Genomic DNA, 57,929 nt, shown 5'->3' with positions numbered 1-57,929 from the left:
CTAACTCTATTTCATTATTTAGTCCTTCCGGTTCTGCAATTAAGGTTCAGTTGTTTTTCACTTTACATTTCGTTTCTTATTTTTTATTTTTTTTTATTTTGTTTCTGTTTCATATTTCATTTTTAACTAATTTTATTTCATTTTTTTTTAGATCTTTTAGTTCTTTCGGTTCTACAATTAAATAAAAATATTTTTTTTATTTATTTATTTTTTTTTATTTTGTTTCTATCTTATATTTCGTTTCTTACTAACTTCATTTTTTTCTATTACATCTTTTCGTTTTCCATTATTTCTTTTTCTCTCCTGTTTACTTCCCATCATTTCTTTTTGTCTCTCATAACTCTTTTTCGTCTCCCACCACTCCTCTTCATTTTCTCATAACTTTTTTTGTCTCTCATCACCCTTTTCGTCTCCCATCACTCCTCTTCATCTTCCCATCACTTCTTTTCATCTTCCCATCGCTCCATTTCGTCTTCCATCACTTCTCTTCATCCTCCTATCACTCCTTTTCATCTCCCATCACCCTATAAAAAATAAGTGTCCGGAAATTGTCCAGAATATGTCCGGAAAATTTGTCTAAATAATTGTCCAGAAAATGTCCAGAAAATGCCAGGTACCATGTCCGGAAATTGTTCCGAAAACACACTCGTTTCCGGACACTCATTTTGTCCAGAATTTGTCCGGAAATTGACCTGAAATATTTTTTCATAAAATTTGGCACAAAAGATGATCAACAGGTAACCATCATTATAATTGCTTTTAACCTAAAGTTTTTTATCATAGATATATAGTATTTTTGCCTGCTCAGCAAATTTAATTAGTATGACAAAGAAGGTTATGAATGTCAGTCTTGTGCTTTTTGCAATTTTTTACAAAATTAATTTATCCTTTTTTGGAAGTAGCGTCCAGAATTTGTCCAGAATTTTTTCATGTCCGGAATTTGTCCAGGTTTATCTGTCCGGAATTTGTCCAAAATTTTATACTGGACAAATTCTGGATATATTCTGGACAAAGTCCGGATATGTCAAAATTTTAGGTATCAAATTTGTAGCAAAGAATAGACATTTTCCGGACAATTTCTGGACATGCCAGATTTATTCTGGACAATTTCCGGACATTTTCGTAGACATTTTCCGGACATTTATTTTTTATAGGGTCATGTCCTATTACTCCTTTTGTTTCCTATCAATTCATATTACTCTTTTTTACTCCCTTTCATCTTCTATTACTTTCCATTACTTCATTGTTATTTCATTTTTTTATTAGCATCTTTCTTCTTGATCATTGTAATTTACTTAATATCTTTCTTTTATAGTATCACTTCATTAAAAATAAATAGTGATTTTTTCTTTAAAATCGTAAATGTGTGATTTAAATTTTAATATTTGCAAATAAAATTTCATTAGATAAGATTATTTTGAATAAATATGTTTGCAAAAAAATTTTTTTTAAAATATCTTTTGAGATAAAATTTTAAGTTTAGCCGATCAAAAATTAACTAAGTTGAAAAAATCAGCCGTCAGCCGATTAATAAATTTACTCTGTATATATGGTAAATCATGTGACATATTTGAACAAAAAAACCCAGGCGACAATCGCCCAGGTGATGTTTAGCAATTCCCAATTATATTTACAATAATGTAGCTATTTATATTAATGATTTGACGTTTGAGTGTAGAATGAAATTCGAATTAATTAAGAAATTGTGAAAGATAATTATCAAAAGTATTTTCGATATTATGAAAATATTACAAATATTATTGTTAATTAATTATAAATTTTATAATTATTTCTTATTATTTTAATATTACGTCAATCTTAAACTTATAACCAACTTAGGAAAAATATTTGAACAATTAAATGTATTAGAATCTGTTTATTTCATTTATTATTATTATTTGATACGCATTTTACTCGATAAATTATTAATTTAACTAAACCATTTGAATTAAAATCTTTATTCAAAAATCTGGTGATTATTTAAAAAATTTCGGATATGGGTTTGATTATAATAATCTATTATTAAATCAATAATTTCTTCAATTAACTAATTATAAAATATCAATTTTTTTGATTTTTATGAATTTAAAAATCAAAACTATTTATCCAGCGTTTAATTTAATTGAAAAAACCTTAATCAATTTTTCTATCAATGTTGGTTAATTTTCCTATATGTTACTTGATTTTTTTAAAAAAATAATAATTTTTGTATGATAAATATATTTATATTTCTTTATTTAATAATAAAACAAAATCAAAAAAAATTTTGGGAAAAGAAAAATAAAAAAGGGAAATTTCTGAAAAAAAGGAACCTGAAAAAAAAAATAAGTACCGAAAAAATTCTGAAAAAAAGGGACAATAATTCAGTCCAAAAAGAATGAAAAAAAAAAATTTTTTTAAAAAAATAACAATACGGTCTAAAAAAAAAAGATCGAAAAAAAATAATATAAAAAAAATCGGTTTTTAAAAGACCGAAACAATAGGATTATTTAATAAAAAAAAAAAATTTTTAAGTTTGGGAAAAAAAATTAAGCCTAAACCGGAAAAGAATGAGAAAAAACAAATTTTCGGTTTGAAAAAAAAAAATTTTTTTAAAAAAAGGAGCCAAAAAAAAATTCCCAATTAAGGTAAAATTTCATTAACTGTGGAGAGATTGGCTGTATTTAGTAGCAGGTAGTTCTGCCTTTTTGTACTACGGCGGGCTATATAATAATTGATATACATTCTGGTTATGCAAAATTTGTTTGTCATATATGCAATGATATGCAATGATGCAATGCTTGTACTTGTGATCAACACCTTTGCACATAATGTATTTTGCATAGATATTATTAAAAGGCGTTTATCAAAATTCTCCTAATTGAAAAAGATAAAGTAAATATCTTTTTTTCTTTTTTTTTAATTATTATAGCAATGGGCCAACGTATTGGTAAAGGTAAAGCATATAACATGAATAGTAATATAAATTAGGATTATTCAAAATTATTAAAACAAACTTGCAATATAATAAAACTAGTTTTGTGTGATACCAAAGAACCTGAAGGTAAATATAGTATACAAAACAAAATTGAAATATTAAGATTTTTATTTATTAAGAAAACTTAATTATAAATAATCAAATATAATTAAACCAAATTTTCCAATATAATAAAACTAGTTTCCAGAAATATTGAAGAATTTGAAGAAAGTGGCACTGAAGAATTTGAAAGAAGTAGCATCAAGGAATTTGAAGGAAGTGGCACTGGAGAACCTAAAGGTATATCAAACAAGCTAAAATATTAAATTTTTATTTATAAACAATTCAAATACTATTTAGGCTAACTATTTTATATAAAAATTATATTAAATATTTAGCTTGTAAGTTAATATAATGAATTACTCATTATTTTTATTGTATTCCATATAACTAAATAATTTATTTAATGATTAATAATACTGTAGTTGGTAAGTTATCAGTTATTTAAATCTTTATTCCTTTAATTATTTATTCTACATAACATTCAATTAACTAAATTCTTTGTTTAAATAACTATTTAATAATTAATTATATTACAGATGGTAAGTTACAATATATATATTATATTTATTTGTTTAATATTTTACATAATTCAACTAATTATATTCTTAATTTAAATAACTACTAGATTGTAAGTAATATATATAATTTACAGTAAATACTTTTATATTATCTTTATATTTAACTAATTAATAATTAATAATACTACAGGGTGTAAGTTATATGATATCTATATTTATATTATTTATATAATTTAACTAATTTCTTTATTTAAAAAATTATTAAATAATATAGGGTGTAAGTTATTTATTTAATTCTATTATTACTTATTGTTATAATATTTACATATAATTTAAACTAACTAATTTCTTTATTTAAAAGATCGTAAGTTATAAGTTATTTATTTAATTCTATTATTACTTATTGTTATAATATTTACATATAATTTAAACTAACTAATTTCTTTATTTAAAAAATTATTAAATAATATAGGGTGTAAGTTATTTATTTAATTTTATTATTACTTATTGTTATAATATTTAAACTAATTAATTTCTTTATTTAAAAAATTATTTTATAGATGGTAAGTTATTTATTTAATTCTATTATTACTTATTGTTATAATATTTACATATAATTTAAACTAACTAATTTTTTTATTTAAAAAATTATTTTATAGATGGTAAGTTATTTATTTAATTCTATTATTACTTATTGTTATAATATTTACATATAATTTAAACTAACTAATTTTTTTATTTAAAAAATTATTAAATAATATAGAGTGTAAGTTATTTATTTAATTCTATTATTACTTATTGTTATAATATTTACATATAATTTAAACTAACTAATTTCTTTATTTAAAAAATTATTTTATAGATGGTAAGTTATTTATTTAATTCTATTATTACTTATTGTTATAATATTTACATATAATTTAAACTAACTAATTTTTTTATTTAAAAAATTATTTTATAGATGGTAAGTTATTTATTTAATTCTATTATTACTTATTGTTATAATATTTACATATAATTTAAACTAACTAATTTTTTTATTTAAAAAATTATTAAATAATTTAGAGTGTAAGTTATTTATTCAATTCTATTATTACTTATTGTTATAATATTTACATATAATTTAAACTAACTAATTTCTTTATTTAAAAAATTATTTTATAGATGGTAAGTTATTTATTTAATTCTATTATTACTTATTGTTATAATATTTACATATAATTTAAACTAACTAATTTCTTTATTTAAAAAATTATTAAATAATATAGGGTGTAAGTTATTTATTTAATTCTATTATTACTTATTGTTATAATATTTAAACTAATTAATTTCTTTATTTAAAAAATTATTTTATAGATGGTAAGTTATTTATTTAATTCTATTATTACTTATTGTTATAATATTTACATATAATTTAAACCAACTAATTTCTTTATTTAAAAAATTATTTTGTTATTTATTTTAGTTGGTAAGTCATAAGTTATTTATTTAATTCTAATATTACTTATGTTATAATATTTACATATAATTTAAACCAACTAATTTCTTTATTTAAAAAATTATTAAATAATGTAGGGTGTAAGTTATTTATTTAATTTTATTATTACTTATTGTTATAATATTTAAACTAATTAATTTCTTTATTTAAAAAATTATCTTATAGATGGTAAGTTATTTATTTAATTCTATTATTACTTATTGTTATAATATTTACATATAATTTAAACTATCTAATTCCTTTATTTAAAAAATCATTAAATAATATAGGGAGTAAGTTATTTATTTAATTCTATTATTACTTATTGTTATAATATTTACATATAATTTAAACTAATTAATTTCTTTATTTAAAAAATTATTAAATAATATAGGGAGTAAGTTATTTATTTAATTCTATTATTACTTATTGTTATAATATTTGCATATAATTTAAACTAATTAATTTCTTTATTTAAAAAATTATTAAATAACTAGTGTACTTTTGGATATAGTGAGTGAGTTTAGTTTTGAAAGTATACTAATAAATTTATAAAAGATTTTTTTATAACAATAGATTGTGTTAGTGAGATTTATAAAAAAATTTTCTATGATTTTTTTTTAATAACAATATATTGGTAATAGACAATTAACTTATTAACTGAAGTTAATAATTGTTTTTAGTAAGATTTTTTTTATAGTTCACAGTAACACTAATATTACTGATAAGTAGTAATAAAAAAATTTTCCAAGATTTTTTTAATGGTATAGTACAATAGATACAGTAGATATAATAAAATTTTCTGAGATTTATATTAATAACAATAGGTATGCTAAATTTTTGGTGATTATTTTTTTTTTAATAACAATAATAGATTGGTATCATAGTACAATGGATGGTATAGTACAATGGATTGATTTAATAAAATTTTTTGTGTTTTTTTTAATAACAATAGATTGGTAATAGACAATAAAAAATGTTGCAAAAACATTAAAAACTGAACTGATAATGAATTGGCAAATCAGATTGGTTTTCAATAATTACTAGTCGCAGTAATAATTGTCTATTACCAATCTATTATTATTAAAAAAAAGTCACCAAAAATTTTATCATACCTATTGTTATTAAAATAAATCCCAAGAAATTTTATACCTAGTATCTTTTGTACTATACCAATTAATTTGTCATAAAAAATTCCAGAAACTGATCTATTGTATTAATAAAAAACCTTAGAAAATTCTTTATATCTATCCATTATAAGTTATAACATACCAATCTGTTGTTATCAAAAAATTTTTTATATTGATCTAATGACTCTATTGTTAAAAAAAAAGTTCAGAAAATATATTTATATCAATCTATTATTAAAAAAAAAATTCAGAAAATTTTTTTATATCTATTCATTGTACCAATCTATTGTTAAAAAAATCTCAAATTTTTTTTATATATCTTAATCTATTTTATAAAAGTTTATTAAGTTATCTATTACCTATTAGTAGTATTAGTATTACTGGAAAAAATTTTACTAAAAAACAATTATTAACTTAATAAGTTAATAATTGTTATTACCAATTTATTGTTATTAAAAAAATCACAAAAAACTTATTAAATAAATCTATTGTACTATGATACCAATCTATTGTTTAATATTAAAAAAAAAATCAAAATTTTATCATACCTATTGTTATTAAAATAAATCCCAGAAAATTTTATTATATCTATCTATTGTACTATACCATTATATTATTAAAAAAGAAAATCCTAGAAAATTTTTTTATGCCAAACTATTATTAAAAAAAAGTCTCATTAAATTTTTTTATAAATCTCACTAAACACAATCTATTGTTATAAAAAAATCTTTTATTAATTTATTAGTATACTTTTACAAAAGTACACTATTTTTTTTGATTTTTAGCTAACAAAAACGTCAAGTATGATGTTTTTAGCTAATAAAAATCAAAATTTCCTTGATTTTTAATAACAAAAATGTCATGTCTGACGTTTTCAGCTAATAAAAATCAAATTTCCTTGATTTTTAATAACAAAAACGTCAAGTCTGACGTTTTCAGCTAATAAAAATCATTTTTCCTTGATTTTTAATAACAAAAACGTCAAGTCTGACGTTTTTAGCTAATAAAAATCATTTTCCCTTGATTGTTAATAACAAAAACGTCAAGTCTGACGTTTTTAGCTAATGAAAATCATTTTCCCTTGATTGTTAATAACAAAAACGTCAAGTCTGACGTTTTTAGCTAATAAAAATCATTTTCCTTGATTTTTAATAACAAAAACGTCAAGTCTGACGTTTTTAGCTAATAAAAATCATTTTTCCTTGATTTTTAATAACAAAAACGTCAAGTCTGACGTTCTTAGCTAATAAAAATCAAATTTTCTTGATTTTTAATAACAAAAACGTCAAGTCTGACGTTTTTAGCTAATAAAAATCAAATTTTCTTGATTTTTAATAACAAAAACGTCAAGTCTGACGTTTTTAGCTAATAAAAATCAAATTTTCTTGATTTTTAATAACAAAAATGTCAAGTCTGACGTTTTTAGCTAATAAAATCATTTTCCTTGATTTTTAATAACAAAAACGTCAAGTCTGACGTTTTCAGCTAATAAAAATCATTCTTCCTTGATTTTTAATAACAAAAACGTCAAGTCTTACGTTTTTAGCTAATAAAAATCAAATTTTTTTGATTTTAATTACAAAATCATCAGACTTTTGATTAAAAAAAATCATTTTTTTTTGATTTTTTAATCACAAAAACGTCAAGTCTGACGTTTTTGATTAAAAAAATCATTTTTTTTTTGATTTTTTAATCACAGAAACGTCAAGTCTGACGTTTTTGATTAAAAAAATCATTTTTTTTTGATTTTTTAATCACAGAAACGTCAAGTCTGACGTTTTTGATTAAAAAAATCATTTTTTTTTTGATTTTTTAATCACAGAAACGTCAAGTCTGACGTTTTTGATTAAAAAAATCATTTTTTTTTGATTTTTTAATCACAGAAATGTCAAGTCTGACGTTTTTGATTAAAAAAATCATTTTTTTTTTGATTTTTTAATCACAGAAATGTCAAGTCTGACGTTTTTGATTAAAAAAATCATTTTTTTTTGATTTTTTAATCACAGAAACGTCAAGTTGATTAAAAAAATCAATTATTTTGACGTTTTTGATTTAAAAAAATCAATTATTTTTGATTTTTCAATCACAAAAACGTCAAGTCTGACGTTTTGATTAAAAAAAATCAATTTTTTTTTTATTTTTCAATCACAAAAACGTCAAATTTTTGACGTTTTTGATTAAAAAAAAAAAATTTTTTTTTTTTTCACATTTTAATAAAAAATGATCAACATACTATTTCATGATCTGTCAAGTTAACATTCTTTTTGAGCAGCACAGTTAAACTCAGCGCAAAAAGTTTCCATAGTGAATGTTCACTTTCTCTGTACATGTACATGTACTGTACATGTTCATGTTCATGTTCATGTTCATGTTCATGTACATGTACAAGTACATAATAATATAAAGATTAACTGGAGACTTTTTTACCAAAAAGGCAATTTTTTTCGTATCCACGGCAACTGTGCATGTGGTGATTTTTAAAAATGGAATGGGAAAATTTTGGCGAAAATCTGGTCAAAATGGGATGATCGACTAAAATTTTTTCCCCTTAAAGATAAAAATTACCAGAAAATCTTATCTTTGGGTTAATATAGGGAGTAAGTTATTTATTTAATTATATTATTACCTATTGTTATAATATTTACACAAAATTTAAACTAATTAATTTCTTTATTTAAAAAATTATTAAATAATATAGGGAGTAAGTTATTTATTTAATTCTATTATTACTTATTGTTATAATATTTACATATAATTTAAACTAATTAATTTTTTTATTTAAAAATTATTTTGTAATTTATTTTAGTTGGTAAGTCATAAGTTATTTATTTAATTCTATTATTACTTATTGATATAATATTTACATATAATTTAAGCTAATTAATTTCTTTATTTAAAAAATTATTAAATAATATAGGGTGTAAGTTATTTATTTAATTTTATTATTACTTATTGTTATAATATTTAAACTAATTAATTTCTTTATTTAAAAAATTATTTTATAGATGGTAAGTTATTTATTTAATTCTATTATTACTTATTGTTATAATATTTACATATAATTTAAACTAACTAATTTCTTTATTTAAAAAAATTATTTTATAGATAGTAAGTTATTTATTTAATTCTATTATTACTTATTGTTATAATATTTACATATAATTTAAACTAACTAATTTCTTTATTTAAAAAATTATTAAATAATATAGGGAGTAAGTTATTTATTTAATTCTATTATTACTTATTGTCATAATATTTACATATAATTTAAACTAATTAATTTCTTTATTTAAAAAATTATTAAATAATATAGTTCGTAAGTTATTTATTTAATTTTGTTATTACTTATTATCATAATATTTACATATAATTTAAACTAACTAATTTTTTTATTTAAATAATATAGCTCGTTAGTTATTTATTTAATTCTATTAATACTTATTGTTATAATATTTACATATAATTTAAACTGACTAATTTCTTTATTTAAAAAATTATTAAATAATATAGGGAGTAAGTTATTTATTTAATTCTATTATTACTTATTGTTATAATATTTACATATAATTTAAACTAATTAATTTCTTTATTTAAAAAATTATTAAATAATATAGGGAGTAAGTTATTTAATTAATTCTATTATTACTTATTGTTATAATATTTACATATAATTTAAACTAATTAATTTCTTTATTTAAAAAATTATTAAATAATATAGGGAGTAAGTTATTTATTTAATTCTATTATTACTTATTGTTATAATATTTACATATAATTCAAACTAACTAATTTCTTTATTTAAAAAATTATTTTATAGATGGTAAGTTATTTATTTAATTCTGTTATTACTTATTGTTATAATTAGGGATGGCAACGGTCAGTCATGGTCGGTCAATGGTCAGTTATGACCAGTCAAGAACCTTTGACCGACTGACTGACTGTTTGACTGACCATTTGGCTGATCATTTTTTTTCTGCGTTTTTATTAAGGCAATTGAAAAAATGTGTGAAAACTTTTTTTTTTATTAAATTATTAATAAAAAACATTTTTGCAACGTTTCTATTAAAATAATTAAAAAAATGTTGCGAAAAAGCTTTATTTTAATTAAATTATTAATAAAAACATTTCACAACATTTTTGTTAAAATAATAACATTTGCGAAAATGTTTTTTTTAATTAAATTATTAATAAAAATGTTTTCGTGACATTTTTATTAAATTCTTTATAAAAAAATTTGGTCAGTCAAACAGTCGGTCAGAAGTCTTGACCAACCAATATCAGTCACAGCCATGGCCGGTCATAATCGGTTAATGACCATGACCGTTGCCATCCCTAGTTATAATATTCACATATAATTTAAACTAACTAATTTCTTTATTTAAAAAAATTATTAAATAATATAGGGTGTAAGTTATTTATTTAATTCTATTATTACTTATTGATATAATATTTACATATAATTTAAACTAACTAATTTCTTTATTTAAAAATTATTTTAAAGATTGTAAGTTATTTATTTAATTCTATTATTACTTATTGTTATAATATATACATATAATTTAAACTACCTAATTTTTTTATTTAAAAAATTATTTTATAGATGGTAAGTTATTTATTTAATTCTATTATTACTACTTATTGTTATAATATTTACATATAATTTAAACTAACTAATTTCTTTATTTAAAAAATTATTTTATAGATAGTAAGTTATTTATTTAATTCTATTACTTATTGTTATAATATTCACATATAATTTAAACTAACTAATTTCTTTATTTAAAAAATTATTTTATAATTTTTTTAGTTGGTAAGTCATAAGTTATTTATTTAATTCTATTATTACTTATTTTACATATAATTTAAACTAACCAATTTCTTTATTTAAAAAATTATTAAAAAATATAGGGAGTAAGTTATTTATTTAATTCTATTATTACTTATTGTTATAATATTTACATATAATTTAAACTAACTAATTTTTTTATTTAAAAAATTATTTTATAATTTTTTTAGTCGGTAAGTCATAAGTTATTTATTTAATTCTATTATTTCTTATTTTACATATAATTTAAACTAACCAATTTCTTTATTTAAAAATTTATTAAATAATATAGGGAGTAAGTTATTTATTTAATTCTATTATTACTTATTGTTATAATATTTACATATAATTTAAACTAACTAATTTTTTTATTTAAAAAATTATTTTATAATTTTATTAGTTGGTAAGTCATAAGTTATTTATTTAATTCTATTATTACTTATTGTTATAATATTTACACCCTATAAAAAATAAGAGTCCGGAAATTGTCCAGAAATTGTCCGGCAAATTTGTCTAAATAATTGTCCAGAAAATGTCCAGAAAATGCCAGGTACCATGTCCAGAAATTGTTCCGAAAACACACTCATTTCCGGACACTCATTTTGTCCAGAATTTGTCCGGAAATTGACCTGAAATATTTTTTCATAAAATTTTCACAAAAAGATGATCAACAGGTGGCCATCATTATAATTGCTTTTAACCTAAAGTTTTATATCATAGATATATAGTATTTTTGCCTGCTTAGCAAATTTAATTAGTATGACAAAGGAGGTTATGAATGTCAGTCTTGTGATTTTTGCATTTTTTTTACAAAATTAATTTATCCTTTTTTGGAAGTAGCGTCCAGAATTTGTCCAGAATTTTTTCATGTCCGGAATTTGTCCAGTTCAAATTATCTGAATTTTTACTATGTCCGGAATTTGTCTGGGTTTATCTGTCCGGAATTTGTCCAAAATTTTATACTGGACAAATTCTGGATATATTCTGGACAAAGTCCGGATATGTCAAAATTTTAGGTATCAAATTTGTAGCAAACAATAGACATTTTCCGGACAATTTCTGGATATGTCAGATTTATTCTGGACAATTTCCAGACATTTTCGTAGACATTTTCTGGACATTTATTTTTTATAGGGACATATAATTTAAACTAACTAATTTCTTTATTTAAAAAATTGTTAAATAATATAGAGAGTAAGTTATTTATTTAATTCCATTATTACTTATTGTTATAATATTTACATATAATTTAAACCAACTAATTTCTTTATTTAAAAAATTATTTTATAATTTTTTTAGTTGGTAAGTCATAAGTTATTTATTTAATTCTATTATTACTTATTATTATAATATTTGCATATAATTTAAATTAACTAATTTCTTTATTTAAAAATTATTAAATAATATAGAGAGTAAGTTATTTATTTAATTCTATTATTACTTATTGTTATAATATTTACATATAATTTAAACTAACTAATTTCTTTATTTAAAAAATTATTAAATAATATAGGGTGTAAGTTATTTATTTAATTTTATTATTACTTATTGTTATAATATTTAAACTAATTAATTTCTTTATTTAAAAAATTATTTTATAGATGGTAAGTTATTTATTTAATTCTATTATTACTTATTGTTATAATATTTACATATAATTTAAACTAACTAATTTTTTTATTTAAAAAATTATTTTATCTTATTGTTATAATATTTACATATAATTTAAACTAACTAATTTCTTTATTTAAAAAATTATTTTATAGATGGTAAGTTATTTATTTAATTCTATTATTACTTATTGTTATAATATTTACATATAATTTAAACTAACTAATTTTTTTATTTAAAAAATTATTTTATAGATGGTAAGTTATTTATTTAATTCTATTATTACTTATTGTTATAATATTTACATATAATTTAAACTAACTAATTTTTTTATTTAAAAAATTATTAAATAATATAGAGTGTAAGTTATTTATTCAATTCTATTATTACTTATTGTTATAATATTTACATATAATTTAAACTAACTAATTTCTTTATTTAAAAAATTATTTTATAGATGGTAAGTTATTTATTTAATTCTATTATTACTTATTGTTATAATATTTACATATAATTTAAACTAACTAATTTCTTTATTTAAAAAATTATTAAATAATATAGGGTGTAAGTTATTTATTTAATTCTATTATTACTTATTGTTATAATATTTAAACTAATTAATTTCTTTATTTAAAAAATTATTTTATAGATGGTAAGTTATTTATTTAATTCTATTATTACTTATTGTTATAATATTTACATATAATTTAAACCAACTAATTTCTTTATTTAAAAAATTATTTTGTTATTTATTTTAGTTGGTAAGTCATAAGTTATTTATTTAATTCTAATATTACTTATGTTATAATATTTACATATAATTTAAACCAACTAATTTCTTTATTTAAAAAATTATTAAATAATGTAGGGTGTAAGTTATTTATTTAATTTTATTATTACTTATTGTTATAATATTTAAACTAATTAATTTCTTTATTTAAAAAATTATCTTATAGATGGTAAGTTATTTATTTAATTCTATTATTACTTATTGTTATAATATTTACATATAATTTAAACTAATTAATTTCTTTACTTAAAAAATTATTTTATAGATAGTAAGTTATTTATTTAATTCTATTATTACTTATTGTTGTAATATTTATAATATTTACATATAATTTAAACTAATTAATTTCTTTATTTAAAAAATTATTAAATAATATAGTTCGTAAGTTATTTATTTAATTCTTTTATTACTTATTGTTATAATATTTACATATAATTTAAACTAATTAATTTCTTTATTTAAAAATTATTAAATAATATAGTTCGTAAGTTATTTATTTAATTCTACTATTACTCATTATTACAATATTTACATATAATTTAAACCAACTAATTTCTTTATTTAAAAAATTATTTTATAGATGGTAAGTTATTTATTTAATTCTATTATTACTTATTATTATAATATTTAGTACATATAATGTAACTAACTAATTTCTTAAATTATTTATGATCTAGCTTGTAAGTGTCTCTATTGTTATATATTTTATATAATATTTATTTGTTAACTGAATTCTTTTATTCGAAAAATATCCATTACTTTAGTCGGTAAGTTGTAAGTCATAGATTATTATATGTATTTATCTAAAAATTAAGACTTATATTTCATTAAATCCCTATTTAAATTTTAGAGTAAGTAATAATTTATTTTGTATAAATTATAATACAATCTACAGTATATTAACTATTTAAATTTATAGATTTGGGAAAAGTGGAAATTCAATTATAGATGATTTTGTTCTTAAAAAAGAATTAAAATGGATTCCTTATAACAAATTTAAAAATGTTGAATATCTTAATGAAGGAGGATTTGGTACTATATACAAAGCTAATTGGTCAAATGGAGTTGGAGAAGTAATACTTAAATGTCATAAGAATTTAAATGAAAATTTAAATGAATTTTTGAAAGAAGTATGATAGTATATTATTTTCTATTTTTAATTTAAATTTAAATTTATTTATGTTAATAAATTATTATTATTGTTTATAGTGGGAATATCATACAAGTGTTTTAAGTTCAATCAATATTATAAATTTTTATGGATTCACAAAAGATCCAAATACATCGAAATATATGGTAGTAATGGATTATGCAAATAAAGGTAATTTAAGAGAAAATTTAACAAGTATAGTCAAAAATAATTGGAATCAAAAATTATATATGTTGTATGAAATTATTTCTGGACTTAGTAAGATACATAAAGAAAATCTTATTCATTGTGATTTTCATGATGGTAATATTTTAAATCATGATGATAATAAGAATAAGGATAAAATTTATATTAGTGATTTAGGATTATGTCAACCTGTAAAATCGTTTTTGGAAAAATATGATATTTATGGTGTTATATCATTTATGGCTCCTGAAATTTTAAGAGGCAAATCTTATACTCCAGCTAGTGATATATATAGTTTTTCTATGATTATGTGGGAGTTTACATCTGGAATACCACCATTTAATAATAGAGCACATGATCTTCAACTTAGCTTAAGTATTTGTAAAGGTGAACGTCCTAAAATTATTGAAAATACTCCACAATGTTATGTAGATTTAATGAAAAAATGTTGGAATGAAGATCCATTAAAAAGACCATCTTCAGAAGAAGTATCAGAAATTATTGCAACATGGATTTTCCGTGAATTCCATCATTATGATAATGAAGTCAGTGAAGAATTAAAAAGCAACATTATGGAATTTATAAATGCACCAATTGGGCATAACAATCTTGCTACTAAATCTCATCCTAAAGCATGTTTTACAAGTCGCTTACTTGATTTTACTAGTAAAAAATTGAATGAAATTCTTGAAAATGAAAATTCACAAGCATATCATGCAAGTCATTCAGATTTGAATGATTGTGTAATTAGAGGAGATTTGAGGTCATTAGGTATATACTATAATATATAAAAAATTAATCTTGCAAATTATTTATATGAAATTAATTAATTTAATTTAATTATTCAGATGAGAATACTAGTAAAAAGTTGAATGAAATTCCTGAAAGTGAAAATTCACAAGCTAGTGTAAAAGCAAATGAAATGCTAGTAAGTGAAGATTTGAATGATTATATAATTAAGGGTCTGGGGTCATTAGGTATGTACTATGATATATAAAAGAATTAATCTTGCAAATTATTTATGTGAATTAATTTTATTTAATATTTAATTATTTAGATATTAAAGCAGACGAAAATTAACTAATCATTGTTTGTTTTTAAAAAAAATTTATAGTTTTTTTTAAATGATATTTGATATTACACATTCAAAAGAAATTGTTTTTTATTTTATTCTTTTTAAATTTATTTAAACACTATGGCTAGAGTAGTAAAATATTTTACAAGTTTCTTAGTTTGTAATTTATATAATTCTTTTTTTTTAGCTTATGTATTTTTATTATACTTAGAATTATTTAAACATTAAGACTAGAGTAGTAAATATTTCACAAGTTTCTTAGTTTGTAATTTAAATAAATCTTTTTTTATAACTTTTTCAATTATGAGATATATATTATTTCAAAATAATAATATAAAACCATTTATAATGATAATGTAAAATTTTTTATACTTATTCCAATAGCTGATTGTACTTAATTTATATTTGTTGACTTTTATTTTTAATATTATTAAGTATTTTGATAAGAAACTACACCAAGGATATCTGCTGGATTATAATGTAATGCATCAGTTGTTTTTTTTTTTCTTGATAAACAAAAGTCTTCTAACTACATTCTATTTTGATGTACAAGTACAAATGTACTTACTAAAATGAAGATATATATTAATTTATTGCTTGATGTAATCAAATTAAAAAAAATTCAAATATACAATAAATTATTATATTACAAATCACAGTAAATAGTTCACTTGTTATGCACAAATTTTACAGCATTTGCAAGTTGGAGTGCTAATCTATATTTATTGTATGTTCCATCCAAGTTTATTACTATTCTCTTTTAAATAGAATTGTAATGATCCATAATCAAGTATACTCCATAACAAATATATATTTTTCTTCCATTTTTGGGATTCCATAAAATTGGATGGTACCACATGATAATCAACTTCATGTTGCATTTTAACTATATTTTGAAATATAGCATTAACAGTGTATACCTATAATATTATAAACAATTTACCACATTAACAATTTTATTAATAGTTAAATTAAATGGACATTTTACATAATAGTATTAGAATCTTTATAATTTGTATGAATAACCTTTCCAAATAATGCATTACTTATTAGTAAAGTTTGCATAATCATAACAATATTTGATGTAATCTTCTAATATTACTTTTCCTAACCAAATCCATTAATATAAGTTTTAGAATTATCCATTTATTCTTTGGTTGTAATCAGTGTTTTTATAAGTAACACACCTTTTATAATAAGATAATAGTGAATTTATAATTATTATTGCTATTAATCAGTAGATATATGCACTGAATATTTAGCACACCAACTTTTTGTATTCAAATTTCAAGTGGTCGATTTGGCCTAATGAATGAAAATTCATGATTATTAGCTACTTCAAGGCCAAATTGACCATTTTCAAGAGTGACAATCATGATGTAAATATTAATTCGTAATTCAGATAAGAATGAGTGAGTAATTTTGCGATCCTAAATGTGGGTGTCCTTACATATATAAATCCATCAATTTTTAGCCAAATCATTTGAAATTTTTACTGAAAAAACTTTAAGATTGGCTCTATCATATCTGAATATTTAATGTAATATTTATAAAGCTCAAAAGTTTAAGAATAATTGCATAATAGGCGTAATAAGAAATCAAAAATAAATTAAGAAAATTTTTCATGAATTTTTTTAAAAAAAATTCTTGATTTATATTCAGAATATATGTTTTTAGGGAAGTGCAATCTATTTTTAAACTTTTAAAATTAGTATTTAATTCGTATTCTATGTACCAATAGAGAAAATCACTAATTAAATTTTAAGTAAATAAAAAAATCATTTGTTGTGATTATCCTATGATCCAATGATTCAACTTTAGTGAAAATTTTTTTATTGTGTAGCTCTCTAAGCTCTCTACAAAATAAAAAAAAGATCTTTAAAATTGGACCAATAGATCGTGAGATAATCACAAAAATGATTTTTTTCAGAATATATTAGATAAATGCAGCTGTCCTCTGAAAAAACTCATTGTTTGCAATTATCTCACAATCTATTAGTCCAATATCAACAATCTTTTTTTTATTACGTAGAGAAATTGGAGAGCTACACAATAAAAAAATTTTCATTGAAATTGAATTACTGGATCACGAGATAATTACAAAACCACGTTTTTTTTTGTTTTTTTCAAATTTAATTAGTGATTTACTCCTTATTTTTACATGAATCACAAATTAAATACTAATTTTAAAAGTTTAAAAATAGATTAAACTCCATAAAAACATATATTCTGAATATAAACCAAGCATTTTTTTTAAAAAAATTTGTAAAAAAATTCTTTTTAATTTTTTTTTATTTTTTATTACTTCTATTTTGTAAATTATTTTTAAATTTAGAGTTGTTATAAATATTATATAAATACTTAAATATGATAAAGCCAATCTTAAAGTTTTTTCAGCAAAAATTTCAAACAATTTGGCTGAAAATTGATGGATTTACATATGTAAGGACACCCACATTTGAGAATCGCAAAATTACTCACTCATTCTTATCTGAATCACGAATTAAAAGAATAAAAAAAATTCGATTTTATGTAAAAACCATGTTGTGACATCCCAAATGTCATGATTTTTATGTACAGTACATAATATTGATTAGAATCGATTAATCGAAACCGAAAATTGAATTTTTAAATCGAATCTTGAGATTCGATTAATCGCGATTAGTCGATTCTATAATCGATTCTCAAAATTAGAATCGATTCCTATCCCTAATCATGACCATGACAAGCTTTCGCAAGAAATTTAATTCACAATAATTTTTTTTTTACGATTTAGTATTTAAGATTTGATTATGACATTAATATTTATATTTAGCGATAGTATGCTTTTGGATGATAAATTTCTGACGATCATCTTCCAAATTTATTCACTTTTTCGCTTAATTTGTAGTTTGTCATACGATCTACATGCATTTTTTCATAATTTCGGAAATGCTCAATGTGAACTTTTTTGAATCAATTTTATATAGCTATATATATAGCTAATTGCAATTGCTATTGCTATTGCTATTGCTATTGCTATTGCTATTGCAATTGCAATTGTAATAGCTATATAGCTATAGACGTTGTTATTGCAATATTGCTTCTTTGATATCATTAGAATAAAATTACAAAATATTCATTTTTGTGCCACTTTCGCTACATATTAACTTGAGGCATCAAACAATAAGTTTTATATTTGTATTTGATTTTGTTGATCTTTATTGATTTTCAATAAAAATAGATTCAAATATATTTCTTTTTCGTTAAAAAAATTGAAACGTGTAGATGATCATGTAGATCTTGTGATAATCAAAATAAAAAAGTGTTAGACGAAAATTTTTTTCAAAAATTTTTCTTTTTTTATAAATTTTTTTACATTTTTTTCTATTTGTAAGATTAAATATTTGGATATTACATAATCACAAATTAAATTTATAAGTGTATTTAAGTGTATTTCTTTTAGAAAATAATGTGATATTTCATAAAAAATATTTTTTCTTACTATTTTTATTTTTAAACTACTTGAATTTATAATTAATGAAAAAATTAATTAAAAATTTATGTCAGGTCATTTTCAAATTTTTATCATCTCAGTTCTTAATTTTTATATTACATTTATTTTTTATATAAAATTTTTTTAAATTAAACTTCTTTTTCCAAATATACTATAATCTCCACTTTGGCCAAATGAAATCAACTTCATTTATTAATTAAAAGTTGTTCAGGCATGTTGAAACCACTTGACTATTAATTTTCATGAATATAGGTATAGTGCTTAGAGAAAATTGCATTTCTTGATGATATTAACTCTCTTTTCTGTTTTTTAATTTAGAGCGTAATATTTCCACTTTGGGCAAATGAAATCAACTTTATTTATTAAATGAAAGTTGTTCAGGCAGGTTGAAACTACTTGAATATTAATTTTCATGAATGTAGGTGTAGTGCTCATAGAAAATTGCATTTTTCTTGATGATATTAACTCTCTTTTCTGTTTTTTAACTTAGAGCGTAATATTTCGACTTTAGACAAATGAAATCAACTTTATTTATTAATTGAAAGTTGTTCAGGCAGGTTGAAACCATTTGAATATTAATTTTCATGAATGTAGATGTAGTGCTTAGAGAAAATTGCATTTTTCTTGATGATATTAACTCTCTTTTTTGTGTTTTAATTTAGAGCGTAATATTTCCACTCTAGACAAATGAAATCAACTTTATTTATTAATTGAAAGTTGTTCAGGCAGGTTGAAACAACTTGAACATTAATTTTCATGAATGTAGGTGTAGTGCTTAGAGAAAATTGCATTTTTCTTGATGATATTAACTCTCTTTTTTGTGTTTTAATTTAGAGCGTAATATTTCCACTCTAGACAAATGAAATCAACTTTATTTATTAATTGAAAGTTGTTCAGGCAGGTTGAAACAACTTGAACATTAATTTTCATGAATGTAGGTGTAGTGCTTAGAGAAAATTGCATTTTTCTTGATGATATTAACTCTCTTTTCTGTTTTTTTAATTTAGAGCGTAATATTTCCACTTTAGACAAATGAAATCAACTTTATTTATTAATTGAAAGTTGTTCAGGCAGGTTGAAACTACTTGAATATTAATTTTCATGAATGTAGGTGTAGTGCTCAGAGAAAATTGCATTTTTCTTGATGATATTAACTCTCTTTTCTGTTTTTTAACTTAGAGCGTAATATTTCCACTTTAGACAAATGAAATCAACTTTATTTATTAATTGAAAGTTGTTCAGGCAGGTTAAAACAACTTGAATATTAATTTTCATGAATGTAGGTGCCCAGTAAAAAGTCTTCGTATAAAATTCATATGGTTTTTGTTTAGTTTTTGTAATAATTGTCTAATTTTCGTATAGTATTTGTTATATTTAAACATTTTTTATTTTTTTATAAAGTTTAAACGTATAATTATTGTAAGATTTATTAAAATTTATGACATTTAATAAACAAAATTTGTATGATTTCTAAATTTGTTTGAAATTTGTGTTAAAGAAAAAGTTCTTAAAAAAAATTTTATTTTGTTTACTTCAATTTTAGATTGAAGTTCGGTAAACTTGGAATACTTAACTTAAAATAGTAATGATATACTTCGTTTAATTTGAAGTACGTAAATAACAAATATTTATTTACACATCTCTATCACCCTTACTTTGTGCATCTTATGCATCTTATTACCGTATTCTTTTATGCATTATACTATTCTTTCCTTTTTCTTATGTTATCTTATTCCCTGCTTTCTATTCTCCTTTTTTACGCGTTTTTATCTTTTTTAAGTATCTATTCTCCCTTCTTACATGTTTTGTTTATTTCTCTATTTCTCTTATTTGTATATCTTGTTTTATTTTCCCTTTTTATTTTACATTTCTTTATTTTATTTCTCTTTTTTTTATGCGTCTTGATTTTTTGATTTTATTCCTTTTTTAAATATCTTGATTTATTTCTTCTTTCTTTACGTGTCTTTATTTTATTTCTCCTTTTTTTACGCATCTTGATTTTCTTGATTTTATTCCTCCCCTTTTTAAACATCTTGATTCTATTTCTTCTTACTTTACGCGTCTTTATTTTATTTCTCCCTTTTTTACGTGTCTTGTTTTATTCCTCCCTTTTTTACGCGTCTTGTTTTATTCCTCCCCTTTAATGCGACTTACTTTCTCTTTTCACACATCTTTTTTTTTATTTTTTTAAATATCTTACACATCTCATTTTCCTTTTTCATAGGTTCATTTCATCCCTTCCATAATTTCTATTTTTTATAACGACATATATGACATAATCCGAAAATTGATACACCAATATGAATATAAAAATTTTTTTTTGAGGTATGTACTATTTAAATAATTTTATTTATAACTTTTATTGCTTATGTTTTAAGACACGTTTTAATATGAATTTTATTAAAATTTTTAACTTCATATTAATCATCAGCTTCAATGTCAAAATCTTCATAATCACTTTTGATTAATCACATTTATCTCTATATTCATATCAAAGCATCTTTCCAAAGTAATTTTTTTTTTCAGAATGTGGTTTTGGATCGGAACTCCATACCTATAACCTTAGAAGTAACCATTTCCTTAAGAGACTTAGGCGGGATAAGAGCCAATTCTAGCAACTGTACCTTTTAAAGTTAACCAAACTCCCTTAATTGGTTAGAAGTTCATAATGGTAAGGTACAAATTGCTTTAATTTGTTTAATTTTATTAGTTCATAAAGTTCTAATTTGCTAGAATTTTCCATATCCTTTTCAAGTTTGATGTAGAGCCCGCACTAATGACTCTATGATGCTGACAATAACTCTACAGCTCCTCATCCTCCTTAATACGATTACTAACACTTTTATCACTTCCGAAACCAACCCTGACTCTTTGGTTGATACAGCTTCCCCTTCTCAAACAGATAACCCTCCTACCAGCACCTCTCTTATGGATTCTATACATGTGTATATTATTCTTGATAGTTTATCACAAAATCTTCGAATATGTCAGCTGTAAAATTACTGGTATAATAAGTACATAGCCTACTACAATATTAGAATTTTGAATAACATTGAAAACATAATTTCAGACATCAGCATTGCCACCTCTGGTCAATAGCACAAGCCAAAAAAAAGCGAGTTTAATAGATTATTATATTTTAAATTTAGAAGAATAAACCATATAAAGTGCAAGTCTATTGCAAATTTATAATAAATTACTTTCAAATACTATATAAAAATAATGCATGTTTATAACAAATTTATTTCAAATACCATACGAAAACATTACAGATATTGTACAAATGGATGCTCATAATTGTACTAAATTTGTTATATTAACTTATCTTACGTTTTTTTTACAAAAACCCAACATAAACTTTTTATTGGGGTGTAGTGCTTAGAGAAAATTGCATTTTTCTTGATGATATTAACTCTCTTTTTTGTGTTTTAATCTAGAGCGTAATATTTCCACTTTAGACAAATGAAATCAACTTTATTTATTAATTGAAAGTTGTTCAGGCAGGTTGAAACTACTTGAATATTAATTTTCATGAATGTAGGTGTAGTGCTTAGAGAAAATTGCATTTTTCTTGATGATATTAACTCTCTTTTCTGTTTTTTTAACTTAGAGCGTAATATTTCCACTTTAGACAAATGAAATCAACTTTATTTATTAATTGAAAGTTGTTCAGGCAGGTTAAAACAACTTGAATATTAATTTTCATGAATGTAGGTGTAGTGCTTAGAGAAAATTGCATTTTTCTTGATGATATTAACTCTCTTTTCTGTTTTTTAATTTAGAGCGTAATATTTCCACTTTAGACAAATGAAATCAACTTTATTTATTAAATAAAAGTTGTTCAGGCAGGTTGAAACCACTTGAATATTAATTTTCATGAATGTAGGTGTAGTGCTCAGAGAAAATTGCATTTTTCTTGATGATATTAACTCTCTTTTCTGTTTTTTAATTTATAGCGTAATATTTCCACTTTGGGCAAATGAAATCAACTTTATTTATTAATTGAAAGTTGTTCAGGCAAGTTGAAACTACTTGAATATTAGTTTTCATAAGATTTCATTTTTTTGTAGCTGTAGAACACTTATTACAGCTTATGTCATTATTTTAAATTATAAAAATTAATTTATATTATTGGCTAATTATAATCACATGATACTATTTGATTTAATAATTTAATAAAATATTATTATTTAAAATTAAATTCATATAAATGCAACTAATATTAATAATTATAATTTAAGCAGTAAATTCATTGACCAATTCTTGTAAATTTTATGCTCAAATTATGTAATTTCTTTGATCAAATCAATATAAATTCAGTATAAATTATGGTCAATCATACAAATGGTGCATTTTTGTGATATGGAATTGTGCATTTTCCTATATCCTTATATATAGTTTAGATACATTATTTTTAAGAAAAAATTGTATAAATCTTATTAAAACATGATTTTTTATAGGGTCTAATTATAATAAAATTTTATTATTCAGTAACAATTCAATTTATTTATATCAAAGAATTTTTTTAATTATAAATGTTATATTTGGGGGACGAAGTCCCCCAGCAAATCGCATATTCTAGTTAGTTAATACAATTACATATTAGCATTAAATAGGTGGCAGTATATGAAATTATATTAACATACAGTATGATATAACAAATAATAAAATTGATTTGATTTTTATCAACCACAGTATCAAAAAGATCACATGTTCTATTCTGGCTGTTTTGATCGTCAGAACGGGTTGACAAAAAAATTTTTTAGTCTTTGGTTTTAAAATTTTATTAGAATTTTTCGTGAAGAATTTTTTTTCTTTTTTTTATTAGATTTTTTATAAAATAAAATTTTTGATAAGAATTCTTTTTTTTAATATAGGTAAAGCTTTTCTTTGATGGAATTTTTTTTGACATAAAATTTCGCTAGAGAATTTTTTTATTGATAGCGAGAATTTCTTTTAATAGAGGAGTTTTTTTTTTTGATGGATAATTTCGTTAAAGAATTTTTAATAAAGAGATTTTTTTGACAGATAATTTCATTAGAAAATTTTTTTAATAGGAGAGATTTATTTTTGATAGAGAATATCATTGAGAATTTTTTGATAGGGAAGAATTTTTTCTTGATAGATAATTTTTTTAGAAAATTATTTTTTAAAAGGATATTTTTTTTTTTTGATAAAGACTTTCATTAAAAAATTTTTTTTTAATAAGAGGGAGTTATTCTTTATAAATAATTACTTTTGAGAATGTTATTTTTAATAGGTGAAAATGTTTTTTGGCAGAGAATTTCGTTAGAGAATTTTTTTTAATAGGAGGTTTGTTTTTGATAGAGAATTTCATTATTTTTCTTTAATGGGGAGATAAATAATTTTGCTGGGAATCTTTTTATAGAAATTACATGATTGAGAATTTCGGTAAAAAATTCTTTTTTTTAATAGGAAGGAAGGTTTTTTTGATGTTGCATAATATATATATATATTTTTAATTAGTAACGCATTTTTTTATTAATTAAAAATTTATACAGGATATAATATATTATAGATTATATAATCAAATAAAAGAAATACATAGAGATAAGGATACTAAGTACATATACCCTATAACTAATTTTAATGACTATCTAAATTTATTGTGTGGCGAATAAAAAACTTTGTCAAAAAACTTTTGTGCAACCATCTTCAATAATATCCATAGCAATAATGCCATCTAAAGAAAGGGCCAGTAAAAATATGTAACGTTTGCCACGAACAGTCCCACTTTTTTTATAACTCTTGTGTTAATTTCTAAGCCATCATGAAATTATTCATCTAAGAAAATTAGCTGTTCACATTAATATTGTACCTATATGTATCATAAAAGCGCTACGAAGTAATTCATTACGCTCTTTTGTTATATATTTTATGCAGCTAAAATAAATAATCATATGAAAATACAAAATATGAAATATAAACTCTTTTTCGTGTTATTCCACAATAAAACTAGTAATCTTCAAAGAGTAGGAATAGAAATATGCTTGCCACTTCGAACTTCCATTTCCTGAACAATTCATCAAGATACAAGTCTACATTCTTCTGAATAATATTTTGTTATCTGTTTATATATAGTATATAATTTATAGTATATATGTAAATAATTTTATTAATACTTACGTTACTATCATTTCATATTTAACTTGATATAGTCTTTCTGGTAGAGTTATGGTAATTATATCATCTACCTGGTAATCCGAGAGAATCTTTATTGTTACGAAGCAGAGTTTTGAAAAAGGAGAAAATCAGGGAAATCAAGTGATTTCCCACGATACAGTGACCTGCATCTGAACACCTTTTGTAAACGGCTATTCCTTACCAAAATTCTAAATAAAAAATCTCCCTTGTTAAAAAATTTACTAACGAAATGATCTGTCAAAAAAAAAAAAATCTTTTCCATTAAAAAAAAAATTGAAATTTCTATCAGAAAAAAAAAAAAAAAAGATTCTCAGCAAAATTATTTATCTCTCAATTAAAGAAAAATTCTTTAACGAAATCCTTTATTAAAAACAAATCCTCCTATTGAAAAAATTCTCAAAAGGAAATTCTTAACCGAGAGATCTCCTTCCTATTTATCAAAAAAAAAAAAAAAAAAATTATCACCTGTTAAAAAAAGTTTCTATTAAAGTGTGATATGTTTAAAAACCCAGATAATCGATAAGACGCCATATATGGAATCCGAAAGATAAATTGGAAATCATTGTATGATTAACATGAAAAACAACAAGACATGTTGTTTTATAACAAGTCACTTGTTGTGTAATTTAGGGATTGGAACCGGTTAATGTTAACCGGTTAATTAACCGGTTAAGACGGTTAACCGGTTAAAAGATTTTGAAAATCGGTTAACCGGTTAAAACTATATTTATCATAATCCTAGTCAGATTTATATAATGCGGCCCAGAGATATGTAAATTGCGGCCACGTGTTCCTAAACTTGAAGTTTTAATGCCGAATTTTTTTCTATTTATTTATAATAATTTTAGTGATATATAGTCGTCCTATAACTAAATATGCAAGTAAAATCAAAAATTGGTACAATTTGCAGTAAAAAAAGTTTTTAAAATATTTTTAATATTAACCGGTTATTAACCGGTTAAGACCCTTGGTTAACCGGTTTTTAACCGGTTAAGGTTTTTTTGGACGGTTCCAATCCCTAGTGTAATTATACGGTACGCCATACATTCATGACATGTTCGAGTCAGAATCTGCACATAATTGGCTAATAACGATTATTAATTTTGAAAAGTTTATATCGTGACTTTATAAACTCAAAATTTTTCCAACGAGGATTCTTACAGTGAAGTTTTCTATGAGTAAAATCCATTTGTCGCGGTTGTATAAGTAGTCCACTGCTACTTTGTCTTCGAAGTGTTTATATATTAGTTTTCTTGTGCATGTTCTTCATGACGATTATTGTTATTTGTATCATTATTGGAAGATTGGAAGTAGACGTTTGTTGAACTGATTGAGATTGACAGTTTGGTCGTTTAATAATTTCTTTATAAAATTTTTATGTTTTGCCGGTAAAGTAGGCTAAATGTTGAATGATAAAAGTGACGTCATCATAATTGATGGGTATGTAACTATATTGGTCAGTTTATATGGTGTTGTGTAATTAATATATTGCTTAACTAATATCTAAACAGAAATTATAAAAAATTACAAATGATACTATCAATTTATTGATTTTATAAACTTTGAATGTTTCACATAATATGAATTGCATATTATTATTATTAAAATAATTAGAAAAATTACACTAATATATCAAATTTTAGAGAAATACGCAATAAAACTTACCAAACACCCACTTTATTACTTTTAAATAATCAAAGAGCAACTTTATTGTGTAAACTTCCTGAATACTATAAGACATGAAATTATTTTGATATTTGTTATTAGACAATATAAAAAGACATGAGTATAATGTAATAAGACAAAATTTCTTCAGATCTACTCAACTTGATTTTTTTTTTTTTAATTTTAGAAATGGTTTTATTATTGGTGGAAATTGTTAAAGCACTCAAAAATAATCAAATAGAAAAGTTATTTACAGTACTAGAAACATTATTTAAAGCAGTAGAAGTTATACAAAATAATATCAAAATAATATTCTCTTTAATTTATTGGTTATGAGAACTACAATTATCCATAGTAGGTCTTTGACATTTATCAAAATAGAAATAATTCCAAATTTTAATATTACATAACATTAGCGTTATAGGTTTTTAATAAATTACTAACCTGTTTATTAACTGGTTACATGAAGTAAAATGAGGTAAAATATGCGTAAAAACTTTAGAAATTTCTGAAATTAGGAAAATGTATCAATGGTTTTATAGAGTATATTATATTGACTAATGTTTACTAGCTCCAAAATACCCACTCAAGAGTGAGTTTTTATATAGTAGGATACAGCTACTGTTAGTTATCCTGGATTTTTCTGAAGAGCACGTTGCCAGAAGTCTACGACCTATATTCTCTAAGTTGGAGTCTATCCCGCCTTTATATTGAGAATATTCATCCCAAATACTTCATGTAACTCTTTAACTGATGAAAAAAAAAATATGCTGGATAATAAAGGCCAGAAAAATGCACAAACATCATTTTATCTCCTGACAAGAAGGTCTTTCATATACAGCAATATCGTTTCATCAGTATTTGCAGTACAGGATAAATAAAAAATAGTAAGTCTATCAGCTGAGTAATTAAAAAACATTTTATAGTCACATGAAGTTGATGGTAAATATGTAAATAAATAATCGTACAAAAAAAATACAGTACAAACTTAATATAATAAACCCTTCAGTTCAATGGAAAACTTCATTATATCAGAATTTATAAGTTTTGATATAACAATTTTTATATGTTTAATATTAAAAAATTGTGAAATTTGTTATATCACAGAGCAAGTTCTAACTGTAATATATTGTCTAAACGGAACAAATGTGAGAAATTGATTGGAAACGGAGGAGGTGTAAAGTTTCACATTTGAGAATAATAGCCATTTTTTTTGCATATTTTGAACTTTGCTGAAACCTCTGATTTAGCAACTTTAACGCTTCTAGCATGTGACCATCACGTGACTATAGGGTCGATCGCTAGTGGCATTTTTTTCGTTTCGACTGTCCAGTTTCTACCTCACTACTTTATATTTTCTACATGGAGGTAATATGAAACTTTAATTGTTTTTTAATTGTGAAAAATACGTTTTAATTTTTGAAAATACAATTATTTTTATTTTTAAAAAACATGTAATTATAGATTCTGTCATTTCACTTCATATCTGTTATATAGAAGCGATAAGTTGTATACAAACCATTAAGTAACGCATTTTATTATTAATTATTAAAATTTTAATAGATTACATAATTTTTTTTATCAATAATAAATTATTAATTGTATAATTGTAAAATATTGTAATTTAATTATAACATACACAAATAGTACAATATCTTATATAAATATTAATTCCTCTTGTTATGATTGGATTGCCGCGGATTTTTAAGCGATCAACGTACTAAGTTTCCGTTGACATAGCGCCCCTGGTGACACAACCATAACAAGGTGGGAACCCATTCAAGAATAAAATACAATTGTTTCAATTTTTAAGAATGTACATAGTAGTTAAAGAATATATATAAAATGGGCGTGTGTATATTTTATAATATTACGCAGTTCAAACAATAAAGAATAAATTAATCAATATTCTAATGAAAGCTTCATGGCAATGTTTTTACCGGATCTACTTGGCACTTTATAATTCTTCGTAATGTTATCAAGCTCCTTAATAGCTTTGACATCGTATTTAGTATAGTGTATTTTAAATACTTCTCTGACGAATAGAACAAGTCATTCCAAAGTACCGCATTTTTTAAGCTTAGTCTTGTCAGTGCCTGTTAGATATCTATATAATATCTGCTCAACAACTTCGGAGGTCATAAACTCTTCAATTTCTGATCTTGCTGGCGCAGTAGTTTTTCCTTTTTTTACTCGTATTTCTCTGAATTCATGGACCTTTGCATCAATCTTTTTATTAAGTTTACTGCGAAAATCTGTTAGAGTCCATTTAGAGTGGCAAATGACCTCTTCAGCATTATTACTATAGAGGTCATAATTAAATATTGTCTTTACGAGACTTTCAATAGCATCATCTGGAGGTGCCCTACATCTGAGAAAAAGACATTTAATTTCCTCATGCCAAAGCCGAGCAAGTGCCTTTTCATCATTTGCAGATATAGCTGCAGTGGCTTTTGATATTGGTGCAGTGGGTATCATCATGTTATTTACAAGAGGCAAATCTAACGATGTATTCATAGCGTTGTACATCTGATTTGCCATTACTAATACATCCGGTCTTTCTATTAGCCACTGGCAAACTTCTAAAATATTTTTCATTCCATTTAAAGCTTTAGGTTTGTCTAAAAGTATATTTATATAAATTGTTAAATATTAGTATTCGTAATAAACATAATAATAATAATAATAAACAATAATTAGGAAATAATTACCTTTTCTTGTATCATGCAACGTTAAGTCTTGTTGGTTTCTCCATCTTTCACTATACTTCTCATCTAAGCTTCCGGCAGATTCATCACTATCACCTCTATCTTCTATAATCATCAGTGAATTGAATTTATTAGTATAAGTAATATTAGTTACTACATAAGGATTAGTTTGCAATTACCTTTATCATCATCACTTTCCGAGACTTCAAGCAAATCAGTAATATTTTCTTGAGATCGTTGACGCTTATTTTTAGTAGAACTGATGGATAAAACCCGTTTTTTATTCATACTTTTAGCCGATCGACTTGCAGTTGCACTTTCTGTTTCTATTTCACGATCATCTTCACAAATCTTTTTAGAATTATCCGCAATTGTGCTATAATCTAACTTGAAAGGCCCAGAAATGCTTAAATCATTGGGTGTATCATCAAATGCTGGTTCTAACTCATCGTCAGAAATAGAAATGACATTAAGGTCTGATTTAGAAGGTTGCTTTTCACTATCATGATCTAATTATAATATACATTATTCAATATTGAAATTTATTATAAAAATAAAATAATGGTAAATTTAAAAATTAATTACCAGCTTCAGCTTCATATTCTTGAATCGGAGTGTCGCATTTATTCGCTTGTTTTTTATTATCCCGGACACGATCACCTAATTAAAGTAAACGCAAATCGGAAATTGAGAAAAAATTACTAAAATAAGAAAAGATATTACTAATTTTTTTAAAAAAAAGTCTGAAGACATTACCCGCAGCAGTCTTTAGCACTTGAGTTGAACCACGACCTCGTCCACGACCTCGTCCACCGCCATTTTTTCCACGACCTTCTAATTAAATTAAAAAGTACTAAATAAAAAATTGTAATAATATTATATTGCAATTTTATATAAAAATATTTACTTTTGACTTCTGCTTCATTTTGCACGGTAGTTTTTTGTTCTTTTCGTACTCTTGTCATTTTAAAAAAATAAATAATAATTTAAAAAGTTTTTTTTTTATAAAATTGGAAGAGTTACGAAATTTAAAAAATTATTTTTTTTATTACTAATTTTATTATCAAGAAACAAAGTTTATAAAAGTTTATTTTTAAACTTAATGTAAGAAAAAGTCTATTTGTTTAAGTTTATTTAGGCGAATAATTTAAACTTTAATATATAAAACTCCATATATGTTAATAAATAAGCTTCTCTATATATATTTTAATAAATAAACTTTTATACAATAAATTTTATATCTACTTCGGTAAAAGAAAATGAAAAATATCATCTTTCGAAATTTTTTAAAAAAATCAAAATGTAAGAAAAAGAAATTTTTCATTTTTCAATTTTTTCAATTTTTTCATATTTTATGAGCAAAACAATATCAACGAACTAATTGATTAACAAAAAGTTCGCCCTTACGCCCTTACGCTTCTATTGTAATAGCACTGTTTCACTGATTGATAAAATAAACTTACTCTCCCCTATTGTAATACTGATTGATATATAAATCAAGATCACGGACACCAAATGATGGGCCAAGATCACTATGGCATATTTTTCACTTTTTACACGACTTAAAATATAACTTTCAACATCGACACTATTATCAAAAGAGAATATAAAGCTATCTTTAGTAGTACCAAAATTTTTTTCATCTAATTCATCATCAGATTCATCAGACTCATTAGATTCCCACGCAATTAGATTATATTCTCCAAGAATTTCATTACTATTGTTCACTTTGATAATTGTTATAGTACGAGGTCGATTATCACAGATTTATGAAATTTTTTATGTGTAAACCCATCACGAGATCCATGAAGTAACAATTGGAATTTGTACGCTTTTTCTATCTCATCTGTAATTTCTAATCTATCAATCCATTTTGAAATTAATTCGGCATGTTGAATTGTAATAATTTTGGAATTAATATAAATTCATTTATAGCAGTCGTCATACGAGGTTTTGATTTTTTATTAGGATTCATAAAATATTTTAATAAGTCTTCATATAATAAATCCTTTGGTAAAATTTTCCTGTAAGGTAATACTTTATCCGAAAATTCTTCAGAAGACAAATTATGAAATCTGATGAATGGAATACATTGACGTACATTATTCTTTAAAGTTTTGAAATCTTCTTTTGAAATATTTGTAATATCAAAAGGAAGTTCAGGACTTTGAGCAAGTCCCCATTTTAGCACATGTTCCCATACTTGAATTTCTCTCATTTAAAATAAAAGAGTTCACCCTTATACCCTTAAACTTCTATTGTAATAGTAATGTTTCACTTAAAGATTCTTAAGTATAAAATCTTTAAGGAATTTTTGTAATTATGATTTAAATTAAATTGTAAATTTAATATCGGGAGATTATGTATCACGTGTATCACATATATAGTATTAATGATTATCGATCTTTTTTCAAATACACGTTCTTCTCTCTCTCCCTTCCCAGTCTCTCATTTTTTCCATACATGTAAGTGTGTGGTATATGTGTTTATTTCAACGAAACATTATGCAAATGTTAACTAGTGTTTCATTTCTTTTTCCTCTTTTTAGATATCCGGTTTTTCAGGTATTTGAATGGAGACTTTCGGTAAGTAAAAAAAAATTAATTCAACATTTTTTTATATTTACTAACTGTTCCATCAGTAAGTTAAGTGCGCATAAAACTGCGCATTGTTTTATGCCAACACAGATCAGCGTGAAATCATGTGATTCTACGAAGGCAACACAGAACAGCGCGTTGAAAAATAGCATCAATCAACGCACTGTTTTATTTACATCGCATAAATCATTGCACAGATTTTTTTATTTAATTTATTTATTTAATTTCATTTTATTCTATTTATTTATTAATTTATTAATTAATTAATTTATTTATTTTACTGTATTTATTTTATTTTCATATACCTAACTGTCTATTATAGTATATATTTAATTTAAATTATCCCCTGAAACTCACATTATTGTAAATAATGATAAGTCCCATTTCAAGAAATCTACCGTTCCTAAAAATAAAATAAGATAGAAACATTAATTTAATAACGTTTTCATTAAGATTTTTAAAAAAAATCCTTCCTAAAACTCACAAGTCTTACAAGAAATATCCATTCCAAGAAATTGCCGAGCTGAATCGTTCCTAAAATAAAAAAAATTTAATAAAAAAATTTATCTGATATTAAAAAAAAAAAAATTGAAATTTTTAAAAAAGACACCTGAACGGGACTATGGTGTCATAATAAATTGCTTTCTTCCAAACTTAAGCTAAATTCAAAATTGGCTCTTACAAGAAAAAACAAAAAGAAATGTTAATAAAACGATTCTTTTAAAAAAAACAAATAGTTTTAAAGTTATGATATAACTTCAAAACTTACCAAAAATCTAACACCTAAATGCAAAGCTGAAATCTATACCGAGTAAAAAAGAAAAAATGAAACGTTAGTAAACGTTTCTTTTAAAAAAAATAAATAAATAATTTTGAAATTAATTTCCAGAAACTTACCACATGAGCAGCCAAATATTGAAGCAGAAACCTACAAAATATATAAGAAGTATTAGTTAATATTTCAAAAAAAAATAATAAAAAAAATTTCGTTTTTAAAGCATACTCGGTATTCAGTATCCAATGCCGAACGAAATCTACAAAATATAAAAGAAGTGTTAGTATAACACTTCAAAAAAAATAATAAAAAACAAATTTTCGTCTTTAAAGCCTACCTGATATCCAAATATCCAATGCCAAAAGCTGAAAGAAACCTACAAAATACAAAGAAAAAGTGTTAATATAGCACTTCAAAAAAAAAATCAAAATTGACTTCAAAATACCTACTAGGAATCCAATGGTAAAGGGAAGCCAGAAGAACCTACAAAATACAAAGAAATGTTAATATAACGCTTCTTTAAAAAAAAATAGAAATATTCTACCATTTTTACCTGTTGTTAATGGTTTGGTCATAGTCCCAGTTGGTTCAATTCTAACAAACGATCTAAAAAAAATAAAAGGTATTAATATTATCATAACGCCATTAACTACCATGCATTCACTCAAAGAAACTTACCGCAAATTTTGCTTCTAATAACCTAAAAAAATAATAAAAAAAGGCATTATTATTGTTTCCTAATGCAAATATACACCATATACCTATCTACCTTTGAATCTATATTCCAGGAAGCGTCCAAGAATCTAAAAGAATAAAAAAAAGGCGTTAGTATTGTTTTCTAACACCAATACACAGCACACACCTGCCTACCTTCAAATCTGTATTCCAGGAAGCGTTCAGAAGTGTTCAAGGACCTAAAAGAATAAAAAAAATGGGGTTAGTATTGTTTCCTAATGCCATTACGCTATCATACACTCCAAAAAAACACTTATCTTTTCAGAAAGTCTAGGAAATCTGCCAAAGAACTGTTCCTAAATGAAAAGAAAAAGTCAATTTCATTCCTAAAAAAATAATGATAAATAAAATAATATTAATAAAAATACCTTAATATCCCGTTTTCACTCTGAGTTCCCTACCTAAAATAAAAAAGAAAAAATTTTCTTAAAACTCTTAAAAAAAGATTATTTAAATCGGTTTGGCCATAAGTCATATGACTAGTAATACCACCGATCGGAACTATTTTCAAATTATCAATCCATTTCTACAAAAAAAAACGCAATCAACAAAGGGAAATTAAAAAAATTAAAAGAAACAAAAGGATAAAAAAGAGACTTACTTTTTTAGATTTTTAATTTTTTTTTACTTTAAGAGCGTTAATTAACGTTCTATTTTTATTTTCTTTTATAGACAGTTTCTTGGACTTGAAATGTGAAGGGTAAGTTTCATGTTATTTCTATGTTTGAATGTTAAGAAAAAAACATAATTAGTATGAGCAATAAAAAAAATAAAAAGATAAATCATAAAGTAATAATACTGAAACTGAAGCAAAATAAACTTCAGCTTCGAAGAAAGAAGCCATATACCTAAATAAACTTAATAAAAAATAAACTTAAAGTTAGGTAAATAAACTTTGCAATTTTGTGTCACAGATTCGCACTGAAACTTTTAACACTAATCAAGGTGCTGAATTATGTCACAGTAATCAATGCACTTTCCAATACAATGATCATTGCACTGAATAATTGGTGCATTGTTTAGTATTTTGTTGGCATAAATCATTGCAATGATCAATGCGCCGAATTTTACAGTGCTTTTCAATACAATGATTTATGCCGACCTAACTTACTGATGTCATTTCTCTTCCTTTTTTAGGCGTTTTTCGAGTCTTTTTGGACGTAGGACTGGTAAATAAAAAAAAAATTTTTTTTTTAATTTTTTTTTTATATTAATAAGCATTACTAACTTCATTTTATTTTTTTAGGTGGTTTTTGAGTCTTTTTTAATGTGGGACCGTTGTAAACGGTCAAATATCAAGAACGAAAAGATGATAAAATTCAACCACCAAATGTAATTATTAAATATTAAGAACGAACAAATTAATCGTGGATTGGCGTAGATGGATAAATAATTAGCCGAAAAGGATAAACATTTAGGAAGAGTAATGATCTACATGATGTAATATTTATCAAATGATTGACAAAGAACCAATAGGATAAATAGAGTCGATCAATTGCGGCTTAGCAATCTTTAACAATAAGAACGATAAGAAAGAATAATTATAAGCCACAAAAGATAGATTATAAGCAAAACACATAAAGCGAATTAAAAGAACATATAAAATAATGTCAGAAAGATTAAAGAACACAAAATAATGTAAAAGATAATATAAAAAGATAGTATAAAGATGGAACGTAAAAGATAATATATTAAGAACGTATATAAAAAGATAGCATATTAAAAGATAGCATATTAAAAGATAGCGTATTTAAAATATAGATAGTATATTAGAAAGATAGTTCAAAGATAATATGTAAAAAGAACATAAAAGATAGTATATAGATAGAATAGAAAGTAGCATAAAAATTGTATATATAGAGAGCGGAATTCAAGGTAATTCCATAGTTCTCATCCACAGAACTCAATAAAAATATAAGTTTCATTTAATTATTTGTTAGTAAAGTTTAATATTAATTGAAGGTAATAGGTTCGCCCTAAACTTTAATTAATGTTCGCTTAATTAATTTTAATTAAATAAATGAAAATTTTAAGATGAATTAAATATATGTTTTGAAAAGTAATAATTCGTAGCGAGAGCTATTGAAGTTTGAAATTAAAGGTAAAAGTGGATATAATTTGGGGAAAATTTAGAGAAGTTAATTTTATTTTATATCGTTCAACGTTTTATATTACTAACGCTATTTATTTTGTAAACCAAGAATGTTGTTGTTATATGTTGTTGTATGTTGTTCGTTGATTATGTTGTTTGTTAATTATGTCGCTGATTAATTACTTGTTCGTTTAATTGTTCGTTCATTCGTTTATTCGTTCGTTCGACCATGAGAATGCCCGTTCGATGTGGCAACTCTGTAAATTGATGACAGAGGGAATTGGGGGATCTCACCGTTAAGTAAGGTAAGAAAAAATTTTTTTTTTTATTTTTTATATTAACGAACACTATTAACTGTTTATTTTGTTTCTTTTTTTTAGGCAGTTTTCAAGTTTTTCTGGACGTGAAGTACTGGTAAGTAAGAATTTTTTTTTCTTTTGTTTATTTTAACGAACATTGCTAATTGTTCATTTTTTTTTTCTTTTTTAGGAATTTTTTTTTGATGTGGGATACCAGTAAGTTTCATGAAAAATTTGTTTCAATTTTTTTTATTTTGACAAATACTAAATGTTCATTTTTTTTTCTTTTTTAGGTGTTTTTTTAACTTGGATACCGGTAAGCAAAAAAAGAAGTTATTTCAGATTTTTTTATATTAACGAGCATTACTAACTGCTCATTTTCATTTTTTTTTTAGACGTTTCTTTTTTAAGTATCTCTGGACGTAAAATACTTACAGAATAACGGCAAAGGAAAAAAGATATCGAAGATGACATCTTTCAGATTAATTTCAGTATCAGACACGCTGATAACGAAGATTATGGCGCAGTAAAAATCATGAGATTCAAAAATCAGATGATTAATTAGTAGATCAATCATTATGTAATCAAATAATTTTGTAGATCTGATTAACGTTACAATTGTTATTTTTGTTATTTATATTATTTTATGTTATTTTTATTATTTTTATTATTTCTTTTATTTATTACATTTATTTTATTTACTTTATTTATTTTAGTTATATTATTTTCTTTATATTTTATTTTTATATAAATATCTTTTGATTTTTTTCTTAAGTTAAAGTGTGTGTCAGTGTGTCAGATAGATAGAAAATAGATAGTATAAGTTAGGGATTAACTTGTATTAACTATTTAATAAACTCTTATATTAAAAACGAACTGTGATTGTGTTATATTTTGCGTATTGTGTTTTTGCGTGTCTTGCTGATATAAACTACGTTATAGCTATTGACTCCCTAACGTTTAGTTATAGTTGACAGAGTTTGAGACGGACCTGTTAACAACGCACTACAAGTTATTTCAACAAGTGTATTGAAAACAAAAAATTCAATTTTTTCTTTTCTTTAGATGGGATGGGTCATTAACGCATTAGAAACTGGTGATGAATTATTTAAATTTTTATTTTACTGTAGCGAAATATCTACTAACATTTGATTTTTTTTCTTTTTAGATGGCCATTTCTTTTGATTTCTTTAGACGTGTGGGAACTTGGTGAGTGAAGGCTTATTTGAATTATTTATTTTAATGAAACGTTTATTAACGTTTCAATCTTTTTCTTTTTTTTATAGACAAGTAGGTTTCAATAGGGGAATACTATCGCTGGCTATAGATCAGCTATTAGTAAAATCCACGAACAGATTGATACTTTTTCAATTGGAAATCACCTGAATATTGTAAAAGCCATGCAAGCAATTAGGATCGATAACCCTCCTGCTTCAAAATCAGATGACGCTATTGACATTTTACCATGATTTGGGGTATCGATTAGAGAGAAAATAATTTAATAATAGGTAAGTTTCATTGCGAAACTTCAATTGTTTCCTTTTTAATAAAAGCGTTAAATAATGTTTAATTTTTTTTAGGTTGTCTGGGTAGTATTATGTAAACAATAAATTTGAAATTCCTTATCAAACTTTATTTAAAAATATGTTCCAACGCGATCATAACCAATCACTCTTTCTTAGCGGCGAATATCAACAGAAGAATTAAGGAAAAGTGATAAGTTTCATTGTGAAACTTGAATTATTATTTTTTTTTAACTTTATTTATTAGTTGTTTTTGTATTTTATATTAAATTATTGTTTTATTTTTATTAACTGGAGAAATACATAATATATACAATAATATTAGAGATAAATAAATACACATTAAATATATAAATTAATAAATAGATTTTAATAAAAATCAATAAATAATCTATTAATAAAAATTAAATAAATGTCTCTAAGGATTCTTTCCTATCCTTAGGGATTCTTTAAACTTTTTAATTCCAAAGATCCGTTGAGGTGGGGAAGGATCCACGTGAATCTTTACTATTTACGGAAAATAAGGATTTCACGTGGATCCTGACTCCCAAAATATTGTTATAGCCAGTTCTTTAGCGTTTACAAACGTAAACAAATGGAAAAGGGTAAACAGAAGGTATATAGGTAGGCGGGTATAATCAATAAATAAACTATTTGTATAAACACTTAATAAACAATTCAATCAGACGTGTAGTATAGCACTGTACGTCGGCATATACTCCCAACACGAATAAAGGATAACAAATTTATATTTCGTTAAATTCAAGCAACAGTTTATTCAATATAATCATTAGAACCATTTTTATTAAGAAAACTCTTCTACTGAACTTCAATTTTTCATTCAACTACAGATCTAATTACAGGTCTATATATATGTAAAAATACCAGACTAAAAATATCTAACATATTGCATATATTAAATATATTAAATAAATTAAACATATTTGATATGTTGCATATATTTGATATGTTGAACATATTTGATATGTTGCATATATTTGATATGTTACATATATGCAACATATGCAACATTTCGAACATTGATCGTCACCTCGTGATTAGGCCGAATTTTGGTCACGTGATCGATCGTTTCGCTACAATATTACCGATGAAATAATTTTATAAAATCAAAAAAAAAAATTTTTTTTTTATTTAAAATTACTATCAAATGTAAAAATTATCAAGACAAATATTTTATCTTTATTGAATCAAAAATAACAAAAGTTTTTCTAAATATATATACTATATTATAACCATAATTAATTCGTGATTCGTGTAACAACCGGAGAAAATTACTATGCTAAATCAGGGTAAATTTTTGTAGATCAAATAGTCTTTATGAAAAATTGGCATTTTTGACGCATTTATTAAAGGATCACTAGGCATAGTTACACAACCAATTTATTAATTGTTATAATCATCATGACGTAACATTATCTAATTTCTACTTTATCGATGTTTTGATGAATATTTCTAACAACTTTAGTTTGAGGGAAAGGCTGATTCCAAGCTAACTTGAACTTGCGATTTCAATAATGGCAAATTTTAGATTTTACAATTTTTATAATATTTTTATATATTCTTTTACCAAACAGTTTTTTATATTATTATTTCATGTTATTTTATTATTTCTTTATAAATTTATTTATTTTTATTATGAACTCGGTCCCCTTCTAACGTACCAAAGACATTTCTGCCATTTTTTGGCGATGTTGTGCTGAATAACGAGATATCCAGCCTTGAATAGTTTGTAGTTTTGGTATTTCTTCTTCATCCAACTCTCTTTCTTCAACTTTATTTCTGAGATTTTCTAGCATAGTAGTAGCGGTAAATCTTTTACTTTTATCAACATCCCCTTCCAAAAAATATTCTTCTAAAAGTTTCCATACTCTTTTAGATATACGTTTTCCACCTCCTTTTTTACCATATTTTTGCTTGCTTTTTAACGCCCATCCAGACTCCAAGGGAAACTCATAAGTAGAATTCCTATTGAACGGTAAATCTCTAATTAGCAAATAACTAATACGTGTTCAGAATAAGTATACTTACCATATAATATTTTGATTTTCTTGATTTTCGGAAATATCTTTTTCCAAACAAATAGTAATTAGCATTTTGTTTCAATATTTTTTTTTTTATAAATTCTTTTCTTACCATCTTGTATCATTTCTGTTTCATTAGCCAAGCCAAGTTCTAATTCCTTAACCAACCCGTCTCTTTTAGCGGTGTTGATGACATTGATATTTCATTTTTTCAATTCAAATAATAATCGTTCTCTTGTCAATCTTTTAGGATCAATACCTAAATCGGAGACAAAATGTGGGATAGATAATATTCACAAAAGCTGAAGAGGTAACGCACCTGAAATATTTGGCATAGCAATCACCCATTCATTTTTGGGAGTCGTATGAGTTGATGACGTAGGTTCTGGAATTTCAATTTTTTTTTTCTGCAAATTAGATATCTGTGCCGGTGAAAAATTTGTCCATTCTCCAACATTAGGAATCTCTCGACCAAGAATATAACCCGCCATTGATCCTTCTCCCGGCCAAGTCCATTCAAATAAATTAGAATTACCAGGAAGAGTATTCTTGGCTCTCTTATTTTGGTCTAAAGTAAGTCAGAAAGATAAAATATTCTTTGATTATTTTGTTTGATTTAATCTCACCTTTTGTTCGATTTGGTTCTAAATGTGCAACAGACGTTCCGCAAATATCTCTAATTGCTGTTTCAATATCAGCACCTTCCATTATATCTAATCCAAGACGTACTTGACGTTTGATTGCATGGGTAATCTAAAATGTCGACACTTATTATATAGGTAAATGGCAGATCACTTATTTTATTTTATTTTATTAGTACCTGTGCATGATGACTGTCAATGGTCGTTTTTGCTTCACCTGCCTCTAAGAATATCCATTTCTTTACATTTATTTGATACCATTCTAACCAATTTCCCAAAATCATCATTAGGTCAGCATTATGATAATGAGGACCATTATCTGAAATAATTGTGATCCACTTTGGCTTATTTTCCAGTGATTCAATGACAGCATGGAGGGATGAAGCTGTAAACCAAGAGTCCTGACGCGCATCCATTGACCAATGATCGTAAGCATGAATATCAAGTTCTTGATGTCCGGACTTTTTTGTATACATAAGAATTGTATGTAAAGTCCAACCTTTCTTTCCAAAAAATTCTGCTTTTGTTTCTCTGGCACTTTTTGGAAGTATTTTCATTTTGTAATCAACTACTAATACAGCGCCATTCTCATCCAAATCCAGTAGATTAGCATTAAATTGGGCATTCAAATAAACTTTACGGACTTGATGTGCAAGATAATATAACAAATGGTTTTAATATTCATCAAGATCTTCGTGTAAATCTGTTGATAGCTGATTTTTAAGACGATTAAAGAAGGTAAATAATTTGGCACATTCTTGAGATGCATGTGTATGTTGTTCTGTACAAACTCCAAATGCCCATAGTAAACAATAACTAATACAAGGATTATGCTCTGTTATTCCTTTATTATTAACAATCAGATTTTTTTCATAATCTCGCTTCAAAAATCGTTGTAACTGTTCCAATTCATCAAGAAATTCTTTCTAAAAAAAAAATAAATGATATGTTTAAGCAAATTATCTTTAAAAACAAGAATTTTATTAGCTAAGTACCTTTTTTACGCTGTCTATAAACTTATTTTCAATAAGCTTTCTAATATCAACAAATATTTCATATCCATACCGGCTACAAGTTGAACAAAGTCCGCCTAGATCTTCTTGATATATATATTCATTTCCTTGTAATTTTGTCATAAAGGTTGTACGATGAATTCCGTTAGGAAATTCGGCATGAAATTTTTCCCAGAGGGCTTGTTTGGTATCACGAAGGTATTTTATTGGTGCACCAGTTTTACTATCTGTTTTATATGAACTCATAACTACATGTGCTTTGTCATTGATAAATTTTTCAAATTTTTGCAATTTTTCACTAGGTAGCTTTTCACGCGTAAAAGAAGGTTTTTTCATTGAAGAACCACCAGGCCCATTAAGATGACAGTGTATACGTGCCTTTGATATCAAATCATTTGAAACCTAGTAATATAGAATAATTTAGAAAAACAATTATAAGGTTAGAAATCAACTACTTTATTAATTCATACCGATAATTGCTTTTGAAGTTCTTCATATTTGAAATCATTTGCTATAATAGACAGTATCCTTTGTTTTCCATCATCTCCTTTTTTATTGGTTGTTAGGCTTTCTTGAAAGCAATTCCAAAATGTGTTGGATACGTCATAAAAGTTTACTGGTTGTGACATCAAAAAGCCAAATTCGTATAGCTGTTTCAATACATTTTTTTCAATATTATGATTCAATGATCTCGTCCAAAATTCATACTATAATAATTATATACAATAATTAGAATTTTTTTTTTTTTTACAGATGAACTATTATTTATATTTACCTTTGAATCCTGTTTTGAAAAAGGTGTTACATCATGACATCCTATATTGCGAAGCATTATTCTCCATGCATTTAGTTCACGTTCGCTAAATTTATGATCTAAAGGATATAATTGTTTTAGATTACTATGCAATTCAATTATCGTTTCCTGCTCCTTCCACTTGTTTAGAAACTTGCGCCAATCAACATTACTAATAGTTCGTCGCTTGAGATGATAAGAATAAACTTCTTCCATAAGCACATCATTATTCCAATCGCTCAATGAACAAGAAGGAATTTTTAGAGTCTGAATTAATCGTTGTGTTATAGTGTTTTCAATTCCAAATAGCATTCTTCCAGTAAATGTTTTTAATTTGGCAACTTTTGTTCCTTGTTCGCTAAAAATTCTTTCCCATACAAGATTAGGTGTGCTTGCACAATATATTTTTTCAACTTCCATTTTGTATATTATTGTTACTTTACATACATCTTCTTCAAATTCTTGAAGAAATAAACAACGCTCCTTTGCCAAATAAAACAAAAAACTTGATTTAAATCCAACTCCAGCATATCCCCATTGATCATTTTCAGATCTTGCAATCCCAAATACAAAAATGCGTACCAGCTCAAGATTAACAAAATATGGACGAAATAAAACTCCTTCTAATAATTTTTTACAAATATCTGGCTTGTCAAAGCCCATTATCATAGGACCTGAAAATCTGGTTTTAGTATGAAACATTTGTTGATAAACTGTAGATATCGCGTTGGAACTAGAAATACTCGGCTCAGTAGTATAAAAAGATTCACAAGTGCAAATGTACCCTGGCTGTTCAAAATGTTCCCTATTACCTTTCACCACTGTTAAAATAAAGTCATGTCCACTTAAATGGGTTACTACTTTCATATGCAGACGAATAGGAACCAGAAATTCCATTTCTTGATTGCAAACTATCCACCATTCATACGAAAAGGTCCGAAGTGTAATTCTGAATCAATAGTTCCCACAGAAACTAAGGAAACATCATAATTTTTATCTTTTGTCATATTTGTAGAGTAATAACAAGTAACGCGAAAAAGTTTACATGGTTGTATTGGGTAACGCGAGAGAGATTCTAACAGTTTTCTGTTTATTATATAAAACGATATATGTTCTTATCCCCGATCGACACTAATTAAATCACATGATTTTCTCTGATTGTTACACGAATCACGAATTAACTATTTAAAGTTATATATAGCAAAACCTCATATAATTACATGCTTTTTTAAAATTAAAATGCGTAAAAGTCGACTTTCATTAACTAAGCCATTCTCTTTACGTGAAAGTACAAACTTTTCTGGACGTAATATTCTTCAAAAACATAGACATCTTGGTTCATGTAAGTGTCCAAATTTGGCTAAATTTCTGATTTACAGCCAACAAATTTTGGCCAACATTATGATTTTGATGATATTATTCAGAATTTAATAATTAATATTATAATTCTAATGTTTTTATAATGGTTTTTATAGCACTAAATACAGATAATAAGGAAGGCAGTGAAACTGAATTGCAAGATGAAATGGAGGTTGAAAGTGATAATTACCACAATGAAAAGAATAATGATGATGACATTAGCATTGAAGAAAATAATGATCACTATAGTGAAGCTGATAATTACATTAGTGAAGAAAATGATGATAACTATGGTGAGGAAGTTGATAACTATGATGAGGAAGCTGATGATAACCATATTGAAGAAGAGAATGATAACTATGGTGAAGAAGATGACTACAATGATGAAAATGTTTATTATGATGATGATGATGATGATGGTGATAATATCATTGATGATAATGATAATGTAAGTAGTAATCTTTAAATTTATTTATTCATTTCTTACTTCTTTAGAAAACTGAGTACTAGGATTTTATAGTTATGTAAAGCTCAATCAGTTCAATTCCATTCTTACAAACTGAATCATTAAACTTTCATCTCTAGTTATTGTCACTGATACTGTTAGTATTTTTTTAATAAAATTGATCCTTTTATATTTGTAATAAAGTATGAAGAAAAAATAGTTGATTCATCAATAGATAGTGACCATATGTTGAATATAAATGGAAGTTTTGCACCCTACTTTGAAAATTTGACTTCTGCATTGTTATTTTGTTGGGTGCAGAAACACAATATATGTAAGTTTATTTCTATAACTAATGCATTTAATGGTCTATTCTAATAAAGATTTATATCAATATATAGCAACAAACGCATATAATGATTTAGTAGAAATATTACAACATTAAAAGTTTGAAGTAAAAGATGTTGTAAAAAATATAAGAAGGTTTCGGCAATGGAGAAATCGGTTACCATTGATGCCAATAAGAACACGCTCTATTTAAATAAATCTGAAGAAAACACCATCCACTTCTAAAGGAACAAAGCTTTGTTACTATTTATCGATTCGTGATATCATTCAGAATATATTAAATAATCCGTTACTATATGACAAGTTGTATTTTGGACCAGGTATAGAAGCTGAAGAAAAAAAGGAATATTGGCATGGAGACCTCTGGGCTGAATCACCATTATTTGGCCAAGAAAAAATAACTATCAATAGAGGTATATTTGATTTACTTGATTTATTGCTATTATTAATGTTATTAACATTGTTGTTCATCTTATATATCTTTGTACTTAGAAATTTATTATCCAAATGAATTTATTATATATAAAGAAAATGGCAAACGAAGATTTGGACGAATACGATCAATAGTATCCATTAATGATGAACTTCAAATAAAAATACAACGGATTTGTACTTATTATGAATTGCCAAACAATTTTCATAGTAACGTTCGCTCCATTACAAGTGAATCACAATTGTGGCTGATAGATCAGCATTTGGAAGAGGGTAGTATTATTGCAAATACTTACAAGATCATTAAAAAAGTTGATATTACAATTGTTCGTGATTCAACTATTATTACTAACAGTCTTTTTATTAAAGAAATATTATACAAAAACAATGGCCATTGGAAATTACGGGATGCAACATTAGATTATATGCATCCATGCGAGTATTCTGCTCTAAGTTCACCACCATCATCATATAACAATTTCAGAATTTTAAAGATATTTATTGATATCTATTATGATGATTTTGGAACGTATAGGAACACTTATCATTCATTAGGAGGAGTATATATTCAGTTAGGGAATATGCCATTTGAAATGAGAAAACATCTTCGTAATCATTTCGTCTTGGGCTTTATTCCTTTTGGCGGTTGCTTTAAAGATTTCATTCATCCTTTTATTAAAGATATGAAACAATTGGAAAAAGGAATTTTGATGAATATCCAAGGAAGAGATTGTTGGATCATAGCTGGACTTGAATGTATAACTGCAGACCTACCCCAAGGCAATGATTTAACAGGTGTAAAACGACATAATGCAATAAGAGGATGTAGAACATGCCTTGCAAAAGAAAATGCAACAGATATTACATTGGATATTGCTAGTATTTCTCATTATCATCATATTACTAACATCCAATTCAAAAATATTTTTACAGCTTTAACTTTAGAAGAACGAAATAATATTGCAAAAGAATATGGTTTGCAAACCAGTTTGCCAATTTTTGATCAGCTTCAATGGGAACGTCACTTGCAGTCACCACAGGATATTTACCATATAATAGCTGGCAAGACATTAAAACTACTTAAATTAATGATCACTATGCTATCTCCAGAAGGTGAACGAAATTTTATTAGAGAATGGAAATCATTTGAATATCCCAAACAATGGTCAAAGCTTCCAAATCCTATTAGTCATCTTGAAAGCTTTATGATGTCAGATCGTATTCGATTAGGAATGGTAATGCCATTTATATTAAATAGATCACTGACTATTAATTGTTTGAAGCAACAAGAAATGGACAAATTACAGAGACGAATAAAACTAAATCGCAATCAAGTGATTAATGCAATTATTAAATGCTGGGCAATTGTAGCGAAGTGCTCTCAATTAACATTTAAGATTTCTTTAACAATTGATGATCGTATTGAACTTGAAAGATATTTGAAAAAAGAACGAGAAGCATTGGTTGAGGTAAAGTTCAGTTTATATATACATTAATTATATTAATTATATTGATATTATTGAATTTTAAATGAGATTAGCAACTTGCAGAAGTGACTCTGTGTTGTAAATCTCAAGAGTTGTATTAGGTTTTGAACCAAAAAATAACTTTTCTTGTGTTAAAAAACATTTGATTTCATTCTAATAACTAAATTATACCAAATGCAGTTATTTGATGACTTTGTAGGCCTCCCAAATCTTCATGCTAGTTATCATTTATCACGGCATGTAAGAACTTTTGGCACTCTTGTAAATACTGCAGTTGGAACAAAGGAAATGGTCCATCGCATCTTTAAAAATAAAGTTCCGCATACTAATTGCAAGAATATTGAATTTGATTTATTAAAATATTATACAACTTTGCAAGCCATTCGGCATCTTTCAGATGGTGGAATTGATCCTCGAAACTTACAGCATAGTGTTGAATTCATGAATTTATTTCAAGACTTTAGTCATTTGTTTAAAGATTGGTTTATTATGGAAAGTTCAGAGACAGATAATAAAGAATTTAAAGGTAATTGACATATTTATTATAAATAGTTAAAATGGTCATTACTTGCTAATATTTTTAATAGTTTGTTCACCATCTAGTTATTTTCGAAATATAATGCTAAGAAAGCCAGTGTCTGTTCGCAATACAAATATTGGAATTGATACAGTTTCGTTCAGAACTGACTTAGCTCTTGCATATGAAAGTTTTGGATATAACTCATCACTCATTAACAAAACTTGTAATTTTTATGAATATGCATCTTACATTCAAGATGTGCATAATGCTGAGGTTCAATGCCATTTGAGTATAGATGATGTAGTAACAATACAAGTGGCTGATTATGGTGAAAGTTATGCAGTTATAAAAGGTATTTTCAAACACAAAAGTAATGATGGATATCTATACCCATTTATTTATGTTGATTGGTTTGAGGATATCTGCAAAAATCATAACAGATTGGAATGTCCAATTTTTGTTCTTCGGCATGATGATACTTATTGCAAGATTTTTCCATTAACGGTCATAGAAAAAGTTCAGAAAGTGCATTTTGTACATGATTGTAATTCAAGATGCAAGGATAATCATAATCTGGAAAATAAGCATTATTTAAGAAATGATTTCTTTTTTAAAGTTATTTAAATATACTTATGTAATATAATAATTGTTTGTTTCATTCTTTTATATACTAATAAACTGATTTAGCAACTTTAATGATATTACATGTGACTATTATATGATACTACTTTACATTTGCTATATGAAGGAAATATGAAATCATCTTAATTCAATATTATTTTTTAATTTTAAAAATATGTATTATTTTCAAAAAAAATTATAGATTCTATCTGTAGAGGCAATAATATGATGATTTTTAAAATGAAAAAAAAGTTTAATTGTGAAATTTTCAATTTATCTAATATCTAATTAAATTTTCATACTTTTTTTATCTTAATTTTTTATATTGTATTTATAATTACAAATCTTAATATTAAATTACAAATCTTAATTTTTATTGCAAATTTTGATACTTATAGTCTTGTATTACCTATTTTACCCTAGTTTGCAAACAATTAATTTTAAAAATCTTTAAAAATGATGGAATAAATTATAATTTATTAATTAACCAATAATATTAAAGTGCAATTTTTTCGAAATCAAGTGATTGCCCGAGCCCCACCTTTTGCTATAGGTCTGCCCATATATAAATCATAAATATTATTTATAAAAAAAAAATTTTTTTGGGAAAAGTCTCATATTTATATAAAATATATATCACGTGCATCATGTGATATTAAATTAATAATTACCGCAGCTGAAGCTGCGGTATACCGAAAAAAAAAATTAAGCTTTTTTTGGCAAAGCTTAATTTTTTTTTTCTTTCATCCCCTCACCTCCCTTACTCCTATCCCTTCTTCCCCTTTCTTCCGCCCTTTCCTTTCCCTTCTTTCAGAAAAACAAAATGGTAAGTTTCGAAGCATTCACTTCGAAACTTTTTTAAAAAGTCATTTTTTTTAAAAAAATTGCTTTTTAGGAAACGTTTACTAACATTTCCTTTGTTATTTTTGTAGGTTCGGGAGTTAGTTTGGGAGCTTGAAACACTCTTGAAACGGTGAGCTTAACCCAAATTATATATCTGATATGTATTTTTCATTAGAAACGTTCTAATTGAACATTTCTTTTTTGTAGGCGGTTCTTTCGGTCTCCTTAAACATGAATTTGGTAAGTATTCAATTTTTTCTTTAATTATTTTTGTTCTAACAAACACAATTTTTTTTTTTAACAATTGCACTGCATTTTTTATTATTCTTTGTATGAGTAGATATTAGAAAGGTTACGCAACTCTACAGCAAAGCATTATTCTATCTAAATAGTACAAAGGGGTCAACACTAATGTAATATGTACCCATGCAATTGCACGAACATATATAAAAAAGAACAATCACATCCGAACTCTCCCATCACAAAGTAAGTTAATGTAAAAAAAAAGAAGCCAAAAACATCTTGTCCAAGTTCTGATACCTGTTCTTTTTGATAACTTCCCATTCCATATCGTCGGAGGTTGTTGAAAAAATCTCCTCCAATTCGGTTAATTTCTCTTTCACCTTTTTTAAACCTTCAGATGCGCTTGGTATCGTACGTACAGTAACGTACTTTATTTTTGTGCAATGTTATCTTGTTTCAGAGATGTTTTGGTCGAGGCTTCTGCCTTATCACCTTCCAAATCTGAGTCCGAGTCTGTGTCCTCTCCCACTCTCATATCCACTACCTTGTCTTCAGTAACTGGTGTTGTTCGGTTTTTGTTTTTCTTGGCCGCTATATTTGCTAACCTCAATCAGAAGGTGTTTACGGTGTAGAAAAGTTTACCGGTTGATTAGCTGGTGGTGCCGTAGCCAGTGCTATCATCTTTACCTTTACTTTCTCCAAATTCTTTCCGTTTCTGTATATCATCTTAAAATTCTGCACCTTCTATATCAGCTCTGCACTGCCAATGAACAGTTTCTAACATTGGGATTCTGGTGGGTATTTTTTTTTATAAATTACTCTATTTTAATGAACTCTATTTAACGGTTCATTTTTCTCTTTTAGATTTTGCCATTCCTATTTGAAAATGGATGTGAGCGTCCATTTTTTCATTTTTTATTTCTTCGTATTCGTCATTGACTTTGATTTTCTTTTTTTTTTGTAGATTTGGCTTCTTTTTAGGTTTCGGTGACCCCTTTAGTGTTATCTTTCTTTTTTAGGGTTCGGTATTTCCTTTTTATGTTTCAATGTCTCTTTTGTGGAAATTAAGGTGGGTTTTTTTATTGTTTATAGGTTTTTTTTGTCATCTTTGGTACTAAACTATTAAACTTTCTTTTTTAGGTTTTGTCTTCATTTCACCCTTCAAACGCGTGGGATTTTGGTGAGAAATTGATAATGTTTATGTTTTTATATATTTCTTTAACGTATACTAATGTTTTTATTTTTTCTTTTTTTAGAAGACAGAGTCTTTAGACATCCCGAATGATCCTTACGTCATATCCTCAAAGCGAAATTACTACGGCGTTGAATATTGCTTGTCACAAATCTTTGTTTAACAAAAATTATCCTCCACATATCATTATATGTATTTTGGGATCAATGGGTCCAATATATGGAGAAATTAAAAGGATTGGGACACGCAATTGGGTGTTCCAACTCAATGTATTTTACTCAAACGATTAGTGAGAAAAAATGGAATCGATCAAATTTGTTCAAACATCTTTTTGAAAGTGAACGCAAAATTAGGTGGACAAAATGTAATATTAACCAACGATCAAATTGATTTTGTATCTTCAGAACTGACAATGATACTCGGCGCTGACGTTTTCCATTCCGGAAGAGGTGATAATAGGCCAAGTATTGTAGCTGTATGTGCCTCATTGGATTCAAAAAGCTACTAGATACGCTGGAAGATTATGTGTTAATAAGGATCCTCGAAATTAAATTATTGAAGATCTCAAAGGAGTAGTAATCGATTTACTTCGTGTTTTTATCAAAGAAATCAAGTTTTACTGAGAAAATTTTTGTTTTATCGTGATGGAGTTGGTGAAACTCAATTTCAACATGTAAAAACTTATGAAGTAAAAGCACTTAAAGAAGTCTTTGCTAGTGTGTACAGAAATTTGGGACCTACACTAACATTGTAAGTTTTTTAACGTCATGTTGTTACCATTATTATTTTACAATTTCTAAATTTACTAATCCCTTAATATATAGTATTATATTGCAAAAGAGGCATCATACCAGATTTATGCCAACTGAACCACGTGATGGTGATAAATTGGGCAATTGTAGTTTGATTTTTGTAAGAATGAGAAATTTATTATTTTAATTTCGTAACTTTATATTAATTATTTTATTTTTTCAGTCTTACAATCTCACACCAGCCTACAAGGAACATACGCGTTGTAAACGGTCGAATATCAAGCACGAAAAGATGATAAAATTCAACCACCAAATGTAATTATTAAATATTAAGAACGAACAAATTAATCGTGGATTGGCGTAGATGGATAAATAATTAGCCGAAAAGGATAAACATTTAGGAAGAGTAATGATCTACATGATGTAATATTTATTGAATGATTGACAAGGAACCAATAGGGTAAATAGAGTCGATCAATTGCGGCTTAGCAATCTTTAACAATAAGAACGATAAGAAAGAATAATTATAAGCCACAAAAGATAGATTATAAGTAAAACACATAAAGCGAATTAAAAGAATATATAAAATAATGTCAGAAAGATTAAAGAACACAAAATAATGTAAAAGATAATATAAAAAGATAGCATATTAAAAGATAGCGTATTTAAAATATAGATAGTATATTAGAAAGATAGTTCAAAGATAATATGTAAAAAGAACATAAAAGATAGTATATAGATAGAATAGAAAGTAGCATAAAAATTGTATATATAGAGAACGGAGTTCAAGGTAATTCCTTAGTTCTCATCCACAGAACTCAAATAAAATATAAGTTTCATTTAATTATTTGTTAATGAAGTTTAATGTTAATTAAAGGTAATAGGTTCGCCCTAAACTTTAATTAATGTTCGCTTAATTAATTTTAATTAAACAAATGAAAATTTTAAGATGAATTAAATATATGTTTTTGAAAAGTAATAATTCGTAGCGAGAGCTATCGAAGTTTGAAATTAAAGGTAAAAGTGGATATAATTTGGGGAAAATTTAGAGAAGTTAAATTTTATTTTATATCGTTCAACGTTTTATATTACTAACGCTATTTATTTTGTAAACCAAGAATGTTGTTGTTATATATTGTTGTATGTTGTTCGTTGATTATGTTGTTCGTTAATTATGTCGCTGATTAATTGCTTGTTCGTTTAATTGATCGTTCGTTCGTTTATTCGTTCGTTCGACCATGAGAATGCCCGTTCGATGTGGCAACTCTGTAAATTGATGACAGAGGGAATTGGGGGATCTCATATGGTGCATGCTCCGAGAAAGGAAATGATCATCATCACATGATTATTATAATAATGAATATGAAAATTTGACTTCGTTAGTAAGTCACTGATAGGTATTATTAATCAATATTTTATTTTAGAATTTATTTTTAGATTTCAGGTTTTGACGAGTTCAAAAAGAACCAATAAATCAATAAGGATTGGATTGAGTTAAAAACTTGAAAAGGTGAAAGATTGGAGTTTGAAGTTGTGCGAGTAATCATTTAATCGATAGAAAGCACAAGAATATTTCTTTCGGGAATAAAGTACCTGAGAAATCTCATAAGGAGATGTGGAAGTGAAAGATGGATTTTGAAATAAAGATTAATAATGGGAGAACACCAATGTATTATCTGGGGTTCATCTGTGTGGTATGGGTTACCTCTGAGTTTGAATTTTGGACAAATGCTCGAAATTGGAAAATTTTTATTCTTCGACATTAAAGATTATAACGTATGGGTTACGTCAAATCTGGATACCCAGCTCAATAATGCGCAAATTGCTTTGGGAACGGGGAATGAAAATTGTAAAGACACCTACTATCAAGAAACATTGAATGGATAAAATGGGACAAACCTGTAAACTATCATGCTTTTACCCAATGGGAAAAAGATAGAGATAAGCCCAGTATAGGTCCACCAATTTGAGGAAAGATAAGTTGGTTTAGATGAGTTTTATGGATAGCTGATGACTTTTAAAACTGGATTTTGGAAGGTTAGATTCACCCGTTAAGAGACAAGTCGGCCAACGAAGGAGGAAAAATGGATACGTTATATTGTTACAGGTCCTAGGCTACATTTCAGATGAAGGTTCCTGGTGTAGTGTCCTAGTTCACGCTCTCATTACAATGTTCCGTTAAAAGAAGATGAAATAGAAGGATATTTACACATTAACGAGCCGTATAATGGATATTACGTGCAGTATTTAATAATAGAGTAAAATCCGAAAAGAAGGACATTTATTTAAAAGAAGAATATTTACTTGAAAAAGAACATTTATTTGAAAAGAAGGACATTTATTTGAAAAGAACGACATTTTGTGTATCATAGATTAATTTACATAATATAGAATATATAGTAAGAAGGATTTATGTGGATGATAAGAAAGATTGAAGATTCGCAAACTTTAAAAGTTATGAAAATTTTGGAGTTTGTGATATGTGAAATTATGAATCTCGGTGATGGAAGATGAATTTTAGGATGTGATATGTGAAATTATGAATCACGGTGATAGGAGATAAAATTTAGAATGTGATATGTGAGATTATGGATCTTGGTGACAAAAGATAAACTTTGTGGCGCAGTAAAAACCTCCGCAGTCTGAGGAGATCGTGGACTTAGAATAATTTTTGAAATTTTGAGGCGCAGCAAAAATTAATAATAGAATATGGAGTAGTAAATATATAAAACTGAAAGATGGAATTTAAAGATTGAAAGGAGCAATCTATTTAAAGATAAAAGAAGATTGAAAATAGAAACATAGAAGATTGAAAATAGAAACGATGAGAGTGAAATATATATATAAAAGGAGGTGAGATTTTAGTTAAGATTCTGGATGAACGATTACAACGATGGAATGGTATGAAACTTGGAGGGTTGATTACGAGAACCACAAATTAAGACATGACGAAAATATCAGAAATGTAGATATAGACGAATTGAGAGGAGAAAATATAACATGTGAAATATGTTATCCAATAAGAGATACACCAGAAGTTTTTAAGAAATTTTGGAGAATATTACAAAAATTTGAATATACAATAAGGGATTATAATGCAGAAACTATAAGGGCGCTAATAAATTTATTAAGTATAGATAGTGAAGAAAGAAATAATTATACGAAAGGAAAAACTAGAGATGCATTAGATATAATAGTTGAATCGATAAGATACTTGAAACAACCAATACTGAGAGAGAAAGGACTAAAGATAATAATAATAGTGGTTGCGAGAGATTGTATAGAAAACGATAAAGAAGACGAAACAATAGACAGATTAATAGGGAATGAAGAATTAATAAGATATGGTTATATTTTGGAAGATTGGGATGTGAATATAAGATTTAGGGAATTTTATGAATGGCATAAAGTGGCTATATTAGAGTTTATAAAATGGAAAGATAGCGTTATTAGAAAATACAAAGATATATTGTATGAGGAAGCAGAATTAAAAGAAGATGAGTCAACGGAAAAAATAGAAGCGTTCAAACAAAAGATTAGATCAATGTTGAATACAATGTACGTAAAAGGTCGTGGTGGAGGAATCTCGAAAGTAGTAATTGAAAAAGTTTACGATAAGATTAGGGGGTTTGAGCAATTAAATATAGATGAAACAGATAGTGATGACACACCAAGAAGTTATACTATAACAGAAACAGACGATGGGGAGGAAGAAAATTTACCAATTAGTAAAAATGAAGAAATGTCAGATGAGGAATCTGACGAATCTATTGAATCTAATAATGTTGAAGAAACAGAAACAACAAAGGTATTCGAAGAAATAATTAGAATGGATTTGAAAAGAATGGGATATGATGTAGAAATAACGGAAATTGAAAGAATAAGAAAATTTGGAGTAACCGCAAAGATAATAACAACATATGAATTTATGAAGAAATATTTAACAATATGGAATCTTGAAGATGAAAAATTAGATGAACAAATATTACAATGGAGAGTTGAAAACACAAAAGAATGCGGAAGATGTGAAATTGAAAGATTAAAGAAAGAATTTGAAATTGGAAAAGAAACCTGCATAGAATGTGAAGAAGATATTGAAAAAGAAAATCCAACGGATGATGAAGATGAAATGGAAGAGGATATAAAAGGACCCAAAATTGGCTCAAGTAAAAAACCAAAAAGTAAAGAGAAAAATAAAAAATCAAAGGAAGTACCTATAATACCAATAACACCAGTACCACCAATAAAACCAAAGATAACAATGGCAGCATCAAGAGATGAACTCAGAGCAGATCTAAGAGCATTAATGAATACTATGTATAATCATGATATTGGGGCAGATTGGAACAATTTAGCATTACCACCAGTAACATTGACAGGATTACAAGGAGAAGTTCAAGCGAATACTAATGCAATAGGAAATTTAAACGCAAATAGGGGAGCTATTGTGGAAATACCAGTATTTTATGGTACCAGTGGAGAAGATCCAGAAGAATGGGCAGATAAATTTGAGGAGACATTTACAGCGAATGGTTTAGGGAATGATGACGCACAGAGATTTAGATTAGCAAAAGCGAAATTAATGGGAGGAGCAGCAGATTGGTTAAAGACTGAAGGAGTAAATATTGTCGATTGGAATGTTAATGGAGATCATAATTTAAGATTAAGAGTAAGAATAATTGGAAAGTATGCAAGTGATGAAATTAAAGATAGATGGCTAGAACAATTAGAAAAGATTAGACAGGGAGACGAGAATGTAACTCAATACCTTACGAGATTTAAGTATATGTTAAAGAGAGCGGGAGGTGATGCAGCAGTAGCAGCAAATCAGCAAAAGAGAATTTTTATTAGAGGATTAAAACCGGACTTTACTAAAGACGTAGTAATGGGAAATCCAGCAGATCTAAATGCAACATTTCAGATAGCAAAAAACGTAGAAAGAGGTTTAGAAGCATTAACAGATAAAGTACAACCAAAAGGAATTAATGATGAACAAAGAAGACAAGAACCTATTGTTCAAGGGAATGTAAGGAATAATAAAGGGGTAAGTGTAGATGAATTAGCAGACAGTTTTGCGAAGTTACAAATTAAGATGTTAGAAGATGAGAATGAAAGATTAAGAAATTTAGCGAGTCAGAGCTATAGGCGATTGCCACAAAGAAACCAACCAATGCAAAGAAATCAACCAATTCAAAGAAATCAGTCATTCCAAAAAAGAGTACCGACATGCTATACATGTGGTAGAGCTGGTCATTATTCAAGAGAGTGTCCAGAGAAAAGAAGGAATGTAGGAGTGAATATGATAGACGAATACGATGACCAAGAAGAATATGATTATGATGGATATGAATATGGGGAACCACAATACGGTGAAATGTATTATACACAAGGTTATTACGATGATTATGAAGATAGGGAATTAAATTACCATAATGAATTATACGCAAAAGATAACGCAGTAAAAACAAGAAGACAAACAAGAAGGTCGAATCCAATAATGGGATATAAAAATAATGGTGAAGAAGGAAATTTACAAGAAGAATTAAGAGAAGCGGGAAATAGAATGGATGATAGAGAAATACCAAGTGGAACAACAACACCAAGATATACGCCCGAAAGGATAGAACAAAATAATGTATACAAAGATAGTCAAAATTGGGATAGTCCAATAGGACCAGAAGATTATAATTATGGTCGGTGACCCATGACAAAAGATGGAAGATTTTATAAACCGATGTTCACAAAGGAAGGCAAAGCATTTTACCCTGGAATGCGGCAAGATGAATTTGGAAATTGGGTTAGAACAAAGCCATCAGGGACAGGAAAGCCCAGAGAATATGGACCGAGATTAACTGATGGAATACCACCTTACGATATTGTGGAAGACGTGAAAAATTGTAGAGCGAATATAACAATTGGACAAATGATAAATGAGAATACTAAGTATCATAAACAATTGAGAGAAGGAACATATAGACCAAGAAGCATAAACGAGAAAAATTGACTACACTCGGTGGGAACTATGAAAAATGAGGAAAAGAGAACTACAGCAATGAGAACAGAATTAGAAGTTGAAGATCAATTAGTGAATGTAATAATAGATACTGGAGCAGCAGTAAGCGTGATAACAGATAAATTAAGAAGAAGATTGAATATACCTATATTTGGAAAAAGTAAATTTAGATGTACAATAGCAAATGGGCAAAAGATAGCAGCGTTAGGAGAGGCAAATATAACTTTGAGATACAAAGATGAATTGGAAATACTAAAAGAAGTTGAGGTAATCGATTCAGAAGAAGAGGATCTAATTTTGGGAAATGATATATGGAAGCTGTATAATGCAAAAATAAATTTCGAAGATCATACCTTAAGAATAGAAGAACAAGGAGAAATAATAACGATTCCAGTAGGATATGAAAGAGAAGCAATATATGAAAGTGAGGAGAGCGAGGATGACGAAGAATATGAAAGCAACGATGAAGGAGAGGTATTCAAAATGCACCAGAATTTTAAATAGAAAGTCTTGGCTCTGAAGAGAGAGAGACGGAAAAGATGCTCGAACCAAGTGGAAAATTTATGCAAAAACTAAGTATAGGGAAAGTAGAAGAACCAATTTGGGAAAATATGGTAAAATTACTATTAGAATACCAAGATATTTTGGAATATGACGAAGAGATAGAAGGAAGAACGAAAGCGGCGCAACATGAGATAAAAATAAAAGAGGGGTAGAACCAATAAAGCAAAGAAGATATAAAGAAACAGATGAAAAGGCAAAATTTATAAGCGAAGAAGTGGATAAATTGTTAAAACAAGGAAGGATAAGGAAATCAAAAAGTCCATGGAGTTCACCGGTTACGTTAGCAGGAAAGAAAACGGGAAAATATAGATTCTGTATTGATTACAGAAAGTTAAACAAGATAACTATAATGGATAGTTTTCCTTTACCAAGAATGGATGAATTGTTAGACAAATACAGAAAAGCAAAATGGTTTTCAAGTATAGATTTAGCGGCAGGATTTAATCAAGTAGAAATGAAAGAAGAAGACAAAGAAAAAACAGCATTTGTATGTTCAAAGGGATTATTTGAGTATAATGTAATGCCATTCGGTTTAACTAATGCACCAGCAACATTTCAAAGATTAATGGATGAAATATTAGAAGAATACATAAACGATTTTGTAGTAGTATATATTGACGATATTATGATATATTCAGAAAATTTAAAAGACCATATGGAACATGTGGAAAAAGTATTAAAGAAGTTACAGGAGAATAATTTAATAATAAAACTAAAGAAATGTAGATTTTTGGAAAGAAATATAGAATTTTTAGGACATATAGTAGGAAATGATGGATTAAGGC

The 57,929-nt window shown here is 25.4% G+C and overlaps 7 protein-coding genes across 8 annotated transcripts; 3 read left to right on the top strand and 4 right to left on the bottom strand.

Moving 5' to 3' along the window:
- Positions 1-15,143: 15,143 nt before the first annotated feature.
- OCT59_027350 (uncharacterized protein) lies at positions 15,144-15,786 on the top strand (the record flags this gene model as incomplete). The annotated part of the gene is made up of 3 exons (XM_066136896.1): positions 15,144-15,477; positions 15,555-15,683; positions 15,764-15,786. The coding sequence occupies 3 exons, from the start codon at positions 15,144-15,146 to the stop codon at positions 15,784-15,786; spliced, it is 486 nt and encodes a 161-aa protein (XP_065993334.1).
- A 13,373-nt stretch (positions 15,787-29,159) lies between these two features.
- Positions 29,160-30,780, bottom strand: OCT59_027349 (uncharacterized protein; the record flags this gene model as incomplete). Of its 2 annotated transcripts, XM_066136894.1 has the most annotated exons (6): positions 29,160-29,728; positions 29,819-29,920; positions 29,995-30,324; positions 30,401-30,475; positions 30,572-30,649; positions 30,723-30,780. In XM_066136894.1, the coding sequence occupies 6 exons, from the start codon at positions 30,778-30,780 to the stop codon at positions 29,160-29,162; spliced, it is 1,212 nt and encodes a 403-aa protein (XP_065993332.1). The 2 variants fall into 2 exon arrangements, with proteins under 2 accessions (XP_065993332.1, XP_065993333.1); XM_066136895.1 differs by lacking the exons at positions 29,160-29,728; positions 29,819-29,920; positions 29,995-30,324 and having other exon boundaries at positions 30,393-30,475.
- Positions 30,781-32,806: 2,026 nt separating this feature from the next.
- OCT59_027348 (uncharacterized protein) lies at positions 32,807-33,734 on the bottom strand (the record flags this gene model as incomplete). Its single annotated transcript, XM_066136893.1, has 9 exons — positions 32,807-32,815; positions 32,897-32,946; positions 33,023-33,032; positions 33,182-33,214; positions 33,310-33,340; positions 33,416-33,446; positions 33,525-33,563; positions 33,637-33,670; positions 33,732-33,734. The coding sequence occupies 9 exons, from the start codon at positions 33,732-33,734 to the stop codon at positions 32,807-32,809; spliced, it is 240 nt and encodes a 79-aa protein (XP_065993331.1).
- A 5,775-nt stretch (positions 33,735-39,509) lies between these two features.
- On the bottom strand, positions 39,510-41,076 carry OCT59_027347 (uncharacterized protein; the record flags this gene model as incomplete). Its single annotated transcript, XM_066136892.1, has 6 exons — positions 39,510-39,822; positions 39,886-39,922; positions 39,991-40,052; positions 40,176-40,446; positions 40,505-40,631; positions 40,699-41,076. 6 exons carry the CDS (start codon positions 41,074-41,076, stop codon positions 39,510-39,512), a joined length of 1,188 nt encoding a protein of 395 aa, XP_065993330.1.
- Positions 41,077-41,193: 117 nt separating this feature from the next.
- OCT59_027346 (uncharacterized protein) lies at positions 41,194-43,222 on the bottom strand (the record flags this gene model as incomplete). Its single annotated transcript, XM_066136891.1, has 4 exons — positions 41,194-41,445; positions 41,515-41,934; positions 42,003-42,239; positions 42,308-43,222. The coding sequence occupies 4 exons, from the start codon at positions 43,220-43,222 to the stop codon at positions 41,194-41,196; spliced, it is 1,824 nt and encodes a 607-aa protein (XP_065993329.1).
- A 342-nt stretch (positions 43,223-43,564) lies between these two features.
- Positions 43,565-44,574, top strand: OCT59_027345 (uncharacterized protein; the record flags this gene model as incomplete). Its single annotated transcript, XM_066136890.1, has 4 exons — positions 43,565-43,667; positions 43,801-44,132; positions 44,334-44,463; positions 44,531-44,574. The coding sequence occupies 4 exons, from the start codon at positions 43,565-43,567 to the stop codon at positions 44,572-44,574; spliced, it is 609 nt and encodes a 202-aa protein (XP_065993328.1).
- Positions 44,575-45,592: 1,018 nt separating this feature from the next.
- On the top strand, positions 45,593-46,930 carry OCT59_027344 (uncharacterized protein; the record flags this gene model as incomplete). Its single annotated transcript, XM_066136889.1, has 2 exons — positions 45,593-46,378; positions 46,577-46,930. 2 exons carry the CDS (start codon positions 45,593-45,595, stop codon positions 46,928-46,930), a joined length of 1,140 nt encoding a protein of 379 aa, XP_065993327.1.
- Positions 46,931-57,929: the final 10,999 nt, after the last annotated feature.

Source organism: Rhizophagus irregularis, chromosome 7 (assembly GCF_026210795.1).
Source record: "Rhizophagus irregularis chromosome 7, complete sequence".
NCBI classification, from domain to species: Eukaryota; Fungi; Glomeromycota; class Glomeromycetes; order Glomerales; family Glomeraceae; genus Rhizophagus; species Rhizophagus irregularis.
This window is presented reverse-complemented; position numbering and strand designations above follow the sequence as displayed.